This window comes from Lampetra planeri, chromosome 3, assembly GCF_965212315.1.
Source record: "Lampetra planeri chromosome 3, kcLamPlan1.2.h2, whole genome shotgun sequence".
Taxonomy (NCBI): domain Eukaryota; kingdom Metazoa; phylum Chordata; class Hyperoartia; order Petromyzontiformes; family Petromyzontidae; genus Lampetra; species Lampetra planeri.
Window position 1 is genome coordinate 18,127,059 of NC_136109.1, and position 63,093 is coordinate 18,190,151.

General features: G+C 42.6%; 1 protein-coding gene across 1 annotated transcript; it reads left to right on the top strand.

Moving 5' to 3' along the window:
- Positions 1-30,818: 30,818 nt before the first annotated feature.
- On the top strand, positions 30,819-54,513 carry MRPS27 (mitochondrial ribosomal protein S27). Its single transcript, XM_078622443.1, has 12 exons — positions 30,819-30,958; positions 33,257-33,337; positions 34,660-34,730; positions 34,826-34,884; positions 35,442-35,556; positions 40,974-41,052; positions 42,995-43,110; positions 43,801-43,903; positions 45,311-45,456; positions 47,936-48,145; positions 51,096-51,224; positions 53,801-54,513. The coding sequence occupies exons 1-12, from the start codon at positions 30,898-30,900 to the stop codon at positions 53,936-53,938; spliced, it is 1,308 nt and encodes a 435-aa protein (XP_078478569.1). The 5' UTR covers positions 30,819-30,897; the 3' UTR covers positions 53,939-54,513.
- The last annotated feature ends 8,580 nt before the right edge of the window (positions 54,514-63,093 follow it).

Sequence of the window (63,093 nt, forward strand, 5' to 3'; positions counted from 1 at the left end):
GAGGCTCAGCCCCCCTTCAGCTGTCCAATGCTAGAGTCCATCATCCACTGGCCCGGCTGTGCTTAAAAACATGCCAAGAAGAGCTCCATTCACACTCATCCAGGTGACATTGTGTGATGGTTCTTGGAACGGGCAAACAAGAATTCATGTTCGTTTCAAAAATAATATTTTGACCGACATTACTATCCTACTTAATCTATAGGTCATAGGTTGTTCATGAAAAGTTTATAGCAAGCCAATGAGTGTAGTAGCCAGAGAGAATAAGAGATGTTTAGTAATCTTACAGTGCGGTAATGCTCAATTGAGGTTGGTGACAACAGAGAGTCAGCGATCTCTGACCACTAGAACCAGTTATATAAATCTTGGATACTGTTTTATAATTAAATATGTGCTTGTAAGATTATTACTTTATTTTATTTCCGGCGTAATTATAATTTCAACTACGTTGGTTATAATCGCATTGGTCTTTTTTGTGGTTGAATGTGTCGCCCACAAATGCATAAGGTGACATACATTAAACTCGTGGCTGCTAGTCTGAAAGCAACCTGGAATATGTTTAGTGAATAAATTAAGTTCTGACTATACGTATGACATCAACTGCACACGCGAGGTACAAAGCACTACAGTACATTATAAGAAATCGCATTTTTTCCCATGCTATATTCTTAAAAGTTTAAACGCTACACATACGCACTTACGTCTTTGAAAAGTATCCTACATCAGTGCCTCATTGTGATACTTGCACATGCCTATACACACCACAGTAAAAACATAATAGCCTAAAACATTTTAATCTATAACATTTTATTGTCAATGTGATTTAGAATGCCCAAGGCAGCCGTCAAAATACTGTCATAAAAACTGCTATAACCAGACATGACAAGACTGTGGTGGTGGGCCGAGCAGCGCACAAGACTTAAATATATCAGACCAAACATGCCACGCTTACGTGAGCCTGCACCGTTGGGAGTGTGTCTGCATTTCTGACATTAACAGGCATTGGTGTCATGTGTTATAACATGCCACAAGAAAGTGCGCTTTCAGGCAAGGGTATGTTTATCCGATCCGGTTAAAACACACCTAATAATACATTTGTGAATACATATGCGTCCCGAACATAAATTATACATTCGTATAACTAGGTTATGGTATCATCGTCATCATAATCTCACATTCACTGCTGGATGAACGACTCCCCAAGTTGTTGCCATCTCTCAAGCTCCTACGATGTAGCAAGGTTATGGTATAATAGTAAATAATTTTTAGCAAATTGTCAATCCATTTTAGTATGTAGGCCTCCTCTACCGGCCATGGGGGTGCATGGCCATACATCACCGCGCTGGTCATTGCTGGTTGGTGAAGGGGGACTAGTTCAGATACCAACCGCCACCGATTATCGTCATGGCCAGGAATGGAATTCAGGTCATTACTGCACCGCCACTTAACCCCAGCTCAAGGTTTTAACAGTTATACTATGCTTCTTTTGAATTGAGTGCTCTTGTGGAATATTACTCGTATACTCTATGTGTGTGCTTGCCAGAAAAGGATAAAAAAAAATAGAGAGCCTTGACAATGCCATCGAGTAGGAAGGTAGCTCGGTGGCTCTCAGTGTGATCGTTTTGCCCTGGTTAGTGCTTTATCAGAATTGTTGAAGATGACATCCTAGGCATTTCACCCATAATAAAATGTATTTTATCTAATGAGTGATCATGTCTACCAATGATTACAAAAGACACCCATTGGAATGCATTAGCACATTTGACTGTACCATTTAGAGGGATTATTTGGCATATGTTTTAAGGTGCTGTCATCTCAAAAAATGGTATTCTAAGAACTATAAAGAATAATATTCTTGCTTCTTTCGGTAAAGTCACGTAGAAGGGAAATAATAAAATGTGAGCATTTTATTGTTTTATTTGTATAATTTATTATTATTTTATTATTTCCCTTCTACGTGACTTTACCGAAAGAACCAAGAATATGAATCCCTGCAGTCACGAAAGCTTTAAATCGAATATAAAGAATAAATAAAGTTTAAATTTAAAATATTAATGAACCACCGAATTAAGGATATATTTGATTCACCTGGTTATAAATAAAAGCGCAATGCATATTAGATAAAAATGTATGAACGAAAATATTTCGTCTGTGCTTGTATGCTGATAACACAACTGCAAATATAAATTATGGATTAAGTAAGTGTTGCTGCTTTGTTCGCCTTTACAATTAAGCTCATTATTTCACTGCTGAAAAAGATACGCATGCTTGTCACGTGCAGCTGTGATGGCTCACCACTTGTTGAAGATGATGTACCACGCTTGTGTGTGGACTATCTGCTCGACTCACCATTGCCCTCTTGTGTTTAAACTCAAATAATGGCACCCGAGGATTGTAGTTGTTGTACATTGTTTGGCGATGCTGCGTTGGCAGTAGCGCACAAGGAAAATGAACGTAAAACTCACACTCGTCAACGACGCTGCCTTAGAAGACAAACGTGTGTGATCAGTGACGTTTCTTCAACGCTTGTTCCGCAGACTGCATTTTTGCACTCTCTTCATAGTATATTACTGAATTTCGATTTAAAGCTTTCGTGACTGCAGGGATTCATCTTCTTGGTTCTTTAGGTAAAGTCACGTAGAAGGGAAGTAATAAAATAATAAAAACAAAACATAACAAAATAATATAATTCTCACGACGTTTCGGCAACAACGCACCTGAGGACGGCTGCTTGCGTTGTGGCCGAAACGTCGTGAGAATTATATTATTTTGTTATGTTTTGTTTTTATTATTTTATTACTTCCCTTCTACGTGACTTTACCGAAAGAACCAAGAAGAAGTATATTACTGCAACATTTTAGTCTTATTTGTTGTTTTCTTGGTGAAGTTGGGAAAAAGGTCCATAAGCTATACATGATTTCAAAAAAAAAATTTGAAGATGTGCTCATGTTATATATCATGCAACGTGTTATCTGGCCATACAAGACTGTGGTAATCATGTACAATGAACGATTTTCAATGTTTGATGAGTTGGGGACAAGTTTTATCGGGAAGTGTCTTTAATCCACGTCAGCAGGGCAAAATGAAGCAAAAATAAACGGTGCACATTAAAACATCCGCGACAAATTACATTCAATAGAAATTTCAATTTACAGACGAGTGTGTACAATTTATGTAATGCACTTTAATATGGATTGCAATATAAACGGTACATATGACTTCTACACAAGGGAATGATTAGTCGCCCTGCCGCCAGTGTCGCCAACTTTCTGGGACGAGGGAATTCTGTAGATTTCCGAGCGAATCAAGGTGCTTATTAAGGACCCCGCATCAGTTTACTGTGGTTAATACGTGACATTTCTGACTCGATTTGTGGGCTATCTAGCGACATCTAGCGACTAATGAGTGAGGTTGGTTTGTCTCACTTCCCCCCTGAATCCGTGAGCCCAGACAAGATATTTGACTTGTCAGTACCACTAAAATAATATTTAGCTTGAGTGGTTCAAGTTTAGCTATGTGGTCAGTAACAGCGAATAATGTAATACACATGTTAAATAACCGGGTTGGCAAATAATTAACTCTTATTTGCAAAAAAATATATCGTTATGACTAAAGTTGTTTCTACCTTAAGTGATACCAATGTCGACTCTGACCCATGGGCTACTTGAAGGAGTTGGCTAGTGGCCTCTGAGAATGCGAATCCATCGCATCGATCAGGAGTTAGCCATTCGATTCCCAAATTTACAATATAATTTCTTCCCGATGACTACCCTACAGTATAGTTAATGTAAACAGTTGAATGGTACTATTCACCACGGATATTAATAATACGAAATAAACGCATCCCCTTCATGACATCGTCCTGCACAATTCCCTCATATCGATCGTCTGCTGTAAGTTGAACGTCTTTCGCACCGTACGTAGCTAACCGTGCTGATTTTGGGGTGTGGGGTGGCAGGAAAACAAACTAAAAACAATGTTATTGGACCCGGATTTATTCCTATAGTGCGATGAGCAGATTTATAAATACGTAGGGAAAGATGGATGGGGTGTGGCCAAACAAAATCCATGGAGCGGTGTTCTGGACTTGTTCCAGGCATATTTACGAGGTTTAATCATCTCAGTTTTGTGTATTCGCGAACAATTCAGTGTACAGGGCGGTCCAGATGTCTTGTGATCCCTCAATGAGTTGACCCCTAACATTGTTTTCCCGTTGCATAGCAATTTATGTTTTAAATAAACTTTACTTTAACAATTTTCGTTGGTTCTTTCGGTAAAGTCACGTAGATATAAAATAAAATGAATAATAATAAAAACCAAACCTCACGACGTTTGGTTTTTAAGTATTTTTATGTTTATTTTATTTTCTATTTACGTGACTTTACCGAAATAACCAAAGAATATGAATTCCGTATAGTCACCAAAGTTTTACGTCAAAACCTTACTTTAACAAAACGCAAAATATAACGTGGTTTTCGAAGATGCGGTTTTAGGGTGGATCATGAGCTTCGTTGGAGGAGACCAAACCCGGGGAGCTTTCTGCGTTGAGATCTTTGACCAGGTAGTAAGTAGTTATAACAAACTTTATTTGAATATTTCTTTGGTTCTTTCGGTAAAGTCACGTAGAAAGAAATTAAATTAAATAATAAGAGTTGTGTTGTCTCTCTCTGCTTGCGTGTCTGTCTTTTGTCTCTCTAGATTTGAAGCTTTCGTGACTGCAAGATTCATACTAATAGGTTGTTTCGGTAAAATCACATAGGTAAAAAATAAAATAAAAATTAATAAAAGTAATAATAGAAATACAATAAAATAATAAATCACGACGTTTCGGAGGCAACACAAGTCTCCGTCATCAGGTGGGACCGTCACAGCTAGATTTACTGTATCAAGTGAGGCAAAACATTTCAAGATACAAGTTCATAAATACACCTACGTTACTTTACCGAAAAAACCTAAGAGTATTTTGTCTCTCTCTCACATTTCCTTCTAGCTGATGACGGTTGCTTGTGTTGCAATCGAAACGTCGTACTCTATTATTTAATGTATTTTCTCTCGAGTTATTCTAGTTATAACAACTCCTAGTGGTGCCACCACGTGCCTCGTGAAAGTGAAATCCCTGGCACTGGTGGCTGATGGGCCCTGCCACATCTACACCGTCTCGCGATGCCCCGCCCACTTCCCCCCCCCCCCCCCCGTTGAGAGGGGGGGGCGGATTCTTCGCTCTCTGATTGGCCAATAGTTTTCCCGCCTTTTTAAAAATCTCTTTGGCGTCGAGCGCACTTGCGGTTTTTCCGCTGAGGAGCTTCGTTTACACAAGCAAATATATTTCTAACCAACGCGAAAGAAAACATCAAACAACCGACAATTAACGTCGACTAACACCAAGCCAGCACTGAGCGGCGTGGACAACTCACTTCGTGTGTGAGCAAGCACGACGTTTGGGCTAGTTTCCCCTCAGCCACGACTCAGGATCCACAACAATTGAGGTGTATATCATACCTTTGCTGTTATAACTATTGTCTGTATTAGCATAGTTGTGGGGGTGGTCAATTGGTGGTCCGATGTGTAACGACAATCGTTCGTGTCGTTGTGGAGAATATAAATAACATTGTATGATCAATGCCTTATTCACACCCTCCACGTAAAAGCATTTTTTTAACACTTCCTTAAAAGTGCATCGTTTCAGAAGCATTGTATAAATTCAAGCAAACTACCGGTGTCGACGTCTCATATGGCAGTCAGGCTTCAACCAATGCTTGCGAACTGCGAGATTATAATCTTTATTTATACCGCAGGAGGAATCCGAAGAGCTATAAAGCTCTTGGTTCTTTCGGTAAAGTCACGTAGAAGAGAAATAATAAAATAATATGGAACAATAACAATTCTCACGATGTTTCGATTGCAACACAAGCAATCATCATCAGGTGTGAAATCCACAACAATATTTTTTATTGTTTTATATTTTTATTATTTTATTGGTTTATATATTTATTATTTTACTATTTCCCTTCTACGTGACTTTACCGAAAGAACCAAGAATATGAATCCCTGCAGTCACGAAAGCTTTAAATCAAAATTTACAAAGCTCTTGTTCAAGGGTGCCCCAGTAAGTAGGGGCACGGGGTAAGAACATTACAGATGTTAAGATGTTATAGGCACGAATGCTCTTAGTCAAAGCTAAACTAAACAAATACAGCCCTACATCGGTAGAACATCTTCACTCATAAGAAATTCAGAACATCTTGTGAATGTGATCAAAGATATTAAACTTAACCCTCATGGTATGTTGGTGAGTTTTGATGTGATTTCGCTATTCGCTAAGGTTCCAGTGAGCGAGTCGCTTAAATTACTTGATACACTGGTAAAGAATACAGGTTTACCAAAAGATATTCCGAAACTCGCTGAACATTAAATTTCGATTTAAAGCTTTCGTGACTGCAGGGATTCATCTTCTTGGTTCTTTAGGTAAAGTCACGTAGAAGGGAAGTAATAAAATAATAAAAATAAAACATAATAAAATAATTCTCACGACGTTTCGGCCACAACGCAAGCAGCCGTCCTCACCTGAGGACAGACCTGGTCTTCACCTGAGGACGGCTGCTTGCGTTGTGGCCGAAACGTCGTGAGAATTATTTAATTATGTTTTATTTTTATTCTTTTATTACTTCCCTTCTACGTGACTTTACCGAAAGAACCAAGAAGATGATTTGCTGAACATTGTTTGAATAACACTTTTACCTGTAGGGGCACGGGGTTAGAACGTTTCAGTGTCAAGATGTTTTAGGGCACGGATGCTCTTCCTCACGATATCGTTCCTTAGTCAAAGCTAAGTTATATTTGTATGCAGTATATGAGACAAAATAATCACAAGTAGTGACTAATCCCATATCTGCATTTTCCATAAATATGCTAAATACCTCTGTTGATATGTAAATTCCTTTGTCAAGGCGCCCACCTCCACTAACCCAGCTTAAATATACGCTGCCAAGCTGGTGGTGTTCATTCGGACGCTGTCTTTCCGACACCTGAGGACGGCTGCTTGCGTTGTGGCCGAAACGTCGTGAGAATTGTATTTTATTATGTTTTATTTGTATTATTTTATTATTATTATTATTATTTCCCTTCTACGTGACTTTACCGAAAGAACCAAGAAGATGAATCCCTGCAGTCACGAAAGCTTTAAATCGAAAAATTGGTGTCTACCTGCTTATTTTCCAGGTACCATCACGATCGTGAGAGTACCGTATGCAACAATGACCGTACTGTAACCTCTCTTGATCCGAGTGCGGGGGCTTCGACTCGTCACCTCTTGCAAGGTAAAGTTGTGGCGAGGAGGGAGGGGGGTCACCATGCTATAAAATAATGAGAGACGGTTAAATGTTTTGTTATTTTATGTAGGTACTGTACCTACATAAAATGATGACTTGTGTAAATTAATGATAATACAGTGGTATGTGGTACTCACTTGGTCTTAAATTCCTACTTTACTCATGGCCTGCGTTGGTAAATGCAGAGATTATTGTGTGGTCGGTTGAATTGGACCGTAGACTTGCTGTCATCTGTCCATAGTGGCTTAATATTCTTAAATGCAATACTCAGCTCTCCATCATCTCACCGAGTTTTCTCCCATCATAAAAGTTTACCTCAGTTCCTGAGACCCGTTCGTAAGTCGAATGGTTCGTCAGTCGCAACCCAATAATGTACTGAATTTAAATGCCCATACGGTCGGTGTTATAAAATGTGTTACGCGTCAACAAAAAAGGGAAGCATTGTTACAACTCATTAATAACAAACCATATTGTACATTTGCATGTAGTAAGTACTATATAGTTATTAAAACATAAAATGAAGTAACATAAATAGAAGAAAAAATCAGTTTTACGTTTACTGACCTTGAATCCTGACACTGGATTGCTTGTTCGAAGGGGCACAAGGAGTCACCACAATTGCACATGCACACCATGCACGCACACACACAAATACAAAGATCTCGTGTATAGCCTTAACAGACTGTTGAGGCAAGTGCTGTTAGCTAGCACCTATGAAGGCCGGCATGGCACGTGAGGAGGTCGGTGGCCAAAAGTACGACCGGCCGCCTTTGTCTCCTGAGTGGCGATGTTACATATCGCACTAGATACTCATTTGAGGCTGAGTCGACCTAGGGGAGGCCCAGGACCGGATCAGATAATCGTCATTGGTGTTGACCATAAGCAGGAATCGTACTCGGGTCGTCAGGTTCGTAGCACAGCTTGCTAACCGCTACACGACCGCTCCCCACACGCTCACTTTCACACACACGCTCACTCACTTTCATAGGCACAAATGTGCGCGCACACACAAACGCTCACTCCCCGTGCGAGGCTGACTCATTACATCTTGTGGAGGATCACTCCACTGAACAACATAGTTCCGCGGTTCAGTGTGCAAGTGCGAGTTCGCGTTTTAAGTCAATGTAAAAAAATCAGGAAGCTGGTTCTTAAGTGCGGATGTTCGTAAGTCGGGCATTTGTATGTCGATAACTGCCTGTACTATCTTGATTTGAAGTTTTCGTGACTGCAGGAATCCATACTCTTTGGTTCTTTCGGTAAAGTCACGTAGGTACTGCTGAACCAGCGAGAGAGCTGTTACAACAAGGTTATATAATCCAGCGAGAGCTGTTACAACATGGTTATATAACCTTGTTGTAACAGCTCTCTCGCTGGATTATTTTTTCCGCCTGAGGACGACCGCTTGTGTTGCGATCGAAACGTCGTGATCATTTTTTTTACCGACGTGACTTTACTGAAAGAACCAAAGAGTATACTGTCTGTACACTTCTTCCAATGTATTTTGCTGTTAAACATGTGTTTTTCTTGCTTTTTTGTGCACATATCAGAACTATTATCTACCCGGAGCAATCAAAATGTCTACAGAAGACTGTTTAACATCACCTCACCATCAGGATGCTGATGTTTGTGATGAAGAGGACTTGATTGGACTTGCTACCACCACTTGTGATATGTCCGGTGTCTCTGGTGGATCTTCTCATGATGACCAGCAACAGCTGGACTTGAGCAATGCTAAATTTAAGGAGGAAGTTTTGAATGCTGAAGCCAGATGTCAACTCAATAGGCAAGATGCAGTCGATGACTTTTTCTGCACCAGTAAGTTTTATGAGGATGAAGAAAGTAACGAAGAAGTACATCTGATCAATTACATGAAGATGGCAGCATCGCCTATTTATGATATAATGTGTGGCGATGAGATTAATAACAGTGCAGATGATTCTGATAGTGATGCTATCTCACCATTGTCAAAATGTAATAGCTTATCTGTTTCAGCACTTAACGATTATATTGACAGTGGTACTGGTTCCGAATCAAAACCAATTGTAAATAAACCATACCACGAGCCATCTAAGGGATGGACAACTGAAAGCTGTGCAGATGTACTAAGACATGAAGCAGCTTATGAAGCATTCAATCCATGTCACCCAAACACAAATTTCCGAGAATCTCAGGGTCCATATAAAGATGTACTCAGAAATGAAAACAATTTATTGCTGGAAAACTATGAGCAAGACAAAATTGTTGAGTTGCCTGGCATTGGTAATGAAGAGGTTAGAGAAAATATTTTTTGTTGTACAGCCAGTCCATCCAATGCAAATCCTAAAGCAGAGAAAGGCATGCAAGATGGTGCACATTTCTGTGACGGAAAGGTCATAAGTAGTCAAATAAATACATCACATTGTGCCGGTGAACATGGACAAACCAAGAAGTTGGCGATGGTTGAAGAATATAAAGCCTCAAAAAATATCACATCACATATATCTAAATTGATGCAAGAGGACAGTTTAAAACCGTGCCTCCAGGATGGTATTTGTGATGTAAATGCCATACTTTCTAACACACTACCCCTAGATGTTGCAGTAATCAATACAGGTTGTTGTACGATTCAAGAGCAATCTGATATTACAAAAGATGTTTTGCTTATCTATCAAAGCAAAACCAATGACTCACTTCAGAAAAATAGTCACCCAAACACAAATTTCCGAGAATCTCAGGGTCCATATAAAGATGTACTCAGAAATGAAAACAATTTATTGCTGGAAAACTATGAGCAAGGCAACATTGTTGAGTTGCCTGGCATTGGTAATGAAGAGGTTAGAGAAAATAATTTTTGTTGTACAGCCAGTCCATCCAATGCAAATCCTAAAGCAGAGAAAGGCATGCAATATGGTGCACATTTCTGTGACGGAAAGGTCATAAATAGTCAAATAAATACATCACATTGTGCCGGTGAACATGGACAAACCAAGAAGTTGGAGATGGTTGAAGAATATAAAGCCTCAAAAAATATCACATCACATATATCAGATTTGATGCAAGAGGACAGTTTAAAACCGTGCCTCAAAGATGGTATTTGTGATGTAAATGCCATACTTTCTAACACACTACCCCTAGATGTTGCAGTAATCAATACAGGTTGTTGTACGATTCAAGAGCAATCTGATATTACAAAAGACGTTTTGCTTATCTATCAAAGCAAAACCAATGACTCACTTCAGAAAAATAGTATATCTTCAACTTGTGATAATTTATCTGATACGCAAGGTATGTACTCTGTTGATGATACTGCTGCAAACGTAAACATATGTGCAAGTAATGTAGTTGAAACCATTATTCAAAAACGTGTTTCAAAACAAAATGAAAAACAAACTATTCGACAAATAAGTCGAGCAGATATGACTAATTACATAGATAATTCCTTCCTTAGTCGGAAGCTTTGGCAATGCCGTCTTTGTAACACGATCTATATGACAAAGGACAATTTGATTACTCACATGATAACACACTGCGAAGCTGGAAAAGACATTGGCTTTAATTTAGAAAAGTGTCCTATCGAAAAGCAATCTGTAGCTGTTGAAAACAAGCCATTGCTTTTCAGTCCTTGTATAAAAGGTGAAGGAGTTCATAACAATAGTCCATGCTCATCTTGTGAGCAGATGCCTACCAAGCGGTGCACTCCAGTTCATGAAATTGCTATTTTAGAATGTCTCCATAAACACAATGAGATAATTACACTTTCCCAATTAAATCGAGCATCTATGAACGATTACATCGACAACTCCTACATAACAAAAAAGTATGGCCGTAAGCTTTGGCAATGCAGAAAATGTGTAAAAAGATATACAACTAAGTACAATTTCGTGACTCACATGTTGACACACTCTAAAACTGGAAAATGCATTGGCTCAAATATCTTTAGTCAGGAGCTTCAACAAAAAACGGAAGGTGGTGTGAAGAGTGCAATGTTGTTCAATTCCAATAAAATAAGTGAAGTCTTTCAGAAAAATAATGCCTGTTCAACTTTTGACCACTTGCCTATGGAGCAGAATTGTTCCTCTACTGAAGCATCTTCTACAAAGCCAGATCTATTTGCTCGTGGCATTGTGGATGGAGCTGTTGTTGCAGAATACGTCCCAAGACACAATGAGATCGTGACATTTTCACAATTATATGGAGCAGATATGAACAATTACATCGAAAACTCCTACATAACCAAAAAGTATGGCCGTAAGTTTTGGCAATGCCGAATATGTGTAAAAAGATATAAAAATAAGGACAATTTTGTGACTCACATGTTGACACACTCTAAAACTGGAAAATTAATTGACTCGAATTTCAAAAGTCATAAGATCCAAGAGAAAACGGAAGGTGTTGTAAACCGTGCATTGTTTTTCAGTTCTAGTAAAATAAGTGAAGTCTTTCAGAAAAAGAATGCCTGTTCAACTTCTGAGCACTTGCCTATGGAGCAGAATTATTCCTCTCCTGAAGCATTTTCTACAAAGCCAGATCTGTGTGCTCGTGGCACTGTGGATGGAACTGTTGTTCCAGTGTACGTCCCAAGACACAATGGGATAATGAAATATTCCCAATTATATCGAGCAGCTATGAACAATTATATCGACAACTCCTACGTTACCAAAAAGTATGGCCGTAAGCTTTGGCAATGCAGAAAATGTGTAAAAAGATATATAACTAAGTACAATTTCGTGACTCACATGTTGACACACTCTAAAACTGGAAAATGCATTGGCTCAAATATCTTTAGTCATGAGCTTCAACAAAAAACTGAAGGTGGTGTGAAGAGTGCAATGTTGTTCAATTCCAATAAAATAAGTGAAGTGCTTCAGGAAAATAATGCCTGTTCAACTTCTGAGCACTTGCCTATGGAGCAGAATTGTTCCTCTATTGAAGCATCTTCTACAAAGCCAGATCTATTTGCTCGTGGCATTGTGGATGGAGCTGTTGTTGCAGAATACGTCCCAAGACACAATGAGATCGTGACATTTTCACAATTATATGGAGCAGCTATGAACAATTACATCGAAAACTCCTACATAACCAAAAAGTATGGCCGTAAGTTTTGGCAATGCCGAATATGTGTAAAAAGATATACAAATAAGGACAATTTTGTGACTCACATGTTGACACACTCTAAAACTGGAAAATTAATTGACTCGAATTTCAAAAGTCATAAGATCCAAGAGAAAACGAAAGGTGTTGTAAACCGTGCATTGTTTTTCAGTTCTAGTAAAATAAGTGAAATCTTTCAGAAAAAGAATGCCTGTTCAACTTCTGAGCACTTGCCTATGGAGCAGAATTATTCCTCTCCTGAAGCATCTTCTACAAAGCCAGATCGGTGTGCTCGTGGCACTGTGGATGGAACTGTTGTTCCAGTGTACGTCCCAAGACACAATGGGATAATGAAATATTCCCAATTATATCGAGCAGCTATGAACAATTATATCGACAACTCCTACGTTACCAAAAAGTATGGCCGCAAGCTTTGGCAATGCAGAAAATGTGTAAAAAGATATACAACTAAGTACAATTTCGTGACTCACATGTTGGCACACTCTAAAACTGGAAAATGCATTGGCTCAAATATCTTTAGTCAGGAGCTTCAACAAAAAACGGAAGGTGGTGTGAAGAGTGCAATGTTGTTCAATTCCAATAAAATAAGTGAAGTCTTTCAGAAAAATAATGCCTGTTCAACTTTTGACCACTTGCCTATGGAGCAGAATTGTTCCTCTACTGAAGCATCTTCTACAAAGCCAGATCTATTTGCTTGTGGCATTGTGGATGGAGCTGTTGTTGCAGAATACGTCCCAAGACACAATGAGATCGTGACATTTTCACAATTATATGGAGCAGCTATGAACAATTACATCGAAAACTCCTACATAACCAAAAAGTATGGCCGTAAGTTTTGGCAATGCCGAATATGTGTAAAAAGATATACAAATAAGAACAATTTTGTGACTCACATGTTGACACACTCTAAAACTGGAAAATTAATTGACTCGAATTTCAAAAGTCATAAGATCCAAGATAAAACGGAAGGTGTTGTAAACCGTGCATTGTTTTTCAGTTCTAGTAAAATAAGTGAAGTCTTTCAGGAAAATAATGCCTGTTCAACTTCTGAGCACTTGCCTATGGAGCAGAATTGTTCCTCGACTGAAGTATCTTCTACAAAGCCAGATCTGTGTGCTCGTGGCACTGTGGATGGAACTGTTGTTCCAGTATACGTCCCAAGACACAATGCGATAATGAAATTTTCACAATTATATCGAGAAGTTATGAACAATTACATCGACAACTCCTACATGACCAAGAAGTATGGCCGTAGGTTTTGGCAATGCCGAATGTGTGTCAAAAGGTATACGACTAAGTACAATGTTGTGACTCACATGTTGACACACTCCAAAACTGGAAAATTCATTGACTCGAAGTTCAAAAGTCATAAGATCCAAGAGAAAACAGAAGGTGTTGTAAACCGTGCATTATTTTTCAGTTCTAGTAAAATAAGTGAGGTGCTTCAGGAAAATAATGCCTGTTCAACTTCTGAGCACTTGCCTATCGAGCAGAATTGTTCCTCTCCTGAAGCATCTTCTACAAACCCAGATCTGTGTGCTCATGGCACTGTGGATGGAATTATCATTCCAGAATATGTCCCAAGACACAATGCGATCGTGACATTTTCACAATTATATCGAGCAGCTATGAACAATTACATCGACAATTCCTACATAACCAAAAAGTATGGCCGTAGGTTTTGGCAATGTCGAAAGTGTGCCAAAAGGTATACGACTAAGTACAATTTTGTGACTCACATGTTGACACACTCCTAAACTGAAAAATTAATTTCCTCGAATTTCAAAAGTCATAAGATCCAAGAGAAAACGGAAGGTATTGTAAACCGTGCATTGTTTTTTAGTTCTAGTAAAATAAGTAAAGTGCTTCAGAAAAAGAATGCCTGTTCAACTTCTCAGCACTTGCCTATCGAGCAGAATTGTTCCTCTCCTGAAGCATCTTCTACAATCCCAGATCTGTGTGCTCATGGCACTGTGGATGGAACTGTTGTTCCAGAATACGTCCCAAGACACAATGGGATAATGAATTTTTCACAATTATATCGAGCAGTTATGAACAATTACATCGACAACTCCTACATAACCAAAACGTATGGCCGTAGGTTTTGGCAATACCGAATGTGTGTCAAAAGGTATACGAATAAATACAATTTTGTAACTCACGTGTCAACACACTCCAAAACTGGAAAATCCCTTGGCTCGAATTTCCAAAGTCATAAGATTCAAGAATAAACGGAAGGTGGTGTGAGCAGTGCATTGATTTTCAATTCCGGTGAAATGAGTGAAGTGCTTCAGGAAAATAATGCCTGTTCAACTTCTGAGCACTTGCCTATAGAGCAGAATTGTTCCTCTCCTGAAGCATCTTCTACAAACCTAGATCTGTGCGCTATTGGCACTGTGCTTGAAACTGCTATTCAAGAATATGTCCCAAGACACAGTAAGATAATGACATTCACACTTATATTGAACAGCTATGAACAATTACATCGATAACTCCTACAAAACCAAAAAATATAGCCGTAAGTCTTGGCAATGCTGAATGTGTGTCAAAAGATATACAACTAAGTACAATTTCGTGACTCATGTTAACACACTCTGAAAATAAAAAATTAATTGGCTCCAATGTTAAAAGTCAAAAGATCCATGAGCAGACAGGTGAAGTGCTTCATAAAATTATTGCATGCAAAAACTTTGATAAGTTGTTGGCTGATCAACATTTTTCCACTGAATTATCTTCCAGAAACAAAGATTTTTGTGCAAATAGTAAAATGTTTGGAATTATAAAAGAACACCATTCATTTGGTCAGATGAGTCTGAAAGAAATGTACAATTACATAGATGATTCCTACAAAGGAATCACAGTGTTTGGTAAAAATATTTGGCGATGCCATATTTGTGATAAAAGATACATATCCAAGTACAATTTGGTGACTCAAGTTCACTCATATAAATTCTAGAAAAAAATGTTCAAAGTGTAAAAAGCTGTTTTCTATGCACTTTGCCTTGACAAGACACTTTCAGATCAAGTGTCGCACTCTAATACAATTGCAAAGTCTGTGAAAAGGCCTTTTCAAGTCGATGGATGCTCTCCCATCACCTGGCTACATATAGATGTAGCCAGGTGATGGATTCGCGAGGGTTACGTTTTTTAAAACGCTCGCTTAAAACATCGGGGAGGAATGGTGAATGTTCTGTACAATAAAAAAAGATTAAATGATAAAGAACAATGGTTTGTATTACTTTTGATGAGAGAGGAAAGTGCAGATGCAATTTCTTCTCTCATTGGAGCAATTAACAAGCAAGTATGTATAAAGTAAAATGCACAATAGCGAGTTCAGAGGATCTGCAAGGTAGTATATATTCGTGGTACACGGGATTTCTGCGGGACTAAGGACAAAGTTGGCAGCCAAGGGGGTGCCTAATCTTCGCAGACAGTTTCAATTAAAAAATTCTGTGCGCACCTCCCTGGTGTCGGTGGTCTGGCAGATACACTCGCAAATACTGGAGTCCAGCTAGTCGCGAATAGGGAATTAGTATGCATTAAATTACTCTAATCCAGAACATGTGAATAGTGACGGTTTGCTGTATTGCATTGGCAGCTCATGGCTCCCGTGTTCTGGTCTCAGGTGAATTGCACAGGTGGATGAATTTATAATTTGAAATGGAAAGCAATGCTTTAGAATGTACAATTACACCAGTTCTCCTGGGAAGGTGCGTTAAATCCACATGCTCATATGGTTGGAGACAATCCGGACACCTGTATAGTTAGCATGTTTTCCGTTCTCACGTGGATTTTTCTCATGATCCTCTAGTTTGTATCTCCACATTTAGAATCCACGTGCATTTAGAGTATTTGGCTGCGATAAATTTCCACACGATAAGCCACTTCGTTGAGCTGGCATTTGTGGCCAGGTCACTTCTAAAAAAGAGCTATATAGCTCAGTGGGCCTTACCTGGTAAAATATTTTTTGTAATAGTTTAATAGATTTCCAATACTATCACCACGAGCCTCCAATGCTATATTATCCATGAGCCAGATCAGAAATTGGTACGATGTAAGATAGCAAAACTTTTAGTCATATTAATTTATGTACAGGGGTAATACGAGTAAATTATTTTTTATAACCCACTCATTTCAAATTGTTATCACTTAATTCACTTGTGGGCTGCAAATAAATGGCAATCACTAAAGTTATGCCAGCTCAGGTGGCAGTGAAAATAATATATCTGGTGTGGGTTGATAGATTATATAAGAGTCCAAACATGAAAATGGAAGAGTAAAAAAAGCAAATCTTACTTGCGGAATTTGTTGTTTTGAAGAGACACTGAATTTTGGCTTGTCTTTTTTAAAGTATGCACATTAAAATAAAAATTTCTGTATTTACTAATTTTCACAATGTAATATAGTTCAAAAGCTACTGTGTTTTAATTGATTTTCCATGACCAATGCTCTCACTTGAGATGTGGATTGTGTTCATTATGTTCATGTGGCCACAACGTGCACCTAACCTGGCACAATGTCTGGTGACGTCACTGCTACTTAGCGGAGAACAGCAGTTGTTATATTTCATGTTTTATTCTTGATTAGAGTTGTATAATTAAATATGGGAATTAAAACATTTTTAAATTACAAACTGGGAGTGCGATGGTTATTTTTAATATTGTTTCATATACTGTATACACTACACTTTATTCAAGCTTTATTATAAGTTTTTGACATTTCCTTTCGATGCTGTTATGCAATCATAATGTTCTCACATATTGAGACTTTTTATAATGGCACTGAGCAATTATTTTGGGGGATTTTTTTGCAAATCTTGTTGCTTTATCAGCCAGTTTCAAAATAATCATACAGCAATCAATCTCTGGCACGTGTAAGGGAATGATGAAGTCGGCCAAGAAAGCTGCAAATATATAGGAACAGGGTCACCAGTCAGACATATCATTGGTTACTATGGCTTGTGTTCTGTCTAGCCTCATCAATCGCTCACGAAGGTGTGACCAGTGTGCCATAATATTCTAACAACATGGAGCACAGTTTTCAAACGATGCCAATTCATAATCATCAACACAAAACACTCGAGTATGAAACTGGGTGTGTAAATAAATCAAGGGTCACATGTTATAAGCTATATTTCCACTGGATGGCAGTCTTTTTACTTAATAGGATGGGTGGATTCTTACCATATCCTTTACCTGCTACAAATAATACGGTACTGCCATAGCCTCTTGTGCGGGTAGAAAATATCAGCTTTCAAAAACCACACGATCTAATACATCTTTACACAAGGAAGGCATTACAGTAATGGCGTTTGTAATGTAACACATTACTGTAATACCCTTTCACGAAATGTCTTATGGCCTAAATTGGGCGTGAAAGGATATTCTTATTGTCAAATCTTCCATGACATGGCATGTATAATTAAAAACCTGAAATATATCTTTTAATGGCTAAGGATGTGTAACAGTCTACAATACTCGAAGGTTATTTAAAAAAATAAGTATGACGTAAAAAATCGTTAATGAGATCAGTTACAGAAAAACATGTTTTACATTGGTATAATCTGTCAGCAGAATACACAGAATGCATGTATTATAGTAGCACTGTTAAGATATTGATAAAACTTCTCAAGGGGTGACCAGATGGGAATATTTATTTAATACAGACTTAATAATACAGTACATGTGTGATTCTAGGAGCCTTGACACATTATCTTTGTTCGAATTATACACTAAGAATGTACTACTACAAAGCCAAAAACAGCTCAAGGAATAAATCCAGGGTTTATTTATTTATTTATTTTGACTATTTTCACTGTTTTGCTACATACAGAAGCCATAATTGAATACTTACATGTGCATATTTGTAAAATGCAAACTGTCAGATTTAGGAATGTAGAATTTATATTCTGTCTTGCAAACCCACTGGGAGAAATTTGACCAAGGAATAGTGGCCCAGATGGCTCAGAATATTGCACTGTCTCGTGAACTCCAGTTACTTATAATAGATGTCTTCCGTCTGTCAGGATAGATTAGCTCAAAAGCAGAGAGGGGGTGTGTATGGGCTTGCACTGCACTCCTGAGCTGCCAATCACAGTCAGAATGTCACACCGACCAAATATAATTTACAAAACTAATTGATTGCTACATGCAGCACTCGAAGCCGTTGAAGCTTTTGCATTATAGGCCCCCTGCCCTTACTGTTATAAGAGCAGTCCGTCCTTTTTTTTACTGAAGTTGTTTGGATTGAAAATAATTTGAATTATTATTTATACTCCTGGTAAATAGTTTCCAGCCCAAAATAGGTGTCATCATTGTTGAAGGGAAAAAAACATACAAAAAATAACAATTCAAATTTCCATTGAAGGTAAAACTTATTTTTAAGAAACGTAGAAAATGTACACTGAACTGTAAATTCCATATATTTTTTTAAGCATGTATTTCAGCTTTCAGGCACACTAACATATACAAATGATGTAAATATTTAATGTTTGTAGTCTGTACGTCTTAATCCCGTTTGTTAATACACTTCAAGATAAGGACATCCCCACATGCAGGTCGTCGGGATATTTTACCATACTTCATCATATTAGTCAGTGCTACCTGAAGGTGGGCAGTTTTGGTGTTGGTGACAAGTATGGTACAACAATGTATTTTTCTGAACTGCCTTCTGCTGCCCATCATGGAGCCGCATAGCACTATAAACAACCTGTCATGCATGGTGGTCACCCATATAATAACAATCCAGGCTCAACCTGCTTATCTTCTAAGATAAAACATTTCAACGCAGTCTACAGTAGGTGCTTTACTTATAGACCATGTGTAGATTTATTTTGACATTTTACTCCTCAGCGGTAAACAAAGTGGTAGGGGTTGGCGAGAGGGTAACTGAAGGGAATATGACGTGCTATTAGTGTATGATGTCCCTTCTCTCGGAAAATTTACACGCATTATCTTAAAATTAAACTTACAAATCTGACCTGACCAAGGAGAAGAAAGAGCAAATGCTACGAGATACAAACACTACTCTAACCAAATGTTGTCAACACACTGCAGAATGAAGGCTTTTTCACGCCGTGTCAGTCATGACCATACTTAACGTTTATTGTAGTTATGGATTAGTGCAGTAGGAAACTCAGGGCGTATTCAGATATTGTTCACCAGAGTTATTATACATGGCTTGGGCATCAAACTCGGGTCACAAGGTGCATGGCACAGTGGAACTGACTCCATGCCAATTAAAGCACAGTGACAGGAAGTCGGCCAAGAAAGCTGCAAATATATTTTATCTGTTGTGATAAGAAATATGGTTATTTTGGGATCCATTAGATCCAAGCAAATAATCTAATTTAAATTAAGTTTACAGTAAAACAACTTGGGGGTGGAGTGGTGGCATAGTGGTTCGTGTACTGCACTATGAACCTAGCGACCCAAGTTTCATTCCCTGCCATGGCTAACATTAGTGAACTGGTCCAACCTGTACTGACCAGTGTGGTGAAGTATGGTCAACCCCCCCCCCCACCATGACCAACAGTGAGAGGAGGCTGTAAATTATACAGCAATACAGCACTATATTTTATGACTTGGTTTTCCTTTGTCAGGTTACCTACACAACATGAACTATCAAACACATGGGGTAGGCAACATTCAGGGCAGCACACAACTGTAATTGACAACTCGGAACAAACCATATTTACTTGGACAGTGCTGAAAGGCTGAACCTAGGTAATTGGGAAGAGATGTGGGAAGCACATGAGTAAATGTGACCTCATCTCAAGGTGACCCTCGGCGCCAATTACGATTTCTATCGAGTGCGAAGCCAATGACGTGCAGTGCGCTCGCGCGGCCCATCTGTGTCACTGTATCAGAGGATGTCAGGCTCCCAACAACACTGCCGCCATCTATTTGGGAACAGCAGCAGCTCACTCCAACAATGCTACACTCTCCCAGCCCCATCCATACCCTGGCTATTTCAATTAGCTTCATTTTTTAAATGCTGAGCTATTACGAAACATTCTAGCATTATTGTACATAGTGCACTACTGTACATCTTAAGCTACAGTAAAAAAAAATACCCATTAGCATTGAAGAACAAATTGAATCAGTCCCCGCTGTGGCTTTGTGGTACGTTGATAAAAGCTCCATTCCGATGTTACCAAGCAAAAGGCTCATAATATTATTTACAATAATCCGTTTAGAAAATAATAAAGCATAGCAGTGCTCTGTTACTGCAGGAAGAGCATCTCATGATTCTGTCGATTAGCCTTAAATTACCAGCCATGTCATTGATGGAACAAATAGGTTAACTCTCTATCAAAGTGCATCTGCAGTAATGTATACATGTGAGATGCAATTCATTCTTTAAATAGCTGTGTTAGCTAAAGGGAAAGCCTCAATGAATGATTTGTATACGGGGAACCTCTAGTACTGTTGCCATGCCACAAGTAGGTCACTCAGCAGAAAGACCAACGAAACTGAAATTAAGTCCACATATAGATATGCACTGTGCTTACATTTGGGTGCCTTGGTACGAAAGGGGTTAATGAAGTTACAACCAATTACACAAATTCCTCACGAGCAAATAATTAAAAAACGATGTTACTTCCATCTCATTTCCTTTGACTCTTTCGAGTAAGAAAGGAATTAGACTCCTACAAGTTTTTTTTTATCAGCAATCCTTTGTTCATTTATTGTACTGGGACCTCAATAAGTCTTATTTAGCATTGCATAAAGCAGATGTGGCTAGCTTTATTAGATGAGGCACTTTTTTTATTGTGATACAACACCAGATGATTTTGGTATATATTTAGGGTTTACCGCACCACAATATTGATATTATTATGCACTTGAAGTATTCATTTTGACGAGGGAATTTCAATGTTTGTTCTGAGACTTGAGTTTAAGTAAATCTCAGTGGCATTGATGGCTTATGAGTCTTAATACTAAGAACGTCCCAGAATTGTATGGGTTTCTTCAAAGACATTGCACCGTAAAAATCCGGATTTCCATAATCGCTCAAGAACATGTATTAGAAAAAAGTAAGTGGCTACTACGAGCATGCAGACGGGACCACTGAGAGCATGACACTGACGTTTGTGGGTATTACATCGCATGCAAATTTTTAAGAATCCAGTCCTACACTAGTTCTGGTGGAGCGGATGAAGCGGTAGCGCAGTGGTCATTACACAGTGCTGTAAACCCAGTATATATTATCAGATGCATATATTATCAGAGTATCTTTTTTGTTTGCATTCTGACCACAAGTATTGTGGTTAATGCAGACATGATTCCTTGTAAAAGGTTTCAGTTTGGTGTTTTAACATCTGAACACCTGCTTTGTTGCCGTAAAAAAGGGGAAAACCTATTCTCAGACTCTTGTCTATTTAGTCTTTTTTTTAGCGTTAATTCAATCAATTGTGCAATAAAGGCAAATTGCATTGCGGTTCATTTGTTCGCCTTAGACGAAGTATGCATAATCAAAATCAGGTTTCACAGTAAGAGTGATTGATTATTACAGTGCAATATTTGGACAAATCCCTTTTATGTTTTAAATCCTTCATCCTTTTTATGGAAGGCAGCCTTTAGGAGGTGGAACAGATTGTGAAACTGCATTCGTGGATTGCACCATTATTTAAATGCACCATCACTATGAAATGTATTGCACAGATAGTGATATTGTCTTGGCCAAATACTGTTTAAAAAAAATTCACACCCACCATCTGGAGGCCTTCATCCAGGAATGGATAGACAAGGGGCCGTAAATATTTATTTATATTCAAACATTCCTGACATATAGGATAGAAATCTTTAACCTTAAGATGACACTAAGCACCAAAGCTGTGTAAGAACTTGCATCCCTGAAGCCAATTTATGCAAATCGGTACTACATTTGTTCCAATTCACAGATGTTTTTTCCTCTCTGCTTTGAACATGCGTAACGTACCTCAACCGATATAAAACCCTCAGAGCAAGGGTGATAATCCTTAATCTAACTTCTGCAGACGTACATTGTAGCTACCAGCGTGAACTGCTAATGAAAAGGGGCTGCACAATAGCGGACAAATAATGCTGTTTACGTCTGAATTGTTTGCAATTTCACATGAATCACCTCTTCTGGCAAAGCAAAAATACAAGTTCCAAGGTGTGGTCTTTAATGTTTTCAGAATGACATTCCTGTCATAATATTCCCAGAAACACTGCGGGGTTGTGTTACAACGTGGGCAGCAGAGGGCAGTGCAGTAAAATTAATTGTTGTACCGTACTATGCTTCAATGTATATGCTTCCTGCCTTTAACCTGCACCGACTAGATGGTATAGAGTATGGTCAAGTAAGTTCCATGACGCCGCACGGCGTGGGGAGGCCCTCATTCAGCAGTGGATTGACAAAAAAACTGTACATCTGGTTACTCTGCAGCAAGTCTGAACATCAGACGATTAAATCTGCATAGTTCCTCAAATCCATCACAAAAGCACCGTTATTACAAGTGTGCCACTATATCATATTTTGTCAGTAAAAAAAATCATACTGTTAATGTTGGATTTTTTTTATTAAAGGTTATCCAGCATCGCGGCTAACACACGCCAAAGCTGAAGACGTGTTAAGAAAAGGTGACCTTTTCCAGACGGCTTGTCTAATTTTTTTTCTTCATCGCCGTGGCAAACATTGAACACGGCTTTTTTTAATCTGTCTCGCGCAGATGAGCGATACCGCCTTAGGGTTTTAAACGCATTCAGACCCAGACAAACAACAGGATGTTACGCTAGGATGTGGTTTATACTGGTAGGAACGAAGTGGACCAGACCACCAATAGATTATATTGTCCGTCCGTCCGTGTATCAACATCGCCCCCTACTGCAAACACTTGGCATGACCCTGTCCGACAAGATGGCCGCCCGCTCCCCCTGCGATCTGTGAATTAAACAAGATGGCCGTCGCTTCCGGCGCCTCACAGCGAAACTTTTTGATCGACTGACTATGGGCGAACTCATTTATTCTGGTGGGTGAACAGTGGCGGGGAGGGGTGGAGGAGGAATTGATGATAAAAACAAACTTGCACCATCGTTACAGCTGCCGCGACCAGAGATGTGGGAGGAGAAGCGGCGACCGCTGCCTTGCAGGTGAGAGGTGTGTGTGTGTGTGCGCGTGTGTGCGCGTGCGTGCGTGTGTGTATGTGTGTGCGTGTGTATGCGCGTGTGTGTGCGTGTCTGTGTGTGCGTGCGTGTGTGTATATGTGTGACTGTGTGCGTGTGTGTGCGTGCGTGTGTGCGTGTCCGGCCCACTCGAGCGGCGTGATGAATGGGCGCTATTGGGCTTCGGATCGTTATTCACGGCGAACTGGAAGCGTAGCAACACAACTTCATTACGTGTGCGTGCATGTGTGTGTACGTGTGTGTGCGTGCGGTGTGTGTGCGTGTGTACGTGTATGTGCGTGTGTGCGCGTATGTGCGTGTGTGTGTGCGCGTGTGTGTGCGGTCGATATCCCTGTACCGGTATTAGTATTATTCCTACCAGCCCACCCCGCAGGGTCCTGTTTTGTGATTTACCAATAAAAGAAGATTACACGATAGTCTAGACTCGAGACGACTGTGAAGGCAGAATTTTTATGACCAATTTAAGATATGTAACATCGTAATGGTTTATTCTTTCGTTATATAATCCATTTGTGGTAATTTATTGTCCGGTACAATTATTGCTCTTCACTATATATTATATTTAAATAGCTTTTTCCCATTAATAAAGCATTGAGCATAGTAAAACAACGGTATAGTGGTAATTGGTATGTCCCTTTAGGCAGTTGGTTTACCTAAAATACACAGCTCATAACAACTAAAACATACTACGTGTTAAAATATATCCTGTGGTCCAGTTTTGGTCTTTGATGATCAAAATGTCATACTTTGTGCTGCACATAACTAAAACAACGAGGCAGCATATATTTAGGACGGTTTCAATGATAATGGTTTTATTTTAAACAGCCACACAGTGTAAAATTGTTATAGTTTAACCAAACAGTAAAAAAATAGTAAAATAAATTGACCTTTCATATAATATCCATTGACTGGTATTTTATTATAAGGTTAAAACAGCTTACCCTCCTGCTATCAACAAAAAGTCACCAAATATTCAAAGATTGTAAAATGTGCAGTGACTTGGAATGAGTCACTGGAGCACGTGCTGTTGGGAGATTGGTAGACAATCTAATTAGGGGTAACAGCCCGTTCAACCAGTTGCACCTGTGGGTAAGGCACGGATCCATCTGGGGGATACAGAGGGGTGCGGGCCGAGGGCGGAGCCTGGCCACGCTGGGCAGAATAAAAGGCGAGCCCCGACTCATAGTTGGGGCTGCTGCGATCTGGAGTTGTGATCTTCACCCTCTTCAAGCTGTGGGTCTGGCAGCATGTTGGCTGTCCCGACCCGGTGTGTGGTCTGTGAATTAGCACACTACAAATGTAGCTAACAGACATTTATCTAGTCCCCTCAAAATAATATTTACAACCAACAAGGCAATAAGAACATTATGCTTTTGGTCTTTTGGGAAAATTGAAAGTTGCCACATTGGCAATGCTTGTGAATGTGGGTTTATGGGAAGTGGGGAATAAGTATACCTTTTAGAACTGGTAATTGTTTAAATTTGGACCTAACTTTCGTGACTGCAGGAATTTATATTCTATGGTTCTTTCTGTAAAGTCATCTATATAGAAAAAATAATAATAAAAATAATAAAGTGAATAAAAATATCATGACGTTTCGATCGCAACACAAGCGGTCGTTCTCAGGAACAGGAAGGTTAGCCTCTGAGGGCAAGCTGTTTATAAAGGTTTCGAGATGGGCGGGGCAGCTAATGTTAATATAGGAGAAAGCTCCGACACCGGCAGTAGGTCTACACCAATCAAAGCATTGCACCTTGTTCCACACACCCACACTGCTGACGGTGGAGGTTCACAAGAAAACACAAATCAAGTCATGACCCAAAGTGGTTGATGACATATTTCCAATGATTGCTCAGTCTATATATATGGATGGCTTCATGAACAAATCTTTGTTGATAGCCAGTAGGCATGCAAAGTACCATCGTCTTAGATAAATCAATTTCGTGTGAGCCAGCCGAATTAAAATAATGATCAGCCACGGCTCATCATTATTTATGTTCACGGACACGGTCCGAGACATGTCGCTTAGTTTCCCCAATGTAACTGCTGCCGTAGATACAGCTTAAATCTTGACTTAAAGCTTTCGTGACTGCAGGAATTCATATTCGTTGGGTCTTTCGGTAAAGCCACGTAGATAGAAAAAAAGAATAACAATATCACGACGTTTCGATCACAAGACAAGCAATCGTCATCAGGTAAGCCTGATGACGATTGAATATAGATACAGCTTAGTTTGTAGATGCCAGGATATTACATGTCAGGAATCTTTTGTCTTTCAGAGAAGGGATCAGATCACGAATTTTATGTACTGTGTTAAATCGGACCTGGATCTTGTGTTTGTTCATGATTTTGGAAATATTTTTGGTTACTCCTGCTATGTATGGCAGGATGGATGGTGGTGGGAATCAGGTTTTAGGTAGGCGTCAGTATGGGTTACTTTCCTGTAGACAAAATGGCTCATTGAGCCATCTAGTCTCTTTTTTTATTAGGATATCCAAGAAAGGTAACATGCCATCCTTTTCTACCTCCATGGTGAATTTGATGGCTGGGTGTATGGAATTGATGTGGTTGAGGAATTGGTTTATAGCCGGTCGTCCATGTGGCCAGATGACAAACGTGTCATCTACGTACCTCTTCCACAGGAATGGGCATAGAGTGGATGCATGGATGGCGTCCATCTAAAAATTTCCCATGAAAATATTGGCTACAACTGGAGATAAGGGAGAACCCATTGGGGTGCCTTCAGTTTGTTTGTTAGAATGTTCCATTCCAGGTGAAGTATGTGTTGGCGAGGCAGTGTCTCACCATGGCCGGTACATCAGCATTCAATCCTTGTTGGGCCAAATCTTCAATGATTGCAATGGTGAACAAAGATACTACATCTAAACTGATGAGTAAATCACCTGCGGACAGTGAGATGTCTTTAATTGACGATACCAGGTAGGCTGAGTTAAGTACAGAAGAGGTGGTCTTACCAGTGAATGGCTGTAAGGTCTCAGACAGATATCAGGCCAGTTTGTAGGTGGGTGAGCCAATGGTGGAGACGATGGGACGAAGAGGTGTACCTTCTTTATGGATTTTGGTATGCCATATAATCTGGGTGGTCTAGCAGCAGAAGGTTTTAAGTAAAACCGTTTGGTCTGTTCAATTAATGGAGCTGAATTAGTGATAATATTGTTAGTTTTTGTAATAAGGTTGTTGGTGGGATCTCTAAAATTTTGTGTAGCTACCATCATTAAGTAGATCCTGAATTTTGTTATTGTACATAGTTTTATCCATGATAACAGTGGCATTGCCCTTGTCGGCTGAGAGGATGACGATATCATCCCTCTTTTTCAATTGAGATAACTCAAAACGCCCATCCTTACTGATTTGCTGACTGGTATCTGAGCGCTTTTTAGGGTTGCAGCGATTTCAGATCTTGCCGCGATGTGTCCCACTTTATTTGTATTATTTTACTTGTTATAATGTTTTTCTATTTACGTGACTTTGCCGAAAGAACCATAGAATACGGTAATTGTTTGTCAACGTTATAAGGCATCTTCTTTTATTGAATAGAGCACTGATACAGAATGACCCTCAAGTACAATTCTATACAAGTGCAAATAATATAATACGTACATACATTTCATTACATGCATGGTTAACTGCCAATTTATATTCATGTAAGCAAATGCATAATGTTCGCTAATCAGCAGTGTGCTGCATTAACTCTTAAACAAATGAAAAACATACTGTACAGGTATAGGCAATTTCAAAACAGGACTGTCACATTCTGGGAAGGATTTTCTCCTGTTACAAATTGTGCAAGACAGCTAAAAATCTTTGTTTATTCATACATTTACTCAGAAATGATTGCAGTCAAGCCATCAGTACAGTGATAAAAAAATGTTTTACTGCCATACACAACGCAATAAAAGGTACCTGTGTCGAGGTCTTAACATATGACATGGTGTAATTCATCAACACTGTTTCACCTTGTATGCAGCAAAATGAACGACCTCAAAATATTAGTTATTACATTTATGCTTGCTTACCCAGGAAAGCCTGACCGAGTCTCAAGACTCTTTTAAGACAGTCCTGCCAAATGTCATAGTCGTGATTGATGTTGATGTTTGTAATCCCAACTGAGTATTTTTTCAGCATTGGGATGTTTGGCCAATATCAGCAGAGAAATCGATGGAATCCCATACAGAACAAAAAGGTGCCCAAGTCAGGAATCAAATCTAGGCGTTTCTTGTTGTGATACACAAGTGTTATCTACTGCATCACCATGCCTTCCATTAAGATGCACGTTACAATTCCTTTACAAGGGAGTACTTGTTTGGAATAAAAAAAAATATAGACAAACTTTGGATATTTTTCAATTATGCTCAGAACTCACCTTTTGGCAAGCGTGCATGCCAGTGGAAATTTAGGCACAACCATTAAACCACAGGGTAGCATGCCTTGCAAGTGCGCTCAAGATAATGGAACCTGTCCTGGAAATCTCCACGTTCGCATGGTGAATGTTGAGGACAGCCTGGCCCCCTTGCTACCTTGCCATATGTGCCATTGGTTCACTGAGACAAGCTGATATAACAGCATATTCCTCACAAGAATGGGCACATCTGAGCTGCCACTAATTCATTCATCTGTCCCCGTGGCGATTTGCCTTGGGTCAGGCATTTTATTTTTGGATTAAAAAAATTCCGCTTGACCTTTATATCTCAAATTGGGTTATTGGTCACGTGTTGCCACAGCCCCAGGGCAGTACCAGCAGTTTGGCAATAGCAGTTCTGCCCACCCCCTGTTGAGAAACAGTGAACGGCAGCCAGCTGTGAGTTAATGGTGCTTATTAATGGCATCACCAATAGATTTCTTTCTTGAGCATCAATCCTGACAAATAGTCATTACGGTGGCCCATTTCAGAGATATAGTGTAGGACAATTCTCGTGTTAAGTACTGTATTACATATATACTGAGGCCTGCCAAATGCATGTGCAATTTCTATCACTGGCTCAGCACTTGTTAATGAGCACAGTTCCATCGCCAGCCTTCTTCTACACACTGAAATTGTAGCTATACAGGTGAGGCGAATTAAGTAATTTTAGACTGCTGAGATTGAAACGTCTCACTTGTTACAAAAAGGCCGATGCCGCTGCATTTGGACGTTATTAAGTCAAATCGTTGTAATTGCTAATTTAGTTCAAAGTCTCAACCTGCGACAAGGGGAGTATTGATTCAGCAATTAAAATCGATTATTGTGCTCATGATGTACGAACTGAATGGTGCGTGTAAGAAGCAATTATTGTAATACTCATGTAGCCGTATTTCATGGAGGCGATACACCCACGCTTCTGTGCAAGATTCATGGATTCATGGATTGTATGCTGATTTTGTGCATTTCAATTAATCGCTGCCACCTTGTCAGGGCCCCTTGGGAATGAGTTGTGAATCTGTATGGTGTATTGTGGCGATTTACATATTATTACCGTTATAATTTCTCGACATGGAACAATGCATCCATATGCACTGTGACGTGTCTATAACCGATTATAACAGTGATAGCAGTAATGAGCAATACAGTATAAGTTATTATGGGCCAATATCGATCAGAAACACGGACACTGACAAAATGGGAAAAAGCTAAAGAGGGAATAAAGAAAATGGATATGTGCATGCTTATAATTACAATGAAAGACAAAGGAACACATCGATCGGAGAAACACAAATCGGAGACATCAGATTGACAATTATGAACAATAAATAGGCTTGGGCAGGACATCGCTAGGCGAGATGATGGCCTATGGATGAGCTTGTTGGCGGAATGACAGCCAAAGGGACCGACGCGTCCAGAAAGATGACCATCGTGGATATGGAGCAGTTCACGTGTAGGAAATGAATGGTGAAAGCACTAGACCAGGGGTCGGCAACCTACGGCTCCGGAGCCGCATGCGGCTCTTTACGGGCTGCTTCTTGACGATATGTACGTATGTACATAGATGCATTGCGGCTCTTGAAATACTGAATTTTGTACCGAATTGGAAAGAAATGGCTCTTCTTGTTATTTTGGTTGCCGACCCCTGCACTAGACCATGAAGGATGGGGACAGCGTTGGGAGGCCTTCATCCAGCAGCGGATAGCAAATTGCTAATGATGAACAGTGCAACAATGAAATAAATTCGTGTGCTTAAAACACGTGCATGTAACTGTACGCATGAGATTTGATTATATTTAATTCGTCGTCATTATCATCATCAGCCATGATCACGCCGTCATCTAACCGTTTCGTGACGTAGCAATCCATCCAGCACAAGGACTCACGTCATCTGTACATGTACCGTTCTTGTTATTGCTTTACTGCCAATTACTGGTGTAATTGCCCGTCATTTGACGGGTATTTTGAGTTCGTAAACGATGCAGTGTTTCTTGACTGTCGATTAAGCCATCTCTGCTGTCTTTCTCCTCTGTTTAATCGACGTATTTTTTCGTCTGCAGACTCTTCTGGACTCGTCTGAATGAAATCTAAACTACGGAATGTGATTTACTGAATGTAATTTACTCTTTCTGAGAATAATTTATTACAAACTTGTAAATAACGCATTACAATTGTAAGTCACCTTTATTCTAGCGTTATGAGCCGTTTGAGTTACCGTTCTATCAGGAAGAAAATAAACTAAATGTTTCAATCAAAAATTGGTTTTCCAAACTAAAGATTTTCCTCAGCTGAGAGTGAATAAAACACACGTATATAAACACTTGGTATGTTTGTTGAAAATGTGCAATTGCTGTAGGAATTAGTATAATTATAGACTGACTAGATTCTGTATCGATGTGAATACAAAACAATAAACTATGTATGTTTAAACTATGTATAAACTGAAGATTTATACATTGTTTAAACCGAAGGTTTATACATCACTAAGTTTCCCAAATTGTCTATAGCAATGTGAGCAAAAGGTCGCTTTTATTAAAATTAATTTCCACTCGGTTACAATAACTTACTGGATTCTGAATTGATGTGAATTTTTCAATTATTATTTATATTATTTATTTAATTTTTTACCTACGTGACTTTACCGGAAAAACCTAAGAGTATGAATCCTTGCAGTCACGAAAGCTTCAAATCTAGAATGTATGACGTCACTTGCCGCCCCCCCCGACCCCCCCAATCTGTGACGTCACTCGCATCCCAACACGCCTCCCTCTCGGCCCGCCACTCAAACCTCGCCGCTCCCTCATTGGCCTCGCGCCGCGCACGTGACGCGCGTACCTCGCTCCCCTCCCCCCTCCCGATTGGCTGACCTGTTCGACCCCAGGGCGACGCGTGGAGTTTGTGTCCGGTCAAGATGGCGGCGCCCATAGCACGACTTCGCTGTCTGCTCGCGGCGCGGCGCGCAGTCTGTCTGCGTAAGCTCGGCGCTTCCCCTCCCTCCTCCTCCTCACTCATCATCCTCACTCATCCTCCTCCTCTGTGCACGTCTCAACACGCGGCGCTATAACCACGCACATCTTGTGTCGAGCTGCTGACGCGCCCGCCCGCACGCACGCTGTATTTTCCCATTGAGGCGTCTTCTTTCGCGAGTATGGTCATGTAGTCGACGCAGAGTAACGACTTCACGATTTCACGGTCAGGCGGTCAAAGCAGACAGCCGCGACTGGAGCAGCAGAGTTGTATTGCTGCGATGGCTCCTTCGTGTTTTGTGTGTAGGGATCTTTGCGTCGTTATATGTTGCCTGGAGTGTTGCCACCTGCCCGGGTTTGACAGCGGCTGTGACAATTTTGGCTGCTTTGGAATGTGCATCTTTGGGCAGATAGCACGGTTTGTTTTGTACCGAGATCTGGTATTGTGTTGAACTCTATTACAGTGCATTGCACAGTTGCGACAGACCTAGGCTGACTTGAGAAACGTATTTGGATTTGGTCTGGAAAAAGTGTCAACCATCGTTTTCCCGTACTGTACCACCCGAGTTTTCAAGGTTTCGTTCATGGCAAAGCAGGACTTGCAAGTCCCGTTCCATTCAAACGGACGGAGGACATCCACTGAAGGAGACTGAGCGGTGAAATAAAGAGTTGATGTGCAGGTGCTAGGTCGATTATGACAGCGGATGATCGTGATAATATTACGACGGTTAGGGGATACCTTCCTCCAGCAGTGGATTTACATTGGCTTGTGATGATCGTGCGCTCTACTATGGAGTTGTGCTGTCATTGATATGTAGTCACATTACAGCAATGCAACGTTGATGTCCCTCGACTGCAGTACGTACAGTGCGAAAGAAGTTAACACAAAATGACGCGTTTGACTAAAACTTTAAACGCATAATTTACAAGAACTACAGACGCTACAATCTTGTAATGTACAACCATAGAAAAACAGACTAGCTGTGGTTGTGTTTGCGTCACCACTTTAAATGTTTGCCCGCCGTATTTATATTCCACTCAAAACCACGTGTGAGCGGTGAGAACGCGGTCATGACAGGTCTTACGTCAGAGCCACTGTCAGCCTTTCTGTTCACTTTGGTCTAAATTGTTGCGGTATCATTGCAAAATATGAATTCGCGCTGTTCAGTGACGGGCGCCATTCGAGGCTTCTCTTTGAGCTTTAATCTCAAAAAGAGAAGCGTTGAGTTTTCACCTCCACCACGTGGAGCTCGGTCACCGTCTGTGAGGTATCGATTCCTAGAGTTGAGATTCTTTGTGATGTTTCAATTCCAGAATCATCTTTTCCATTGTGGCAACTTTTGAGCAAACACGTATTGAAAGCACACAGCCTCTGCATATCAGAATATTTATACTGGAGGATTCCAAACAACTGTGAAGGTCTTTTTCACAGATGTCCAGTATATGCAAGAACCATCAGTAATTCGTGAAGAAGTACATTTTGGTCCTCTGTCTTAGGTCACCATATCAAATATATTTGAGCAAATGTAACCGAATGACAGTTAATGATAGTGGTAAACATATATGGTCTTTACTCTTTGGTTCTTTCGGTAACGTCACATAGGTAGAATAAAAACTAGATCACACGTTTCGATCGCAACACAAACAACCGTCTCTTTTTCACCTGAAGACGGTTTCTTGTGTTGCGATCAAAACGTCGTGATCTATTATTTTTTCTACTTCCGTGACTTTACCGAAAGAACCAAAGAGTATGGATTCCTGCAGTCACGAAAGCTTCAAATCAAGATATATGGTCTTTTGTCATTATGGCTCATGAGCACAGTACTGTATACTGTAATGCAGTAATGTATACAGTACTGCAGTCACCAATGCCCATTCCTGCAAAATCTACCTCTGGAAACCATATATGTGGAGACACCACGATAACACGATGAGGCCAATGAACGAGTCCCTGTGTACACAGTCGCCTTCCTGTGTATGTGGTCACAGTTGCCCCTTCCCTGCTTTTCTCAGGATCGTTCTCACGGAAAATCGGGAAGTCTACCTTCATGGCATATTAACAGTCTGGGTTTTTGGCAGTTGCCGAATAATGCAGCACTCGTGACAATGCATTTGCATGTAGTTCTCCCCTCTTCTGGTCTTGTGAGATTATTTTTCCATGATATGTCCTGGTTGTTTTGTACATCATAGGTGGGCGACCCTTTGTGGGACGGTGCTGAAGACTTTGCTGAGGATAGTTGTTTGTGAATGAAGGAAAATCTCCAGTGCCACAGGCTAAACATTGCTTTTGGTGTTGCCCTGCAGCGCGGCGGACGCTCCTGTCAGCTGCCTACACGGACCCGGCGCGATGGGAGGAGACTCGCAAGCCAGAGCCACACAGCCTAGGTCTGGCTGCTCTCAGCCCAATACACACCGCAGTAGAGGATGACTGCAGCAATAGAGCGACTGAGGACATTTTTCTTATTATCATGCTTTTTTTACCCAGGATGCCTCACTGCGTTTCATGTTTTTCAGGAGGGTCCTGCTAAGTTTTCATGGTAGGGGGTGATGGTTGATGTGTATATTCCAATTGAGTAATTTGCGGGTAATGTTTTCAAATTTGGACCGTGACGCTGGCACACAATGGTCCACTCTTGCGAATTATGTAATGGGATCTCAGACATTCACTGTGAAGCGGATGACTGCGCCTAGTTTTTTTATTAACACAATAGCCAGGTTACAGCGAATAAACTGATTTCTGCAACATCGTAATACATTTACATGGATATAAAATTTTGCGTAATGGCATTGAACTTTTGTCAGTTATGAGAATAGGTTTTCCCCTTTTTTCTGGCAACAAAACAGGTGTTGAGATGTTAAAACACCAAACTTAAATCTTTTACAAGGTATCATGTCTGCATTAACCACAATACTTACAGTCAGAATGCAAAAAAACATACTTTGATAATATATGCATTGTCTTTGAAACTGATTGGTCCACACCAGAGACAGCTTTCTTTTGAGCATAGTCTCAAAACGATGTTAGACCAGAGGACGCCAAAAGGCGTACAGCACAAAAACAACGCACTATCAGAGTAATGAGAGCTCGGGGTGAGCAGCTACATCATGGGACCTCCTTTGCCAGTACCAAAATATGAGAATAGGTTTTCCCCTTTTTTCTGGCAACAAAACAGGTGTTGAGATGTTAAAACACCAAACTCAAACCTTTTACAAGGAATGATGTCTGCATTAACCACAATACTTTCTCAGTTACTTACAACTTTATGGATTTATAATGCAGCAAAAAAGATGAGTTTGTTGTATTATGATTTCTACACAGTTCAAAATATATCTGCACTATTGACCCACTTCAGGAATTAAATACGTATTACTTTATAGAATTTTCCACAACTTTTGGACATCAAAATCAATACTGAATTAGCTTGCATGTTGGTGCACTGGGCTGCCTGTACTAGATTTTGCCAAGAGGCACTAGTGATGGCCGTGCATAATTAATTTGCGCATAAATGTTAAATATGCATGGGTCTCACAATTAATTCAGTTAGCCACAATAGCCACAGAAATCTGGTGCCGGCAGCTGGGCATGTGAAACCTGGGGATTAGTTCAACTCCTGATCACATTCATGCTTGTGCGTGAGTGAGTTTTATAATGTTTTGGCCACAGTAATTCATTTCTGTTGTGCAACGTCTCTTTGGCATCATTTCAGTGAAGCTGGCCAAGCTGATGGATGGACTCCATGACTCAAAGTTGCCTGTCAGCTCCCTAAGTATTGCAAGGGTACATTCTGCTTACAGGAAGCTTTACATTTCCAAGCACCACTTTGAATGTCCTCCTGTACAGGATGCGTGACTTGTTTGCAATTTGCATTGCAGTTTGTTGACAACATTTCATCACGTGAGGAAGTGGATCAGGCGGAATACTACCTATACAAGTACGAGCTGTTACCTTCAGAGTATACAGATGCAAACGTCACATACACAGTAGTTTTAAACTGCTTCAGGATGTGTGGTGGTACTTGATGGGGTAAATTAGCACATGGCAACTTCATGACCTTAATTTTCTAAGATTTGATTTCAATTCATTTTTTTTCAAAAGGTATTCTCTACATATTACTACTCTGAGTGGATCATTTACACTTTGGTTCACACATTGCAAATCACTGTGAACCAACTGACCATGCCCCATGGCTAATATCAGTCGTGATTGATATCAGAACTGGTCCTGGGAACCCTTGCCAACCTGCACTAACCAGCATTGTGAATGTGGTGAAACAACCCCACGACAGACGTGGCAGCGGTCGATTGAAAAAGCGCTGTAAATTACTATTACAACTCAAAATGATGCATGTTTACAAACAGGCCCTGTTCACCTGAGCTTAGCAATCCATATTCTGTCATTCTCCAGGCTAGAGGTTACAGTATTGCTTTATATTTGACAATAAAAAAAGGTCTGTCGAGAATTTGCGAGCAGCGGCGTGATGTTCCGCAGGTTTCGTCACAGCGAGAACTGTTGGTGTCTTCGGGAATGGACAATCCACAACTGGCTGCGCAAGTGCCTCCAGTACGGAGCCAAGGATAAGGCGCTGTACACGATTCAGAACAAGGTAGCTTGTTTAGAAGGCTCACGTTTCTTATCCTTGTACAATGCATTTAGAATGTATAAAGAAACTCTTAAATGCATCGAGCACATCTCAACACATACAAAAATACACAATGCTCTATAACGCAATGCTATACTGTATTATAATGATATACAGAACGTTCTGTAACTGGTTACCAGTGGGCCAGAGGTGGCCCACGAAGGCTCTCGGAATTTTATGTCCAATTAATGACACTTTCAAGAGATTTCACCCCCCAGAGACACGATGAGATATTGACATGAGATACCAGATGTAGGCAAGGTATGGAGGTGAGAGACCTGGGAGATAAACAGAAAGTTGGGAGCTGGAGACAATAGTTAAACGTGTACATGTGCAAACATCTTGGTGTCGCAAACCAATATAACTTAATATAATGCAACCTGTGGGCCTTGTAGACAAATGTGTTTCAGAACTATATTATCAAGGCCCTTGTCCATTTATTATTTTGTCACTGACTTGGACGTTTTTTGCAATTCAGAACAGTACCACATGCACTACAGTACAAATGTTTAGCTCATGGTCAAAGTATGGACAGAGGAATACCAGCATTAACGTTAGACTTGCCCAGTATATCACGAACCTGGAAATTTGCATGAACACATTTGTGTGGTAGATATCGGATGGGTGGTTTTTAAAAGAGGATTACTTAGATTAAGCATGCAACATCATTCAAAGGAGTGTGTTTTTATGTGTTGGCCCAAATAAAAAAAAATATTCATTGCAAACCCCAAAGTAATAATTTTCAGTCGACCTTTCAAGATATAAATAATGAACATTTATTGTCCCATGGCAAGTTCAGGGCATTGGCTGAGCATTAAACAATTTCGAGTTTGTTTTACCTAGTCTTTTATGTGCATGCTAATGTTGCTTGCAGTATAATTTGTATACAGCAGTGGCACAGTGTTTAGGGCATTACAGTGCACTGTTTAGTGCACTTTGCTTTAAACCCCTGCTACCTGAGTTGGATCCCTGGCCATGACTAAAGGCAGTGGTGAGTGATATCTGAACATGTCCTGTCCTGATCAAATAACCCTGGCATGGTTTGAGGAGGGCTTGGCAAAGGGCTTTACATTATTATTCATTGTACTGTTTATTTTAGTGCTATGTATGTATATGCAATATCAATTAAAATCAAAAGTTGAGAAATACCAACATTACGGAGTTGTCAACATCCAGATATTCTGTTGGCGTCCTTTACAGGTGATTCTTACCAACCCTGCTGATATCGCTGTTTTAAATGCACAGGTAGTTTTTTTTTTCTCGACACTAAGGGACACTCCCATACACAGTGCCTATTTATGTGATTGCCAGCCTTCACGAACAGCCGGCTTGAGTACGCTAGGTCAGCTTCTTCAATGTGCACCGCTAGGCTGATGCTGCCTGGCTGCCACTTTTGAATTATGACTTTTGGTGTGGAACATTTAAGGTTATCTTTGTTTTCGTGCTTTTTTATAGTGTGGTCTCCTAATCCACTTACAAGATGCATTAGTGGTTGTGTTGGTGTTCATATCTCTGTGTGCGTAAGAACAAGCATTAGTGTTAAAGCATTGTGAGCAGCGTGCATTCCGTAAATGGGCTGTGATATCGCGGTTTAGTGTGGCCTGGTAACAGCAGCCTCCCAACCAGCTTATGGACTCATTGATCCATTAGAGTTATGGTGTCTCTATTAAATTGTTCCCTTTTAGACCTACATATTACCCCAAGGCAATTTGAGCTTTTTTCACCTCCTGATGTTGGTACCCTCGTGATGGAACTTCAATAGTGGCCCCAATTGAAGCACAGGTGAGAACAGTGAAACATTGAATGTTGTATTGATGGAATCGGTCACTGCAAAGTAAAAAGTGTACAAGGAAGGTCAGGGCTTTAATTAGATGATACATTAATTATGCATTAGGGTGTAACTTTCAGCCATCAAGGATTTAACCGTTATGCAATTTTATTGTTAATGCCATGTGCTAGTGTGTACTGTCAGGATCATTTTGCAATAAATTGTGGATAATGCTTTTGCCTTATAGCATTAAAATAGAAATATTCAAGCTACCGAACTGTCTGTGAACAAAGCAGACCTGGTTTAATTTACAATGAACATGTTTAGAGTATTTGGCTGTTATACATTTCCACGTGATAAGCCTACTTCGTTGAGCTATCATTTGTGGCCAGGTCACTTCTGAAAAAGAGCTATAGCTCAGTCTGCTTTACGTGGTAAAATATAATTTTTTTACTTACAATTACAGCAGCATTGTTTGATGAAATTACAACTACGTCTTCATTGCAATCCATTACAAATGACGCATTTAAAATTTAACCCAGGTCTGGAAAATATATTTTTTTACCTGAAAAGCTTGAATGACTTGATACTTTTTAAGATTGGTCTTTTTGTGGATATTTGGCCTGATATTAACAAAAAAGTACTTTAACACGTGGGAGGAAAACCGAGTATGCAGAGGAAGCTCACTTTTGCACCAGGGTAACGCTCAGATGGTGCATATATATGTAACCTACTTGCTCTATTGTCGCCTCTGCATATTTTGCGGCAATGACAGTTGATATCTCACTTGGCAGCACAGACTTTTCCCGAGCCCAAGTTTGTGCCGCTGGATCGAAGTTGACAATGCCAAACTCGGCAAAATAAAAAAAAATGTTAAGACCTCAGTTGAGAAGATGTCTGTTGAGCTGAATCATCGTGAATGCCACTTGGTTGAGAGGACATTTTGCAGTGTGTTTTAGCTGTTTTATGTCAGTGGAAGGTTATTTAGTCAGATGTGATTATGAGGGACTACGTAAACCACCCTGAAATGATGTAGTGGTCAACTTTCATGTTAAAATGTGAATTGTTGAGACAGGACTCACATCTGTGCAAGTTAGAGGGCTGGACTTTATCAAAGCAATTAGAAAATAACCTTCTGACATTTGAATACAGGTACATAGGGATGATGCTTGGAATTTCACACATGGTAGGACAAGCAACTGGGAAGTTTGAATTATATTTAGGCAAGAAAGTGCTATAGATTTTATCGGGAAGGAAGAGGGGTTTGCGATGGCTGAGGCGCATGTGCAAAATAGAGGACAGGTTACCAGGACTAGTGGCACATGGAGAGAGATGCATAAAACCAGACAGTGGGACACGGGATCTTGGAGCTTAAAAAGTGACCATGCAATCACTCGAGCATTTCCTAGAACATTTAACGGCTAGGCATGGTGGCATCTCTGGCATTAGCTGGGCTGACCTATTGACTTTTCATTATTATTACGCTTGTTTATCCAGGAAGGCCTCACTGATTCTCATTACTCTTTATGGAGGGTCCTGCCAAGTTTTGGCAGTTGAGTGCGATGATTGCTCTGTATATTTCAGTTGACTAATTTCCGGCAAAATTTTTATTTTGGCAAATGTTGACCTGGACGCCGATACACAACGATTTACTATTGCGATCGACGTTACGGGATCTTGAACGTCCACCGTGCAGCAGATGGCACGTATTTTTACTGTTCTTTCACATGGAGTATTAATCTGGGCGGCCCATGGATTCGAACCATGAACCCCTGCAAGAAGCGGAAAATGCCATATCGCCGCCCGAGTGGTTGCACGTGCATGAGTAGGTTGGGCTGTGCATAATGAGCACGGGGGCAGTTGTCTGGTATACGGTCATAACACGCGGTGCGCTCGTTTTGCGTCCCGCATGTCACAGTCCAAGCACATGGACGTGTTGAGATGGTCGGTTTAATGTCAGCAGAGTTTCACAGCTCACTGAAAGTTATTGTTGGACCAAGTCCAAACTTTTTATATGGCAACAGAGTTTGGAATTTTCCGTGAAGTATCATCTGTATCGTAATGCCCGTTGGATCACTTGGGAGTGCTTAAGGACTTGTGCTGACATTTTGTTCGGATATTGGACATGAAATGTGGCATTTTGGTAAAAAAAACAAGTGTCGAATTATCCATAATTCCATTAGCTCGAATCTTGGCTTGAGTGTCAAATGCGAATAAAGCTGTATTATAAATGTTAGTTTTTCTGTGTTTTAATGATATACATCCTGGCAATATTTATGCATGTGTGTGTGCAAATTTGTCATGCATCTGTATGTACTACAAATGAGGCAGTCCTTTTATCACAAGGTTTATTGACAGTTGGATTGGGCAGTTGTTGCGCAGGGGTTCATGTACTTGTGCTATGAATATCGTGGCCTGAGTTTTACTCCCAGTCACAGCTATAATATATCAGTGGTGAGTGATATCTCAACCAATCCTGTACCCCTCTGTTCACCAACCTGCACTCGGCGTATGGCATGAGGAGGTTTTCATCTGGCAGTGGATTAACAAAAACCTGTATATTATAAAATAATTCATCAATGACGGCTATAGGTGACATAAGCCTGCAAACTTTGGCTTTGTAAGCAAGGTTAGTGGATTGTTCACATCTCATCTTGTGCAAAATGTCCAACTTGGGAATTGCTAATCCAGCTATTTCCCAGTAAACCCATGAAGCTGGGAATTTGCATAAATACATTTGTGCAGTAGATGTAAGATGGGTGGTTCAAAGAACAGCATTTTTTCTCAGAATGAGCATGTCACATTCACAGGCGTGTGCTTTGTGTCGGTGGGAATTTCACACAGAATGAATGAAAATGGTCTTCCTTTGTGTGTATGGATATTCTACAACACACATGTACAATATTCATGAAGAAATGTGCCATCTATCCTAATCCAGTACCCTGCTGAAAAACGCCCTTTAGTCTCAATTATATTTTCCGGCCGAAAGGATATTATTGTGGGCTTGTCTACTAAACGATGATCTTACGGCCTGACCAGGTAATGTTATTATAAATAGAATTGTATAATTGGTAATCCCTTAATATCTAATCGTTTAATGCATCATAAAGTGCATTACTGGGAATAAGGCATCTTAGCCTGTAGTGCTAAGCCATTCTTAATGCAGTGCCTCATGCTGCGCTGAGGTATTGGCTTTGTGAGTTGAGTGACCCGTCTGTGCACCTCTGCATAATGAGCCCATGCAGCACAGCAGTGGGCCCCAGTTAGACTTCGTATTCACTTCGGCTGAGTGGCATTATTTTTACGTGGAAAAATAAAGTTCCGACTTGGCCCCGATAAAGCTTTAATTTTGTGCCAACTAGCTATAAAATAAAATTAATGTGTAGTAAAAAATGTATAGTGACAATGAATGAAGACATTTCATTATACCCTCTGTTTAATTGTTTTAAAATCCACCTGGTACTGTATGGTGTATCCTTTGCACTTGTTCACAAAAGGTGCTTGTGATGGCTTTAATTTTTTTGTATTGAATAAAATAAAATTTTATTAATTTGTATGAAATGACTGTGAACATTTGACCCTCGTGCACACTGTGTGGCGCCTGTTATTTTAGGTGCAGTATGGAATTTTCCCTGACCCCTATGGGTTCAACCTCCTACTGGACACATACATCAAGGCAGACGATTTCAAAGGTAACGAAAGCCTCTGACAGATCAGAAGGTGTTTATCACACAGCGCTGTGGCACATTCACATTTTAAAGAAGTTAGTAACAAAACAACATCTGGTCTAACAAGAGTTGTGTTACTTGTGCTCTGTAATTTGGCTGATCAAGGCAAACTTCCTAATTTTGTCATGTGATCTTGTACAGAATTGGGTTTGTTATTGTAACCCAGTCTGGATGTGTCTAATTAAGCTGAGATAATTTAAAATGTCCCATGAAGAAGGGCCGTTTCCTGAAACGTCACCTGTAAGGCAGTGTTATTGATGAAGGTGTAGTGGTGTTAACTACTCGCTGTTCGCAAACTGTGAGAGAGCGGATCGTAAACAAGGTTTTCCCGCTCAATCAAACGGTCAGGGTCAAATGGGGTGAGGTAGGATCCAAACGCCAGATTGGGAGGACCAATCAGAGGGTCCCACAAGGTGGCCGGGGATTGGACAACCCGGCCACGAACAGGTATAAAAGCCAGAGCGCTGAGAGCTCTTGGCCAGTTCTGCTACACGAAGACCCAAGTCGGCCGAAGACATCTAGGACCCTGGACCAAGCCCTCCAGCCCTTATCAGGGCTAGGGCTCAGTGTAACCAGTGGTCGGGGAGAGATCCCCTAGGTCCAGCCAGAGGACGCTGGGATAGCAGGGAGATTAGATAGCCTGCAAGGTCCGGAGGCTGCACCTCCTCAGGGTAACGGGTGAGGGGACCATATACCCCTTTGTGTGATAGGGACTGTGTATTAAGATAATAAACAGTGTGTGCCATAAATAAGTTTAGAAGTCCGTCCTTTACAACACTACAAAGGTGTTGAGTTAGCAAGCACAATTAAAATGTATTATCACCAAATAATAAAAAAAATAGGACAGTGCCTTACATAGATATTGTCAGTGAGGAGACAAATGTAATGTGTGGGGCTGGCCCCACCCTCTTCTTTCCCCACCGCTCTAAAGAGGTTTTCTCTCACAGAATTTGCAACACCGTCTATCCAGTCTTTAAAGCAGACTTGTCTCTCTGCGTTCGTATATATTAGGGTGGTGTCCTTATTTGAAATAGGGAGCATGGTAGCAACCCCTGCATGTCCTTTGATTAGGCTAACATTCACGGTTATGCACAGTTCAGTAACAAGAAACAATTCCAACCATCAAATAAGGAACACACTCTTCATGTATATATGTGTGTGTGTATATATGTGCATTCGAGTCCCAGTCAGTCAACCCATGGTACCTGGGTCTATCCCGTGGCCTCCTGCCAGCGGATGTTCGACACTTCACGTGGCCTTAAAGTGCACATAGCCTGGCATAAGCGCCATGGTGACGTCACCGCCACTTAGTGGCGAATGGTGGATATTGTGTGTCTGGAAGGGCTGGATCTCCTCTTTGCCAACAGTGGGGAACACAGGTGATGCGTCTGCCGGTCATCTTAGTCATTTAACCTAAAACACCTGGGTCTGTCCTGTGACCTTCCAGTGAGTATTTGACATGCCTTCAAAGTGCACTTAGCTTGGCACAAGTGCTGTGGTGATGTCACCATCACTTGTTATTTTTATTAGGCTTGTTTTCCCAACAAAGCCTGAGTCTCAAGACTATTTTTCAGGCCAGGAGGGTCCTGCCAACTTTACTGAGTAGACCGTGACGTTCCTAAGTGTAATCCGATTGAGTAATTTTCAGGTAATTTTTCAGCACCTAAGTGTTTGGCCTATACCAGTTCCATTGTGTGTTTTTTATATCTATGGAAGGAAACTGGAGAATCCAGACAAGAGCAGGCAGAAAACATACAAACTCTGCGCAGTAAAGCGTCCAAGTCGGGAATCAAACCTGGGCCCTCCTTGGTGTGAGGCCGCAAGTGTTACCAGTGTGCCACTCTGCTGCCCAGTGTAGCGAATGACGGACGTTGTTGATGTCATTGACCTGGACGGCCGGGTGCAGGCGCCGCTCATGTGGCCGTGGAGGTGATGCTGCAGGAGGCGTTTGACTGGACGTCCACGCAGCTGCTGGCATTGCACGCCCTGCACGGCTTCTTGAGTGGCCAGCCCGACGTGTCGGTATGCCCGCAGTGCCGCCCCGTCCGTGCCCACCCCCGGCAGCCGAGCGGGCAATCAAGCGCACGTGAACCACGTCCCCCCACATGCAGACCTCAAACAGCGATGCTTCTAGCTGCAGCGGACGTCATACGTCGTGCGCGAGGCAGCATTTTGGAGATTTTGTAGTTGAAACGAGGAAAAAATATGCGTTTGCACGGCTTGTGCATCACATTCCCAACATGCATCCATCCGGGAGATGATTTAATTAGCGGTAATGATATTAAGCCGCACTACGAGACGGCTTTCACCTCGTTTTGGGCAACTCTGTGATCAATGCAGCTGGTTTTCGAAAGGATAGCACCACAATTTAATACTCCACTTAAGTTCATATTGGATCATCGTTAGGAGAGTTTTCATGCCCCCCACCCCCGCACGTTACAAACAGATGAACATAGCTAATTAATTCATGCTTTAACCTTCCATAGAAAGGGGCAAAAAGACACTTTAATCACAGATCTCCTTTGCGAATTAGATTAGCACGGTTGGCTACGTACAGTTACGAAATAAGTTTAGCACACATACATATGGTGCTCCATTATACATGCAAAAAGTGCACAGGTCATCTTCCCAGTGAGCAGTGTGCCTCCTAAGTACCCTGCGGGGTGCATGCATGTGTGTTCTGCGCTCGGTGTCTGCTCGCTGCCGGGACAGTGGCAAGAGGACAGGAACATCGGTGCAGCCCTGCTCCTGGCCGGGCTGGCTCAGAACACCACGGCCGGATACAGCTCGCAGCTCATGGGCTACGCCAAAATCGGTACCCGGCACCCGCCCCCCCCCCCATTTCGCCCGCTCAATATTTACTAGAGGGCGGCATCCCCTTGTACTTGGCCGCTTGGCTAAGTGGGGCAGTAGCCATGTCAGAGCACTTAACCAGCACTGTTGATGTGCAGGTGGTGTGGTGGGGTTTGTATTTTTTTAGTCTAGGCAGCTAACCATGCTTAACATCATTGTTCTCAGGTGTCATGAATTTATGGTCTCAGCCCCATCACTTGTAAGTGACCAGAAAAACACCAGTCTTACAAATGTATTATTGCATGCTGTTCAGCCTCATCCCAGCACCGAAGACTAAATTAGTACATAGCCCACTGAGAAACCTGGTCTAATCATGTACACATAAACAAAACAAAAATCCCAATTATATATTTTTATTGTGCTTTTGGCATCACAGCACGGGATGCAGTGTGCATTCGTAACTGTCGCCACATGTTAGAGAACAGCCCAAGGAAGGTGATATCAAAGAACCACTTCCAAGATCCTTTCAAGGGGCGTCCTTGTCCGTACGAGGCGCGCTGCACTTTGTCACGCGAGCTACTGTATCGATGTTTATCGCATGTATGTCAACACAAAATTCCAGCGAAAACCCAACTTTAATTTGAAGTTTGTATTTTGTTGTGAAGTTATTGGCGACCAGGTTGAGACTACTAATTCAACTTCAGAACCTGGTTTAATCGTGGATGGTTGCCCAAATTCGAACCTCGAATCTTGACAATGCCGACTCAGTCCTCTTCACTTCCAAGCCACCCATCCATCTCACAAGTGCACATTTTTCATTACGCATCAAACGCCTCTATACCGCACCAAAGGCATTGTTTTCATTTCACAGCGCAGTTAGAACTTTTCTGCCAAACAACGCAACAAGACAATGCTCGCCATTGATGATAATTGTCATAATTGTAGAGAACGCAACATTACAGGGAAGATAGAGCCAATTGGAAAGCATTCTGGCAACGTGTTATTAACATGTTTTTTATTAAATACAAAAAATGGTTACAAATTATATTTGAACACAAAATGTGCACCGGAATATTTTTAAAATATTTCCAAGAAAATAATTTTAAAAACATAGCCTACATTTGTCTTTTTCCAGGTCACCTCAAGTGTTCACATTCGTGTATTTCTCTCCCACACCAGGGACATTACAATGCATGTAAAGCTGTCGGGATGGAAGCCATACATCATCTTACTTCATGTTTGTAGCCCACGCATACAGAGGGGGCCCACTGGTGAAAATTGGCAGTGTTTTCAACATAAATTCGTTATAGACCATTGATTCTGCCCTTTCTTGAAATCCTGCAGTGACATCGGTGGCTATCCCAGCTCACTTTGTCAAGGTTTATCACTGTCGGCTGTTGTCGTCTGGTGCTGTGCTCCTGGCCGGCAGGCAAGGTGGAGCTGACGAAGGGACTGCGGGCCGTGTTTACCCGCATGCCGCTCATCTGGACCCCGGGATACCTGGACAGGGGCATCGACGTCATGGACAAAGTTCTGCAGAGCCCCCCCGGTGCTTTGCAGCTGACGACAGACTCGGTGCGTACAGAGTTTGAAGAAATAAATGACAGTGTAGGATGAGAAGTAAAGTTCGAGTGAGGGATAATAGTCATTTACATTTATATGTAAGGCACCTTGTAAGAATAAGGATAAGGCAAGGCCAAGAGAGAAGAAGAGCTAAATAGAATAAACTGACTTAGGAAGATGTGTTTTACAACGCTAGGGAATTACACAACCGAAGCGCAGACACAGAAAATGCCCGCTCACCCCTGTAACGGATAGAGTTTGTATGCCTGCCACTCTAGAGATCCATACAATCATAGCTTATATTCATTGGGTCTTTCGGTAAAGTCACGTAGATAGGTTAAAATAAAATAAAAATAAAAACGCAAGCGGTCGTCGACGTTGCGAACGAAACGTCGTAGTTTTTTCGTGATTTTTTGTTATTTTCTTTGAACCTATCTACGTGACTTTACCGAAAGACCCAAATAATTTTAATTCCTGCAGTCACGAACGCTTTAAGTCAAGATTTAATCATAGCTTACATTCACTGAGAGGGGAGGGCTCAGGGTGATCGTGTGCAGGTGACTCATCATCCAGTGCCATTAATAAATAAATCAGTCCATAGAGCAGAGTTTGATATCCAAGCAGCTGTTCTGCCTCACTTAGCGCAGGCTTTGCAAACCCCCCTTTTAATGAATGTTGATTTAGTAGGGCAGCTCGTTTGTCCATGCGTCACCCGTATCTGTAAGCCCACTTGGGACGTTGAGCTAAGGAAGCAGTGCAAACTTGAATCGATGGTGAAAGCAAAGCACTGCTCACTCTTAACTGTTGTAATCATTAATCATCACCCGGGCATCATGCATGCATGGCAGCGGTTTTTAATGCTCTATTTTACGGGTTGTGCCAGTGGGTGTTTTGTTTTTAAAGGCATCGCTGGCAAGTGAATGTCAAGTTATCCAAGTCATACATGAGAGTGCATCATCTCGCTTGTTTTCATCTTCACTAAGCAGTATTGCACATGCCTAGGAGGTTTCAACACATTACATTTGGGTTGAGTAGGAGCCATAGTTAAAGGGTTATACTTGATTCAAAGAGAGTATAAAAAAAAAACTTTATTTTACACAATTGTGTATAACCACTCCTATCATATACTGATCCCATTTACCACACATAGAACAATGAATGGAGATTTGCAGCAGGCCACTAATACAGACAAGCCTTCAGATGAGAATCATGTAATATTTGATTAACTTTACTGGTGCCAGATGTCTCATGTTGGGTGCGTTTTTTGGCATTGTAATGAATGCGGCTGTTATCACTCAAGAGCAAACTCTATGCGGGTAAAGTGGTAGTGCATTGGTGAGCGCGCTTCGTTATGAACCCCATGACCTGCATTTGATTCCCTGCCACAACTAATATATCATTGGCGAGTGATATCAGAACCACCGCTGGGACCCCTCCCTGCACCAACCCCCACTGACTAGCATGGTGAAGTATCGTCAGAAACTCCCTTTTACCAACACAACATTGTGGGGGGGGGGGGGGGCGGTGGTGCTTTATCTAGTATTGGATTGACAAACTATGCAAATTACATTCCTCTAAGACACCGGTAGAACCATCAACCGCATCAGAACATCAACAGGCCGATGCACACATCTTCGTGAATGGAAAGTTAAAGACAAGCCACAGTACAGCGAATGTGGCCAAGCATCATCCCATACTATGGACCATCACCGTAAATTAAACCACAGTAGTCTGCTCATTCAACAGATGAAGAATGGCAAAACTTCATGAACCCTTCCCTTGCCTGGCAGACGGCGACAATGGCATTTAGCTCCTGAACATACTGTATCGCTGCAATTTGCAAGAATGGAATTGAACGGTGAAACTCGGTGTTCGACAGAGAGAGCGTGTCCTTATGTCGTATCGCGGCCCACAATCGTTACACGAAATTGCGAAGGGGCGAGGGGTGGGGGTGAATAATTTTGGCCGGACGGAATGGCCACGTGCTGATAACTAAACGCTAAATATTCAGGTGCACCGCCTGGTTGTTGCGTTCCCTCTGCGAGCGCTGGCGGCCTGTATGTGGCACAGCCCAGGTGCACGCAGGTGTCAGGTGTGCATGGAGGGTCAATGTGGGGAGCGGCGGTGCAGCGGTTAGCGCGTTGCGTTACGAACCTGGCGAACCGCGTTCAATTTCCCGCTCACGGCCACCAGCACCAGTGACGATTATCTGAACTGGTCTTGGGCCTCCCCTGGGTCGACTCAGCATCAAATGAGTACCTGATGCGGTGTGTAAACATCGCCACTAGGGAGGCGTGGTGCTGGACATCCACCTCCTCGTGTGCCACAGTGCCGGCCTTCATAGGTGCTCTCTAACAGCACTTGGAGGGTCACTGAGCTCAACACTGGCAAACTCAGTGACTCTCCGATTAGCACAGTCGGCTATGTACAGTGCGAAAGAAGTTCAACATACATATATACAACTCGAGTCACCCGCTTGCTCTCCCATCAGGTGGAGGCCATGGCAGCGGTGCTGGAGGAGCTTGAGAAGCTCACGCAGGAGGGGGGGGCAGGCGCCGCACGGGAAGAGGACGCCGACAGCGAGGAGGGGGGGAGAGCTGACGTGCAGGTGCCACAGCCGGCGCAGCTGGAAGCGGAGGACGCGAGGGAAGCGGAGGAAAGGCGCCGGGCGGTGCTCCCCGCCCTGCGCCAGCGATTCCAGGTACAGACCCTCGGTCCGCCACGCTACCACGCTCGCGTTTGTGTTCCAGCAGTGTCTGCGATGTAACGATTCATTTCAGTGGCATCGATACGTGAGTTTAGGAGTCGACGTTTTTTTTTATTCGTGTGTACGTTGTATCTAGCTCCTGCACATGAGCTTATTTTATTGTTCCATCTCCGCGTCCCGTCGGGTTCGTTAACAATCTGTGTCTGCCGATGCGTTGTTGGGCTCGACTACCGGCCATCATCCCTTCTAGCGACGTGTCCTGCCCGAGCCCAATGACTTTTCTCAACAGTCCATATGATCTCTCCAATTGGCATTTGTTCTTTAATTGAGAGGCTTTCACCCAGCAACCGTTAGGTCATGACAGACGACGATTTGTTGTGAGTAATGGGTTCGCCTTACTCCTGCAGTCGCTGGTGGCTGCTGCGTTCACAATGTTCGGAAGGATATTCAATCCTCGAATCAAATCATTACAGATTAGCGACAAGTCATCATTGCAACTCTGTTGCGCACATATACACGAGCACACATGCGCACATAAATGCAGTTACACACACGTTCGTACACACAACGGGCTTCACACGTAGATCATTTTCAGTACAAATCGTATTCCTGCACGAGTTATGCTCAGCAGCAGTTGTGGAACCCAATTCCAGCGCTGACTTCAGTGAGCGATGTTTTATTATCTATTTTATTATTTGTTTATATATTTCAACGGCAACATACTGGCCGCTTACATGCACTGTATATATGCACTTCATTAGAGCGAGCATAACATGACCCAGTGGTAACAGCAAAACAAAATGTGCCGTTTGTTTAACATCTCAAAGCGATTTACGATTGATGAGAACGCCGCTTACGATGCCGGCTCGGTTTATGATGGCCGGTAGTCCACCGCATAATTCCCATGCTCGGAACCGCTGGCGGCCAACAGAACCCCCGCTAATTGAGAGCAGACCTGGGGGATGATTGATGGGTCTGTGGCGCTGCCCCTGAAGGAGGAGCGCCTGCACGGCGAAGCCACTCGAGGTTTGCGTGCGCCGTTCTGAGTCCGCAAAGCCTCACTGAGCATCGCATCTCCAAGCTGAGCACAGTGGCGCTCCCCATCACTTTCTGCGCAGTCACGTGATTGTAGAAGTATTCGCACGCAGTCACTTGATTGTAACTCTATAATATTTTTTACGGTTGTACCGTATGTTTGTTCGGAATTCTGTCTACCGTTCCGCTCCACATAATGGGAGCTTCTTTACCAAGTGAATCCCCCCGGCACGTGGTTGGAAACTTCGGGCGTGACGCCGGACGACGCGCGGTGCGAGCCCGAAAACGCATCGGAGCGCGTTACAACACAACTACGAAACCCCATGCAGTCGCACGATTGTGTATAATTCTATACATCTCGAGTAGTTTGTCTTTTTTTTCCTCCCTTCTGCCCGGTAATCCTTAACGTGCAAGATTATCCCACTGTCGGCTCCCAGAGGAGGTGCGGGTGGTGCCGGGTTTCGTTTCACTCACGCCATCTGCTCTCGTGAGCAGTTGGTTCCCTTAAAATTCTCCTTCCCCGGTGTAATCTTAGAAATGTGCGCGGGAAACGGGGAGCGCCTTACCCGGAATATAGGCCACCACGTACATTTGAAATTTCAATTCTCAAATAATTTCTGTCTGCCTTTGAAGTGGCTCTGACAGCTGCAATGAAAACGGGAAAGCAGGCTCTGTGTGATAAATGTTCGGGGCTAATTAAAGCGACAAAACAAACTTTTGGAAGGTCGCGGAGGGACATTTTTGGCACGCGGTTCTAATCATTGATTTCTTTTGCCACTGTAATTCTCACCAACGCTCGCACTGTCCGGGCTATTTTTTCCGAACAAAGGGCAAAGTGTTTTTTTTACGACTGGATGTGGGCATCGGGAGAGCGTTGCCACGTGCGATAGGGGCACTTTGCGTCAGCCGGGCAGGCATGCGGTGAACCCACAGATGGCACTGGACTGAGGCAGTCACATCTGTGCCTCTGCTGAAAGATGGGAGCATCAGGACAGGCCATTAGTCCTCCTGGGGGACTAATTTGAGGCGAAATCTTATAGCTATTGCTTATCGATCATCTTTGCTGAGCAGTGGGACACATCTGCTGTCGCAGCGCTTTCAATCTTGGCACTTATAATTGGAGATGTAAGAGGTACGGTGCTTATGATTTTCCCCTCGCTGAAGCAAGCATGCCTGCCATTGTATTTTTGGTTTGGTAAGCATTCCGACCAGCACAAGTAACAGCTGCTTCCAATTTCTCCTATTTTAAAATTATGTCGAAGAAGATAATGTAATTTCACACAGAGCCTTGTGGCTGCCTAACAAAATAACCATTTTTTATAGTGACACCAAAAACACACTGTCTGGTGTTTTTTGTAACAATAAATCCAGATATCTCACTGATTAGATTAAATCAGAAGCAGGCTGTACTGCCCCCACTTACTAATTACATGTTTCCTGTTTCTATAATGCCGTCCAAGGGCTGTTAACACATCGGCAACTGTGCTGCTCTCTTGCTGAATCTGCATTTCTAAAGTAAAAAGAGAAACCAGAAATTACGGTGGAGTGCAGAGAATTCTATACCGGGTAGCATCGTATTACTCCAGGCCCGATTGCATCTCGTCAGAGGTCTTTTTATAGCATAATTATTTTGCAAAACTGGTGCACAACAGTGATATTTCCTTGCTCGAATTAAAAAATTGGAGTTGGCAATTGGAGATTAGTAACCAAGGGCAAGAGCTAAAGCCAGATGGTGGGGACACTGTCAGCGCGGACCGTTGCGGCCTGGTGTTGCCTGCACAACGGCTGGGGCATGCAATGGAAGGAAGCAAAATGACGAGGTGTGGGGAGGTGTGGTGGCATCGGTGGCCCATGTCGAGTTGACCCGCGTGGTCCATCGCGCGCGCACTCTGTGTGCGGTCGCGAGCAGGCGGCGCGCGCGGAGTTGGAGCGTAGCGGGCGGCTGTCATCTCGCTCTGCCAAGGACGAGGTGTTGGCTCAGGCGCAGGAGCTGCTGCCAGCGCTCGAACGGCAGGAGGTGGCGGAATTCGGAGAGCAGGTGAGTGGAGGCCACGCGCTCTAGGCTACAATGGGATTCTAAAAAAACTCCAGTCCTTGCCAACCCACCGCGGTACAGCTTTTCCACGTTTTCCAAGCTTCTCCATTCAAACAAAAATGACGTCGTTTACACGCTGCACTTGCCCCGTTGTTGTTGGAACAATATTCCCCACGTGGCGTAGAAAGAGCTTCTCAAGCGGCGCCCTCTCTGTCACCTGGGACACACACGTACACACCAGATTAATAGGAATTTTAATTACCTCTGCATGTCACATTTGACACGTGTACGCACGTAACATCTCGGTCTTAAATTGAGCTCTGCGCGTCACTGTTGTGATAGCGCGACACACGTACGCACACAAGATCTCAGTCTTCGTTTGAACCGGCGATCTCTCGTGGAAGATATTTTGCTGTCATGTGTATGGAGCATACAACCACTTAATTTGTATAAGGACGTTGATAAATTGTTAAAACGTGGACCGACGTTACCCCGGTGGGCTGCGACCACTTGAGTAGGGAAAGCCCAGTTGTAGAGTACACACCTATAGCAGACTCGGTGAAGCTCCGCTAATCCACGCCTCTCTTACGCACCCTTTCTGTTATACACTCTCACAAATTGGTCCGTGTAAAAATCCTTTTCCCCCCGAATATATTCTTCCTATTTATGTTCATCCGTGGATAAAAGGGGGGCAAGCGGTGGCACTGTGGCTGGCGCACTGCACTTAACCCTCCCCGAGTTCAATTCCTAGCCGTGGCTGCTTGTCATCTCAGAATTGTTTCTGACCTCTCCTTCAACCCGCGCGCTCGCCAGGGTGGTGAATTTTGGTGAAACAATCCATCCGACTAAGTGGCATGGCAAGGCCGTCCATCCTGCTGTGCATTGTCAAGGGGCTGTCAATTATGAATATGACCCATGAATGAGATCAGTCGCTCAGAAGTGTCAGCAACCGTTTCCTCTTAACTGAGCTTATCTCCAGATAAGAGCAGGTATCCAGAAGTAGTAGGGAATTCTTCCTGTTATTTGTAAATAAGGAGTCACTGGAAATGTTACTGCAGGAAGCTGTATATGTTATCCTAATATCCGCATATTAAAGCGGATAAGAGGATTCATCCGATGCTGTTATCTGGACAGGATGGCAAAGTGATCCTATTATCCATAGGCAGTAGCGAATGAATAACACAAGTTATTTGCGCAGATAAACACGAATAATGGATTCTGTCAAAAGCACCTCCAGTGATTAGAGGAGTCAGACGTCGTTTCTTGTTTTTTTTTCTTGAAATGAGTCCTTGGCCACCCCCATCTCCCCCCCACTGAAGGCCATCTGCATGCTGCACTGCACACGGATGTCTAAATGTGATTTGGGCTCCATGCTGTGACGAGCAAGCGTGATGTGTCTTGTGTTGACTTTAGGCAACTATATTGAGCTTTCAACAGAAGCGTAATCAATTTTTGCTTTGCACATGGACATCGCTGTTAATCACACGGACCACTGCTCCACCGGGTGTGGTCAGTTCTGGAAGATGTTTAGAAGCATAATTCTAATGAATTTCTTAAATGAACAGATATAAAATAAACATGTATTTAATAATTCACTGTAGCCTAACAAAGCCAGTTACCATGCAACATTTTAGTAAATGTGTTTTTAACGTTTTTCAATTATGTTTTATTGTATTTCGGAATTGAATTCTCCCATGTCAGAATTTCTGCTTTCCTGATATGTTCCCACTCACAGTGTGATGTCACTCCCCCATTGTACATCAGTGGGATATTTAAATGTATTAAAATTATTTATAACTCGTGTTATTGTGACATCTCACCAGGCGGCAGACCATATTCTATTCATGGAAATCTTCTTCGTCTGCACCGACAAGTGCATTTTGCTCAAATATTTAAACCCTGATGTTTCGCCATGATTTGTTTCTTGGTGTTATCTTTACATACATATGAGTCGGTCTATAATAATTGTGCCCGGGCCAGTGGCGCTGCAATTAGAGCGCTGGAATCACAACAGAAATGCTGGGAGTTAAAATCCCGGTCGTGCGTCGACTCGGTCCCATCATTTGTCCAGGGTCGCAATATCAGTACAACTTTGCGATAAAGTCAACTGATCTTCTTGGTTCTTTCGGTAAAGTCACGTAGAAGGGAAATAATAAAGTAATAAAAATAAAACATAATAAAATAATTCTCACGACGTTACGGCCACAACGCAAGCAGCCGTCCTCAGGTGAAGACCAGGTCTGTCGGGGAGACAGTCTGTCGGGGAGACAGCGTCATTCAGACGCTGTATCCCCGACAGACCTGGTCTTCACCTGAGGACGGCTGCTTGCGTTGTGGCCGAAACGTCGTGAGAATTATTTGATTGTTTTATTTTTATTATTTTATTATTTCCCTTCTACGTGACTTTACCGAAAGAACCAAGAAGAAGAGTTTGTCACATTGAGAGCCTAACTCCTCCACCACGGTCATGTAAGATTCCACCAGCTGGCTGGGAAGATACCAGTGACCAAACCTCCCTGTTGTTTGGGTTGAACGAGAAGATGCGCCGCCTCGATGATGTTTTTTGCCGATGTCCTCAGGTGGCCTTGTGGGAGAAGCAACGGGAGGAGCTGGCGCTGCAAGAGGCCACGGCGCAGGAGCGAGCCAAGGAGCGGCAGCTGCTGGAGGAGAAGCTGCTGAGCATTAAGTTTGTTCCGCCAAAGAAGCAAGTGCTGTAGAGATGTTTGCGGCCGCCGCCTACGCGCGACACTCCCTGCCGTTGCCAGGACCAGGCGCTTCCTCTGTGCGCTCGAGTCGGAGCGGAGGAGACCTAACGCGAGGAGAAGCCGGGGTGAGACTTTGCCGAGGGCGATCGATTCCGGGTGTTGACGTTGGACGTCGACAATCGGGTGTGCGTAAAAAAGAAATGAAAAGTCGAATCGGTAAACGGATGAATTGTCCCCCAATGTCAAAATCTTTCAACATTTTCAGGATGCACAAGAGAAAACGACGAGCTTGGGACGGTGGAGGGTTGAAGATATAACATCTGTTTAAAATCGAGGGCTTTTGTCATCGGAAAATGAATGATTGTACTGTATATACTTTGGCACAGCCATCACAGCGTCATTTGGCTGCCATCGGAGCTGTTGTGTCTTGTGCGAGTTGTTGGTGAAACAGAATTTTGAGAAAAAATGGGGAATTCCTTAAGTATGACGACATACGCACTCACGAATGTACGAGTATATAGCTTCAATAAAAACAGTTGGCAACAGTCCAGTCCATATTTAACAATAAAGGGATTTATACAAAAAAACATCATGACTCTTCTTTGAATTGTGTGCTCTGTTTTGATTACGTGAACATTCAATATGTTGGAGTGATGTCTTCAATTACTGTTGGGGCACGGATTACGTGAAAAATGCCCCCTTTGAAGATCCAGACCATCTGTCCCGATGAGCACGCCAGTACACGTTTGCCTTCCACCTCAAAATTGTGCAAATCCAGTTTGGGATTCGTGCATCGGGTCAGCTTGAGCTGGTGGCAGCGAAGCGGTGTGGGGTGGGGGAGGTGGCTGCAGCAGGGGCAGCTGGGCTACTCGCGTCCGGGGGCCCTTGTGGATCTCGGTTGCAGCTGCTAGTGCTGTGCCACAAACCTTCTTGCACTGTGGGGGCCACACTCCACCCGTGCCAGCAGCCTGATCTCATTCATAATAAATCTCTGCGCTATGAAATATTTACCTTTGTGTCGTACGCAAGTTAAAAGCCTCACGGTTGGGAACGCCTCCTCCCTCACACGAGCATTGGACAAATGTTCTTCCCCTTTTGGCGGTCCTGGGCCAGTGGTGGAAATTCCTCATTTCTATGGCAGGGAACAGCTGCAGTTGGCTTCCAGTCACTCAATGGTGTCTCGCCAAATTGTGCTTATATTGTCAATCCCAGAGGGACGCTGAGACTTAGTTAACTCGGGCCAGGATTTACGATGCGATCTCACAATTAGGAGCCAACTGCTCTTCTTGCAGAGAGCCTCAGTCCAAGTCATCAATAAATAATGATTTTTAAGCTTGGAATGCATGCGTCAGAGCACGTGAAATCTTTTTTTCCCTTCCGTATATATATTGTATGTAATGGGTTCACATCACCCCTGTAGCCACTAAAAGAGTAATTGAATCAAATCGCACCCCTGGATCGAGACATTTTATTACGGCGTCGGGGTTGGTGAGGGGGGGTGGAGGGGGTGTAAATCTTTGCACTTTTCTTATATTAGCATCGCTCGAAATATATGTTAGTCAATTACTGTCATGAAAACATTATAAATGCACACTGCGTAGTGGCCTGGAAACTAATGCAATGCATGTTTTTTTCTATTTAAAAGCAACATCATTAAGAATAAATGTAAACCTGGAAAAAAATTTAAATACTGTAGCTTTTACTCTTCCATCCTCGGAGATAGTTAGATAATTCTGCCATTCATCATCATCGTGGTTGCATTTCAAATGTGTATGCTTGCTGTGGCGACCGTCTGCCGTTTCCTACAAAACTGCGTTAGAAGTTTGGAGCGCTGGGCAGTGGAGGGAGGCCGCGTGGGAATTACATTTTGAAACCTCCGTCCCAACAGAAGAATGAAAATTCAGTTATTCGTGTACAATTGCCACATGCGGTGACTTCTCTGTCGAGATGCCAGACAGCGCTGTGCATTTATAAATAAACATCTTCCCAAAAAAATTACCATTTATGGCATCGCGTTTAAAAGACGATACAAACAGCAGGCATTGTCATTGAATCCATGGCACTCGGCAATGCATGGCAGTGCAGTGACTGCTATTGCCACGGTTGACCGGGATCTTAGTGTCACTAAACCCCTGCCTAAAAGGATGACGGAAGTAAAAAAAATCAAGTATCTCAGTGCACACTTGAAAGCACTATGGCGACGGGTTATCAATAAGGCTGGTGAGTAATCATTCCTTGACTGTTCAAAGGCAGCGTGCATGGCCCTGCACGTGCATGTTGAAGGGGAGTGGTGGCACAACGGTTGAGGCAGTACCCTGTGACCTTAACCTGCTTTTCAATTCCAGACTGGGCTACGGAGAGGACAACTTTGAAACGGGGGGGTGGGGGGGGCTCTCGTTATGCATTGCCCCAGGGTCCGTGCCAACCACGCTGCACCAACACCGGTTCAATTCCAGTGACATGTGACGTCACTCCATTGTGTGAATCTCGGCACGTGATCAGCAACCCGTTGTTGTGTCGTGAACACCGGCCACTAGCCAAAGACGCTCTCGTGCAGTGTTCTCTCCACTGCAAGAGCCCTCACAGTAGGCGATGTGGCGGCCGTCACACTGATGATGTTTTCTCTGCGAAAGTGCCCCACACCCTCCCACCCCCTCTGAAAATGAGTGAAGAACACTGCTCCAGTGTTTGACTAGTGCCAACTTTAAAATAGGTGCTTGCTAACAACACCTGCCTCTGCAGCCTTGACAGTGTTTCAAAGGCTGCTGCTATGCGAGTGCTGTGCTGTGCAAGGGTTAGTGACACCGCGCGTGGTGCTTTGCTCCCCTCGTCCCGTCACACTCCCAGTTGACCCTCGATACAGCAGGAGCGTGCGCACTTTATAACAACCAGGAGTGTAATTACAGACATTTCCAGACCAATTTAGCTCTTGCTGCTGCTGCTGCTACTGCTGCAGCTGCTGCAAATGAGACTTCTTGCTGTGTAGGAGGATGGGGAGGGCGTGATGAGATGGTGGTGGTTGAAGGGTGGGGGGGTATACGGGTTATACGTACCCAGACTCGATCATATGCTGCCCCCCCCCCCCCCTGTTCAACCTCCCCCCTCACCTCCGATTAGCACGGTTGGCTCCGTACGGTGCGAAAGAAGTTCAACATACACGCACGGTGTAATGTCAGTGGGATCTCTCCAGCTCGGCAAGCTGGAAAACAATTTCGCACCCGGCACACCACATCCAGGATGCCTCTCGCTGTGGCTGCTTGTCACGTGCCTACCGCAGCCGACAAGCGACCGAGACATGTTTGCAGTGAGAAGCCCTGCAGGCTGTCTGCATACGTAAGAATAATGGGAGATGTGGTCCATTAAAAATGCTCCCACAGCCTAGAATACAAATATGCCCTGCTGTTATAATTGTTGACAATATACGGTGCATTTGCATTCCAACACTGTACAGCATATAGCATTTCTGCATTTGAAAATGAACACGGAAGCATGCCCTGGAATTGTATTTGACAGCTATAGATGAACGAGCACAGAGGGCCGATAGCTCGCTGCACTTGTATTAGCACGCAAAGCCACTCACTCGTCGTTGGTGACCGTGGGATTTCAAAGTCATCGTGGGCAACAGCCTCGTTAGCGTGAACACCGAAACCAAGAAAATGTTTCCTGTTAACGGGCACCAGCTGAAAGCTCATCGCAGTCGCCAGATTAATTTATCAAAACGCGTGAGTCGGCCCGTTCGAGCAGTCCGTACTTTATTGTATCACAGCGCCCCTCCCGATTCTCATACCGGCCCACACAACCAGCCCCCCCCCCCGCCGTTCAGGTAGCCCCCCCCCACTCCTCAGGTAGCCCCTCCCACCCCTCAGATAGTCCCACCCACTCCTCAGGTAGCCCTGCCCACTGCTCACAGTCCCCACCCACTATTCAGGTCGCCCTTCCAGACACGGGGACGTTTCGGAGCCTTAGTATCCATCCAAATCATGGACCACATTGTAAACAACTGCTGTCTCCACTCCTGTAACTGAAGAATGGACGAGATCCACTCTGTTTCTGAACAAACAATTTAGTGGATAACAAATGTGCTGTTAAATTTTGATTTAAAGCTTTCGTGACTGCAGGGATTCATATTCTTGGTTCTTTCGGTAAAGTCACGTAGAAAGGAAATAATAAAATACAAATATAAAACTGTTATTTTATTATTTCCCTTCTACGTGACTTTACCGAAAGAACCAAGAATATAAATGTGCTGTTATTCAGCCATACGAAAGAAGAAGTCTCCATGTGTCTGTAACAAATACAGTACCGGCATGCTGGACTTACAGCTCAGCTGAGGATCTTACTAAGGGTGCAATCAATGACTTACCACCCGCCAAGTTCTCTGTTGCGGTGTATCTATGTTGAACTTCGTTTGCACCGTACATAGCCAACCGTGCAAATCAGAGGTGCGGGGGAAGACCCTAGACGGCCTAGAGTATAAGGACAACAAACTAAACACAAAAAGCAGTTCATAATAATTGGGTTTTCAATGTAGATTTAAAAGTGCATAGCTCCAGTGGCTTCCTAATATGGGAAGGAAGGTGTGATTAAATAATCTTGTTTTTACATTACGGTGAATGGTAGAACCTCGAGTGACTGCATGGGTCACGTGAACCCATTAGGTAAAACATACGAATGGCAAAACACAAACTCGGTGGGATGTGGCCTTACGAATCGACATGAATCGACGCATCATTACACCCCCAGTTCTCAGTGACCTGCAAACCCACGTAATAACCCCAATTCATACCAAGGGTTTGTTTTTCAAGGGAGCCCCGAGTTAAAAAGAGATAAAATCAAAAACACTTCCACGCATTTTGTCTAACTCGTAAATATGATTTCCCCAATCAAAGCAGAGGTGAGTGTCCGTTGTACGATGTAAAGGTGCAGACCCTGCAAATGTTCGCTCACTGCACTGCTGGAGAAAGGGCTAACCAATCAGAGGCAGATCAAGAGACCGACTCTCCCATATTGGCCAGATACCTTGGGAGAGTTGGGAGGACACCTACCCCCGATGGACCCCACCACACACTGACCCGCCGATTAAAACCAACTATTGCGTGTAAACTTTAAGCACGCATGAATCATAACGCGGTGTGCATCCATTTAGTATACGGCACATCTGGGCAGACAGAGGCGGTGAGCAGGGGAGGGAATCTAAAAAGCGTTCACCATTGTCTCCACTGTCCTTGCCAGGAGATTGAACCGGTGACCTCTGGATTGTCGTCCGTCGCGTTGACCTTTTACACCCGCGGCAGCGTCCCTCGATTTGTAAAGCAGACGCCTCTCATGGTTGCGCGCGCGTGTGTATGTGGAGTAACCACGGTTGCAGGAACAATGACCCAATTTGGTATTCATTTTTTGAACATGACATAGGAATTTTGAGACAGTATTTAAGTTGCGCGGGTTTTTGCCGAGTAGCAGCAGGACGTCTTAAGTGCTTTCCACATTGTAACTGCTGGAGTCTGCTGGGGACTGCATATTTGGCGAGCGCTTTATGTTTCCCCGAGTATCAGCGACCGGCGGGGCAGGCGTTCGGAGCGTTTGCACGTTGCTTTCATTGCGGTTTAAAGGCACAGGCAGTAGTTTTCCATGACGGCTCAGACGGATCCCGGAACAGAAAAGCCTCCTTGATATTTTGGTTTGCGGTTAAAGCTCATTAAAATTCGCTGTTTGGAGACGATATTGCAATGACAGCGGCATTTGTTGGCGTCACAAACGAACACAATTTAATAACCGAGCGCTGATCTGTATTCAATGCGTGACGTGCGCGGCACATTTTGCCTTCTGCTTTGCTCTGCTAACTCACCAAGGATTGGGGGGTGGAGAACTGCTCACAAAATAAGCACCATTTCTGGAAATTCGTTAAATAAATAAACATTGTATGATGAATGAATGTTGATCGTTTCAAGCGGGGTTACGGTTGACTCGTCTTGACCCGTGACTTCATGCTTGGACTTATGCCAAGATTCATTTAAAAGGGCCTCTCCCCATCTACTCTGCTATTCAGCCGAGTGCGTAATGCCTCTTCCCAAACTCCACCTCCTCTCAAGCAGAGCACCCTAGCCTCTTAGCTACTTACTTCTTTTTCTCTCTGCCGACCCTTGATTTTAAAACATATTAATTCTTTCTGAAGTTGTATCTATCTATAGGCGCTGCGGTGGCGAGATGTTAACTACCTCACCTGGTATGAAGGAGCGTGAGTTCGATCCCAACCCTGATGGCTGTATGTTTGTAGTTTTCATGTTCTCCCCGTGGTCGCGTGGGTTTTTTTCCGGGTCCTCCGGTTTTTCCCTCAATATTTAGAATCTACATGCATTTAGAGTATTTGGCTACTATAAATGTGCACATGACAAGCCACTTCGTTGAGCTATCATTTGTGCCCAGACCGCTTCTGAAATAGCACTCTGCAGTTCAGTGGGCATTCCCTGGTAAAATATAACTTTTTCGTTAAAATTTAAAGCATATTCATCCTTTCTGGAGCTGTATCTATTCCATAAACCACACGGGTCAAGAATATTTACGTGCTATCATCGTCGACGAATGAAATCCCAAGTACATTAGAACAGCACATTACAGCAAGATGTTAGCACCGATAGAAAGGCACGGTACAAGACTGCGATACATTTTGTAATGTGCAGTCCTTTATCCATTGCTGAATGAAGGCCTCTCAATGCACAATTTTGTCATGGAGGTTGTTTCACCACACTTCACCATGCTGGTCAGTGCGAATTGGTGGCGGTGATGCTCAGAGCCGCCGCTGCTTTTAAACGTGGCCGGAAATCGCAACTCATGTGGCCAGGTTCATAGCTTAGGCGCACGACACACGACGTCACTGCTCAACCTCTGTATATATATATTTTAATCATCCTTAAATCTGTGTTTTTAATCTGTTGGTAACCATAAAAAATAGTTCTTGAACAATATAACCTTGAAGCAAAACTATTTTACATTGGTGTAAAAGTGAAGCCCCATGGTGAAAAGTGGTCTCCAATTCTTATTTCCCACTCCAATTCTCTGGTCTCTCTATTTAGGACCACTGTCCCAAAACGTGGCTTTTTATGCATATTTTTCCCTGTATGCTGAACCTCTTTCGCACCGTACACAGCCAACAGTGGTAATCGGAGGTGCGGAGTTATTGACGAATGTGTTGCAATTGTAATTGCACATTGGTGGTGGTAGTGGTGGAAAAGCATCAAAAGGTTTATGGTATGAACCACTGCGTTGTATGCACTGAGTTGTCTATTGAGTGAGCTCATAGTTAATGTGGTAGCGAAGACTGGCAGACCGAGGCTCGACAAAGCGCTGACCCCCCCCCCACCCCCAATTAGCGCTCCCCAAAGCGGTGGCCTGCAAGTCCGCGAGACCGCGCGGCTTTCAAAACAAGCGAGGCTCGCAAGTTTTGCATATTGAGCGGCGCTTTCTTAGCGGCTCACAATGGCCGCCATTCTTCTTTGGGCCGTGTTTGTCAGCATGCAAAATCACGCATCGCTGAATTGTATATGTATTTTTAAAAAAATCGCTGACCGTCCTTCTTGTGATACACAAAGTACCTCTCACTGAAGCCTGCTTCAAAGTGGTAAACCATGACAGAAATATTTTTTTTTAAATGCAAGAAAACACAAGTCGATAATAACCTAAAGACTTGGAAGATAAATAACAATTATGTCCATGGGTCCCCTTCTTTGCCAGTATCAAGATGATGGGGAAAATAATCGGCTTTACCGTTTTCATGCCAGAATATAAGTGTTAAGATGTTTTAACACCAAAGACAGTTATTGCAATGCATTAAATCTGCATTAACCAGACATACTTTTGGAAAAATATGCAAACAAATAGGCTATCAATTCTCTATGAATTTTCCTATAAACGGATTGGCCTACACCAGAGACAGCCTACTTCATGTCTCACCAGTTAGACCAAAGCACGCCAAAAGGCGAACAGCACAACAAATAATTGGCTTTACCATATTTAGTGTTTAAACATCTTAACAGCTGTTTTATTGCCGTGTAGGATAAATGAAAATGTTTTTTTATCATCTCGATACTGCCAAAGTGCGCCATAGATACTAGTATCAAATATCCTCTATGCCCTGGTGTTTTTTACCTCGGTAGGTATCAACCAGACCTTGAGGTCATGAGTTCCAAAGCTGATCAAAGGTCGACTCAACCTATTATCCCTGTGGCATAGATAAACTGTGTACCGCTGTGGGAAGTCAAGAGTGGGTGGCCCATGGGAGGAACGACTGCTGTTGTCGTAAAGGACACGTAATTTTAACCACTGGCTCAGGACCTCCATGCACATTTTAACAGGAGGGATTTGGGCGTTTATTTATGTATATACTATATATATAGTTGACGGAAACGGCTTTGACCATTATTGCTGCTACATGCATGGAATCGGATGGAAAGTATGACAATTTGTCCATTTTCCTCAAATCATCGGCACCATTATACTTTTCGCCATTGTGCAAATTAGAATAATTGTCTCATTACCTTCGCTTTCCTCAAGACCCTTACAATCATAGATTGATTTATCGATATCTTTTTTTAAAGGTCGTCGATTGATTTATTAAACTATTTTTTAACGTCATCGATTTATTGCTTTTCAAATGGGCTTCCTTGCAGGCATTATTGATTTGTGAGACCCAAAAAACGACCACAGTTTAGAACTCACTTTTAGCTTTTGATTGGATTGGGAAGAGGGGGGGGGGGGTAAAGGGGATCACCTGGGGCTTGAACCCCGAATCTCCAGGGTCTGGGGGGGGGGCTCAGTGCTCCAAGCACGTGCGTTATAATCGGTCCCCGTAGACACGCGGCCAGCGAACGCGCGTCCCACATTCCCGACGCGCGCCACGGTGCCGTGACACGACCTCGTGGGCAGAAAGTGAAATTCGGCAACAACGTTCCGAGGCATAGCAGAGGCCGCCCAGAGGATTGGGGAACTTCGCTCATGTTGCAGCGACGGGCTATTTTAGATCTGGCCACTTGCGCTTCCTCTCACCGCATTCCACACACACGCGAGCGCGCATGTGTGCGCGCACGCGTGCGTCGTGGCTTTACATAGCGTCTAAAGACATCATTATCTCAGGACACCGCACAACAGCAGGCGCAGAATTAACAACAGATTAA

Excerpts from the sequence above, each read along its gene's own strand:
- MRPS27 (XM_078622443.1), top strand. The coding sequence starts at position 30,898 with ATGGCGGCGCCCATAGCACGACTTCGCTGTCTGCTCGCGGCGCGGCGC. Across the intron at positions 33,338-34,659 it reads GCCAGAGCCACACAGCCTAG|TGAAGCTGGCCAAGCTGATG; the intron begins GTCTGGCTGCTC and ends GCATCATTTCAG. Across the intron at positions 51,225-53,800 it reads TGGCGGAATTCGGAGAGCAG|GTGGCCTTGTGGGAGAAGCA; the intron begins GTGAGTGGAGGC and ends CGATGTCCTCAG.